General features: G+C 38.1%; 1 protein-coding gene across 1 annotated transcript; it reads left to right on the top strand.

The window, feature by feature from the left end:
• Positions 1-47,223: 47,223 nt before the first annotated feature.
• LOC118894819 (keratin-associated protein 11-1) lies at positions 47,224-48,150 on the top strand. The gene has a single exon (XM_036851446.1). The coding sequence runs from the start codon at positions 47,270-47,272 to the stop codon at positions 47,759-47,761; it is 492 nt and encodes a 163-aa protein (XP_036707341.1). The 5' UTR covers positions 47,224-47,269; the 3' UTR covers positions 47,762-48,150.
• The last annotated feature ends 23,939 nt before the right edge of the window (positions 48,151-72,089 follow it).

Genomic DNA, 72,089 nt, shown 5'->3' with positions numbered 1-72,089 from the left:
ATTCCTTTTATTTCTTTATCTTCTCTGATTGCTGTGGCTCAAACTTCCAAAACTATGTTGAATAATAGTGGTGAGAGTGGGCCACCTTGTCTTGTTCCTGATCCTAGTGGAAATGGCTTCAGTTTTTCACCATCGAGAATGATATTGGCTGTGGGTTTTCATATATGACATTTATTATGTTGAGGTAAGTTCCCTCTATGCCTACTTTCTGGAGAGTTTTTATGATAAATGGGTGTTGAATTTTGTTGAAATCCTTTTCTGCATCTATTGAGATGATCATATTGTTTTTCTCCTTCAGTTTGTTAATATGGTTTATCACATTGATTGATTTGAATATACTGAATAATCCTTGCATTCCTGGGATAAACCCCACTTGATCATGGTGTATGATCCTTTTAATGTGTTGTTGGATTCTGTTTGCTAGTATTTTGTTGAGGATTTTTGCATGTATGTTCATCAGTGATATTGGCCTGTAGTTTTCTTTTTTTGTGACATCTTTGTCTGGTTTTGGTATCACAGTGATGGTGGCCTCGTAGAATAAGTTTGGGAGTGTTCCTCCTTCTGCTATATTTTGGAAAAGTTTGAGAAGGATAGGTGTTAGCTCTTCTCTAAATGTTTGATAGAATTTGCCTGTGAAGCCATCTGGTCCTGGGCTTTTGTTTTTTGGAAGATTTTTAATCACAGTTTCAATTTCAGTGCTTGTGATTGGTCTGTTTATATTTTCTATTTCTTCCTGGTTCAGTCTTGGCAGGTTGTGCTTTTCTAAGAATTTGTCCATTTCTTCCAGGTTGTCCATTGTATTGGCATATAGTTGCTTGTAGTAATCTCTGATGATCCAACTGCAGTGTCAGTTGTTACTTCTTTTTCATTTCTAATTCTATGGATTTGAGTCTTCTCCTTTTTTTTTCTTGATGAGTCTGGCTAATGGTTTATCAATTTTGTTTATCTTCTCAAAGAACCAGCTTTCAGTTTTATTGATCTTTGCTATCGTTTCCTTCATTTCTTTTTCATTTTTTTCTGATCTGATCTTTATGATTTCTTTCCTTCTGCTAACTTTGGGGATTTTTTGTTCTTCTTTCTCTAATTGCTTTCTGCATAAGGTTAGGTTGTTTATTTGAGATTTTTCTTGTTTCTTGAGGTAGGATTGTATTACCATAAACTTCCCTCTTAGAACTGCTTTTGCTGCATCCCATAGGTTTTGGGTCGTTGTGTTTTCATTGTCATTTGTTTCTAAGTATTTTTTGATTTCCTCTTTGATTTCTTCAGTGATCTCTTGGTTATTTAGTAGTGTATTATTTAGCCTCCTTGTATTTGAATTTTTTACAGTTTTTTTTCCTGTAATTGATATCTACTCTCATAGCGTTGTGGTCAGGAAAGATACTTGATACAATTTCAGTTTTCTTAAATTTACCAAGGCTTGATTTGTGACCCAAGACATGATCTATCCTGGAGAATGTTCCATGAGCACTTGAGAAGAAAGTGTATTCTGTTGCTTTTGGATGGAATATCCTATAAATATCAATTAAGTCCATCTTGTTTAATGTGTCATTTAAAGCTTGTGTTTCCTTATTTATTTTCATTTTGGATGATCTGTCCATTGGTGAAAGTGGGGTGTTAAAGACCCCTACTATGATTGTGTTGCTGTCGATTTCCCCTTTTATGGATGTTAGCATTTGCCTTATGTATTGAGCTGCTCCTATGTTGGGTACATAAATATTTACAATTGTTATATCTTCTTCTTGGATTGATCTCTTGATCGTTATGTAGTGTCCTTTTTGTCTCTTGTAATAATCTTTATTTTAAAGTCTATTTTGTCTGATATGAGAATTGCTACTCCAGCTTTCTTTTGATTTCCATTTCCATGGAATATCTTTTTCCATCCCCTCACTTTCAGTCTGTATGTGTCCCTAGGTCTGAAGTGGGTCTCTTGTAAACAGCATATATACAGGTCATGTTTTTGTATCCATTCAGCCAGTCTATGTCTTTTGGTGGGAGCATTTAATCCATTTACATTTAAGGTAGATATTGATATGTATGTTCCTATTACCATTTTCTTAATTGTTTTGGGTTTGTTATTGTAGGTTTTTTCCTCCTCTTGTGTTTCCTGCCTAGAGAAGTTCCTTTAGCATTTGTTGTAAAGCTGGTTTGGTGGCGCTGAATTCTCTTAGCTTTTGCTTGTCTGTAAAGGTTTTAATTTCTCCATTGAATCTGAATGAGATCCTTGCTGGGTAGAGTAATCTTGGTTGTAGGTTTTTCCATTTCATCACCTTAAATATGTCCTGCCACTCCCTTTTGGCCTGCAGAGTTTCTGCTGAAAGATCAGCTGTTAACCTTATGGGGATTCTCTTGTATATTATTTGTTGCTTTTCCCTTGCTGCTTCTAATATTTTTCTTTGTATTTAATTTTTGATAATTTTATTAATATGTGTCTTGGCATGTTTCTCCTTGGATTTGTCGTGTATGGGACTCTCTGTGCTTCCTGGACTTGATTGACTATTTCCTTTCCCATATCAGGGAAGTTTTCAACTATATTATCTCTTCAAATATTTTCTCAGTCCCTTTTTTTTTTCTCTTCTTCTTCTGGGACCCCTATAATTCGAATGTTGGTGTGTTTAGTGTTGTCCCAGAGGTCTCTGAGACTATCTTCAATTCTTTTCATTCTTTTTTTCTTTACTCTGCTCTGTGGTAGTTATTTCCACTATTTTATGTTCCAGGTCACTTATCTGTTCTTCTGCCTCACTTATTCTGCTATTGATTCCTTCTAGAAAAATTTTAATTTCATTTATTGTGGTGTTCCTCATTGTTTGTTTGCTCTTTAGTTCTTCTAGGTCCTTGTTAAAACTTTCTTGTATCTTCTCCATTCTATTTCCAAGATTTTGGATCATCTTTACTATCATTACTCTGAACTCTTTTTCAGGTACACTGCCTATTTCCTCTTCATTTGTTTGGTCTGGTGGGTTTTTACCTTGCTCCTTCATCTGCTGTGTGTTTCTCTGTCTTCTCATTTTGTTTAACTTACCGTGTTTGGGGTTTCCTTTTCACAGGCTGCAGGTTCGTAGTTCCCATTGTTTTTGGTGTCTGCCCCCAGTGGGTAAGGTTGGTTCAGTGGGTTGTGTAGGCTTCCTAGTGGAGGGGACTGGTGCCTGTGTTCTGGTGGATGAGGCTGGATCTTGTCTTTCTGGTGGGAAGGACCACGTCCGGTGGTATGTTTTGGGGTATCTGTGAACTTACTATGATTTTAGGCAGCCTCTCTGCTAATGGGTGGGGTTGTGTTCCTGTCTTGCTAGTTGTTTGGCATAGGGTGTCCAGCAGGGTAGCTTGCTGGTCATTCAGTGGAGCTGGGTCTTAGCATTGCGATGGAGATCTCTGGGAGAGCTTTCGCCGTTTGTTATTACGTGGGACCAGGAGGTCTCTGGTGGACCAATATCCTGAACTCAGCCCTCCCACCTCAGAGGCTCAGGCCTGACACCAGGCCAGAGCACCAAGACCCTGTCAGCCACATGGCTCAGACGAAAAGGGAGAAAAAAATAATAAGTAAAATAAAAAATAAAAAATTATTAAAAACAAAAAAGAATAAAAAAAAGAAGGAAGAAGAGAGCAACCAAACCAAAAAACAAATCCACCAATGATAACAAGAGCTAAAAACTATACTAAAAACAACAACAACAACAACAAAAAACGGACAGAGAGAACTCTAGGACAAATGGTAAAAGCAAAACCATACAGACAAAATCACACAAAGAAGCATACAAATACACACTCACAAAAAGAGAAAAAGGATGAAAATATATATATATAAAAGAAAAAAAAAGGAGGAGAGCAACCAAATCAATAAACAAATCTACCAATGATAATAAGCTCTAAATAGTAATCTAAGGTAAAAATAAAACCAGAAACAAATTAGTTGCAGAAAGCAAACCCCAAGTCTACAGTTGCTCCCAAAATTCACTGCTTCAATTTTGGGATGACTCATTGTCTATTCAGGTATGCCAGATATGCAGAGTACATCAAGTTGATTGTGGAGATTTAATCTGCTGGTCCTGAGGCTGCTGGGAGAAATTTCCCTTTCTCTTCTTTGTTTGTGCAGCTCCTGGGGTTCAGTTTTGGATTTGGTCCCTCTTCTGCATGTAGGTCACCCTCTGGCATCTCTTCACCACCCAGACAGGAGGGGGTTAAAGTAGCAGCTGATTAGGGGGCTCTGGGTCACTCAGGCCTGCAGGAGGGAGGGGTACGGAATGCGGGGCGAGCCTGCAGCCGCAGAGGCCAGCGTGACATTGCACCAGCCTGAGGTGCGCTGTGTGTTCTCCCAGGGAAGTTGTCCCTGGATCATGGGACCCTGGCAGTGGCGAGCTGCACAGGCTCCTAGGAGGGAGGTGTGGAGAGTGACCTGTGCTTGCACACAGGCTTCTTGGTGGCTGCAGCAGCAGCCTTAGCGTTTCATGCCCATCTCTGGTGTCCACGCTGATAGTCACAGCTCGTGCCTTTCTCTGGAGCTCATTTACATAGTGCTCTGAATCCTCTCTCCTCTCGCACCCCAAAACAATGGTCTCTTGCCTCTTAGGCAGGTCCAGTCTTTTTCCCGGACTCCCTCCTGGCTAGCTGTGGCGCACTAGCCCCTTCAGGCTGTGTTCACGCAGCCAACCCCAGTCCTCTCCCTGGGATCTGACCTCTGAAGCCCGAACCTCAGCTCCCAGCTCCTACCCGCCCCGGAGGGTGAGCAGACAAGCCTCTCGGGCTGGTGAGTGCTGGCCGGCACTGATCCTCTGTGCGGGAATCTCTCCGCTTTGCCCTCTGCACCCCTGTTGCTGTGCTCTCCTCCATGGTTCTGAAACTTCCCCCCTGCCCACACCCCAACTCGACCAGTGAAGGGGCTCCCTAGTGTGTGGAAACTTTTCCTCCTTCACAGCTCCCTCCCACTGGTGCAGGTCCCATCCCTATTCTTTTGTCTCTGTTTTTTCTTTGTTCTTTTGCCCTACTCAGGTATGTGGGGAGTTTCTTGCCTTTTGGGAGGTCTGAGGTCGTCTGCCAGCATTCAGTAGGTGTCCTGTAGGAGTTGTTCCACATGTAGATGTATTTCTGATGTATTTGTGGGGAGGAAGATGATCTCCATGTCTTACTCCTCCACCATCTTGAAGGTCCCCCATATCTCATGTTTTTAAATCAGAAAGAGTCTTTGACTTGTTTTTGGCTTTGCTTCTGATTTTCCTTATCAAAACACTGTAAACATTTTTCTTTTAATCTGATCAAAACAGACTAAGTCTGAAATCATAAGTGATTCTTGTTTTTATATTTTTGGAATTCCATAGAAAATGCTTTCATTTGAGTAAACTGTGTTGTAGGCAGAACATTATGGTCTGAGGAGATAAGTATGATTGGGAGGGAAGGAAATATAAGGCCTCTAGACTCTATCATTTTATTAAAAGACAAACTGAACTGTTCCTTTAAGATTCTGATTATTTCATAGGCTTCTGTTCAAACATTTCAAGGGTGAAATGTGGTTTGGGGTTGGGTGTTTTGCTTCCTAGTTTGGGTTACTGCCAGCTGGAGAAAACACTGCTCTGGCAGTTTGCAGCCAAACTGGAAGCACAGGATCTGTGGAATCTCCTGGAAAGTGTTCTCTTGAAATTCCCAGTAATCAGTGTGCATTGAATCTGAAGGAGGCACAGGTACATCTGGCTGGAACTGGTGTGTATTTCATTGCTGGCAGTGTCCCATTAGCCCAGAGCCAAGTACTATGAGCTCTTTGGTGGTTCATGTGGGACTCCTGAGGGGTGGGCACTGGCATTGTCTGTGGGCTTCCGAGGCAGGGACTGTACTTAGTCCCATGGAGATTTCTGTTCTCTCAGGAACCTTGATGGCAAGTTTTCTCTATAGGACCCATAGCATCTCCTATATGAGGGCAGAGGAGGCTGGTTCTGAAGGTAGATTGGGAACTTGGCTTCTTATTTCTTGTTGAAGTTTTTCTCACACTGATTCTTCTTCTCAGCCACTGAGATGCAGACTCAAAGACAAACTGTGTTTTTCCTTTTGATGAAATTTTGTTTCGTTAGCTCCTGTGTACTTTGAAAGAGTGGCTAAAGACATTAGCTATAGATGGAAACTACAGGGAAGGGAACAAAAAGCTCCAATCTTATAGATTGGTGGAGAAACTGAGCATGGGAAACTCATGAAAAGAAGTAGAAATGGAACTGGGGAGAGTTGTCCAAGGGAATTCAGGAGAAATGGGCCTAAAGCAGTATCCCCTTCAAATTCTATTTTGTGAAATCAGAATCACAGGGGTGCTTATTTTAAACAAAACAATAAAACAAAATAACAAAACAAAACAAAACCACAAAAATAAACTTTGGCCCCGTCTCAGATTTACTGGATCAAAATGTGGAGGGGTAGATTTGGGTGGTGTTATGGACTGAATTGTGTCCTCCCCGAATTTATATGTTGAAGCTCTGACCCCCAGGACCTTAGAATAATCTGACCATATTTGGACATAGGGTCTTTCAACAAGTCACTAAATTAAAATGAAGCCTTAAGGTTGGATCTAATCCAATCTGACTGGTATCCTTATAAGAGGAGGGAATTTGGACCCAATCCGATGACACCGTGATCTTGGACTTTCAGGCTTCACAACTGTGAAAAAGTACATTTCTATTGCTCAAGCCACACAGTCTGTGATACTTTGTTATGGGAGCCCTAGCAAACTAACATAAGTGGAATAAGCATTTTTAAGATGTTCCGCAAGTGATTTTAATGTACAATAAAATGAAAGAATCACTGTTTTAGGATTTGGAAAAATGAATCTGAGTTGAATCCCATTTGTTTTTTAAATTTGCTTGAGCAGCAGATTAAAATGATCATCAGGAGGAATAAAAAGGTGAAGAGGAGTGAGGAAATTCAAGTCCACTAATCCCTATTGAATAAGTACAAAATACAGGGCCAGGTGAGTTTTGTTTGGTCTTCAGGACCAAGAAGATCATGGAATCAGATGCCAGGTCCTGGCACAACATCAAGGGGCTCAGCTTCCAGGGACATGGTGTCTCTGCCACCCTCCTCGACTCAGCTAGGTGTACTCAATGCTGCCTTCTTTATCCTCAAAAATAAACAATTGGTGGTGTCCTTAGAAGTAAATGACTAGTTCACATCACAAGCACCGAGTCTGGACAAGGATGAGACAAGCAGGTCACTAGGGCACGAAACTTAAGGAGGCAAGGTTGTGTAAGTGCTGACTCTATCTGTGGATGAACCAGAGAGCTAGGGTCCCTGGGAATAGAATTTAAGAAGGCACTCACTTAAATTTTTTGTTTTAATTTTTATATAATTTTTAAAGGTTACTTTCTATTTACAGTTATTACAAAATATTGGCTATATTCTCCGTGTTGTACAATACACCCTTGAGCCTATATTACACCCAATAGTTTGTAACTCACACTCTCCCACCCCTATGTTTCCTACCCCCCAACTCCCACTAGTAACCACTAGTTTGTTCTCTATATCTGTGAATCTGCTTCTTTTTTGTTATATTCACTAGTTTGTTGTAGTTTTTTTTTTTTTTTTATTTATTTATTTATTTATTTATGGCTGTGTTGGGTCTTCGTTTCTGTGCGAGGGCTTTCTCCAGTTGCGGCAAGTGGGGGCCACTCTTCATCGCGGTGCGCGGGCCTCTCACTATCGCAGCCTCTCCTGTTACGGAGCGCAGGCTCCAGACGCGCAGGCTCAGCAATTGTGGCTCACGGGCCCAGTTGCTCCGCGGCATATGGGATCCTCCCAGACCAGGGCTCGAACCCATGCCCCCCGCGTTGGCAGGCAGATTCTCAACCACTGCGCCACCAGGGAAGCCCTGTTGTAGTTTTTAAGATTCACGTATAAGTGATTTCACAGTATTTGTCTTTCTCTGACTTACTTGACTTAGCATAATGCCCTTCAAGTCCATCCATGTTGCAAATGGCAACATTTCATTCTTTTTTATGACTGAGTAGGATTCCATTGTATGTATATACCATATCTTCTTTATCCATTCACCTGTTGGTGGACACTTAGGTTGCTTCCATATCTTGGCAATTGTAAATAGTGCTGCTATGAACATTGGGGTGCACGTATCTTTTCAAATTCGTGTTTTTGTTTATTTCAGATATATACCCAGGAATGGAATTGCTGGGTCATATGGTACTTCTATTTTTAGTTTTTTGAGAAACCTCCTTACTGTTTCCACAGTGGCTGCACCAATTTTCATTCCTACCAACAGTGCACAAGGGTTCCCTTTTCTCCACATTCTTTCCAACATTTGTTATTTGTAGACTTTTTGATGATAGCCATTCTGACAGGTGTGAGGTGATAACTCATTATGGTTTTTATTTGCATTTCCCTGGTGATTAGTAATATTGAGCATCTTTTCATGAAGCCTGTGAGCATCCTTTCATGAAGGCTCTCACTTTTGGATCTTGGCAGTGCAAGGTGAGCACTAGCAAACAAACTTGCTTCCTTAAATTTCAGGCCTTAGGCACCTGTTTGTCTCATCCTGGTTCAGGCCCTGGCACTATGTGATGTGAACTAGTCCATTTCCCTCTAAGCCCATCCCCTACCACTTGTATATTTTTGCAAATGAGGAAGGCAATGTTGCATGGATCTGACTGAGTCTAGGAGGGTTGCAGGGACATCGTGTCCATGGAAGCTGAGCCCCTCAGTGTTGTGCCAGGCCTGATGTCTGCTTGATTCCTGGTTCTTCTTGGAACTGAAGGCCAAACAAAACTTTGCCTGCTTATTGACTGTGGTCAGGTTGAGTGAGGGTTTGGGGACAGGTGGGGATTGTTCCTCACCCTTTCTACATGCTTTGTCCTAACAGCACTTTTGTCATCCTGTCTGGTGCATTTAAGGGAGTGCAAACAAAAGCTGGCAATTGTTTTTGTTGAGTTTCCTGTTGGCTGAAGTTTGCTTCTCCTGCAGGGTGAGGTCTAGTCTAAGGATTATCCAGTCTTAGCACCAACCCCAAGGAGTCTTTCAAGTTGATCTCATCAGTTCTCGACATCAGATCCAACAGTAAATGATCATAGAGTGTTTAGGGACTTTGGGATAATTGAGCAGAACCCCTTATTCTGCTGATGAGAAAATTGAGACCTACAGAAGGGAACTGACTAAGCAAGATATCAGAGCAACACACTGGAAAAAGAGGAGCTAGCAACTACGTTTAGATACTTAGGCCAAGTTCTCTCTCCCACACAAGGCTGAGTCAGACCACGCAGACGGCCAGGTGGATTCTTAAGGGATCTATTTAGCTTCCTTAAATGCTGAGGCCCATACAAAAGGACCTGCTCAATGCCTCCTTGATAGGTCCCAGATCCACACGGGAGACACTTCTAAAATACAGTTGAGCAAGTTGATGTTCAGCTTCTCCCTCCAGCTGTCACTGAGCAGGTGATTTCTTCTCAAGAACAAGTGAATGTGATTTTTCATTAAAAAATGAAAGAATTGCCCTAGAGTATTGCCTTAGAGGACTGCAGCTAGAAACTCAGCATTGTGTTAGAGCCTGGGGTTCATACCCTGCTGTAGACAAGGAATCTATAAACCTGCTGAAATTATATGAACTGTTTTGTGTGTTTTGCATGTTGGTTAAATTTATATGTTGACTTGACTGGGTTAAAGCGTGTCCAGACAGCTGGCAAAACATTATTTCTGAGTGTGTTTGTGAGGGAGTCTCTGGAAGAGATTAGCATTTGAATCTGCAGACTGAGAGAAGGTGGGTGGGCGTCATCCAATGCATTGGGGGTCTGAATAGAGCAAAACTACAAATTGTGGGATTCTCAGCCTCCGTGGTTGCATGAGCTAATCCCTCCTAATAAATTTCTTTCTCCATATCTATATATGTCCTACTGGTTTTGTTTCTCTGGAGAACCCTGACTACTACAGTTTCTTTATTTCATCATCGCCATTTCTTTTCTCTTCACCAGTATCTGGTGGGAAGTGTGCCTTCACATGATAACACAGCAAAATCATGCCACGAGTGGCAGTTAGAAGTAAATTAGGTTTACTTGTCTTGTAGATGCTACAGTGTGAGGAAGGTAAGATTTCTCTCCACGCTCCCAGTGTGGGGACTCAAGTAAGAACCCCCGGACTTGGAATGACTCTCAAGCAGCATCCTGAGCTTCAGCCATGAAGGACTGTGGGAGGATGGTACCAGAAGCACAGTGGAGTGTTAAAAAGAGGACAATTTGACCAGGGGACAAGGGCTTCCTGGTGCCCATCCAAGGTGACCTTGGCTCTGATAAATTTAGAGCCAACCAGTTGGGGAGAGTAAGGAAAATTCTGCACTATTTTGTGAAAGCTGAGTGTGTTTGTGACCAGCTTTGAGCAAGACTGAATTATTTGTCCCCAGGAAAACAGTATTTTATAGCAGTTTAGGAGTGTGGAGCAGAGACCTGGACTGATCACATCCAAATGCAGTTCTGCCACTCATTAGAGAGGTAGCTTTGAGCAACTTATCTAATATCTGTGTACCTTTGATTTCTTATCAGTTGAAGGATAACAATCGTAGCACCCACACCTCATTCGGTACTTCTGAGGCTTAAATGAATCAAAGCAGTGTCTGGCACATAGTAAGCTAACAAATATTAGCTATTAAATTGCCAGGGACAGTGACATATATGCACTGGTCCTGGAAAGAATAGTCATCAGCTCTCTAAAAATACCCAGTCTTGTCAAATACAGTAATGTCTTTAGGGTTGGCACCTCAAGATTTTCAGTTAAATTTTGTCATTTTGTGCTTCAGTAAGGAAGCGCCGTTTGCTGTACTTAAAAATTCTCGTTCTGAGTAGCAAAAGCATTAGAAAAGAGGCCCATGGTATGAGTCAAATGCATTGCTTTGTTTTTATAACCCGGATTCTCCTGAAAGAAGGAAGTTGGTTGGCAAATTTAAGTGCTTATTTCTAAGATGGGTGAAGTGTTATTTCTCAATCAAATTCTGGCAGCTTGCCGCAACCACATAACTGGCAGGGACAGTTGTAATTCTTGCTCTGGTTTTGGCCAGCACTGACACCCTGTGGGCAGCCATCACTGTAGTGCTGCCTTCCTAATTCTCCAGAGCACTTCTCTGTTCCCCTTCTCCCCTCCCACCTCCAATCAACAACTGGGGATTACGTAAGTTTACCCTTTGGAAAACTTCAGAGGTCAGAAAACTTAACCTGCTCTTTCTCCCCTTTATTCAGGAATGGGGCCCAAGCTGCCAGGTTTTAGAAAGCTGGAGCATTTCAAATCAGACCACCTGCTTTTTAAATGTCAAAACCAGCAGCAGTGTTTACAATTCTATACAACGGATATTCTCTAGTAACACCAAAAGCAAATTTCAGCGCATTATGTATCCACTACCAGGTGAGAAGTTTCAAAGACTAAGAACCAGGCAAGTAAATATTTGGCTCTCTATGTACAAATAACGTGAAAGTCCTCTTTTTCTCACACTTTAAAAAAAACTGTTTCGTTAATGCTGATAAAAACATGGTATGTTTCCTTTGGTGCTTACTTTAATTTCAGACATATACAATGAATCTAGTGTTTGTTTTTATATAATAGTCTTATTCATTTCTCCCCTTTGCTTTAGGCCTGGGGAGAGTGCAGATATTTCTGAAATTCAAGGAAATACATGTCTTTTCCAATGCTGCCTCTGGTTTATTGATAGCATTTGTGTACTGAGTAATTCTTGTGTCATCTTGTTCATCATTATTTGACCTTTGAGAACATTCAAATTTTATTTAGTGATTCTGTGCATCATATGTGTTGTCAAGAAGGAGAACACTTAGGGCCAGAAATAGGACATATATCCAGGACATACATCCAGTCTGCCATCCTTTTGCATGGATGTTTTTTATTCTTCCTTTCAGAAGTGAGTTTCAGTTTTCAACCACACCTATATATAGGTTGTTAGGTAGTTGGGTATGTCTCTTTAATTTTCACATCTGTTATTTTACTTGGAATTCCATTTTTTTCCCATAATGTAATTGACTTTTCACCTGAATGTCTGAGCATTTGGTCAAAGGTTGCTGTTGGCCTGCACTCCCCAGGCCTGCAAGCCCTGTACTTGCCCAGCCTCAAGACTGAAGAAAGAACCTGGAGTCAGTGACGGAGACATCAATGGTTTAATTGATAGGAAGAGCTTACATGTCTGAAGCAATGTCATGGAAATAGTCTTTGCTCCCAGAGGAAGAGGGAGATTACCAGTTATAGGGGGAACTGATGTCAGGTTGGCTCATCAGTTGCCAGGGAAACCAGCGGAGGGGTGTGTCCCTTTGATAAACTATCAGAGTGGAGGTAGTTCTGATCTAAAGATTAAAACATCCCCTAGCTGGGGCCAAGGGCAAGTACATAGGCATTTACTGATTAGGCTCTATGATTTAGAGGGAAGGTCAGTCAGGTGAGTAGGGTGTAGGTAAGGCAGGGACTTGTCCAGCAGGGGATGCACAGAGAGCGAGAAAACAGCCATCTTGGGTGGGCTGATCATAGTTTCCAACACCAGAGTCTGTGGCAGAAGTAGTGATGTTTGTAAACTAGCAGTTAGGGAACATTCCAGGAAATCTGACTTCTATAAGCTTAGACAATCAGGAAGTTTACTGGGTTATGAGCAGTCCACAGGCAGGGCAGGATTTAGGTTAGAGGATCCTGTGTTCAACAGTGTCACAAACACAGGGCTCTCTGTCTGTCCTTGCTGCCATTTAAAGAATTGGCATCCTTCTAAGCTTTGCTTCCTCTCTTGCTGAGGCAATTGGGGCTAAATGCTACATCGTTCACTTCCTCAGGGGACACATGGAGAAAAATCTCTTCAGTTGGCTGAGATCAGATCAGACCAGGGACCCAAGCCTGACCTCAAAATTATTACTAAGAGAATGCTGTGTGCTGCTTGTTTGGGCTGTTTCACATTCCACAGACACTGGATTTCCATGATTGGTTTAAACCATTGTTTGAGGTTTGAGGGTGCATCAGAATCACCTGAAGGGCTTGTTCAAACAATCTGTTGGAATCCACTCCTAGAGTCTACGATTCAGTAAGACTGGGTGGGAGCCAGCTAATAATTTGCATTTCTCACCACTTTCTGGTTATGCTGATACTGCTGGCCTTGGCTCACCTTTTGAGAACAATTGGTTTAAATACTTAGAATCCATCTCTGAAGTTTATTTCAATACCTCAAACAAACTTTGCTGCAACAAAACAGTCAGGCTTGGAACGGACTTTAGACAGTCATAGTTTTCCCTCTGCAATCTTTTCAGCTATTTTTCTTCTACCACTGATACTGAGCAGAACCCTGTGGGTCTCCTGGGCACAAAAGACTTTCTGTGTCTCCCATTTCTTTATTACAGGAAGTAGGCTTCATTCAGCCTCCAAGACCTCCCCTGAGTTCCAATGGGCAGGTTCAAACAGTTGCTAATTAGGGAAGGGAGGGGATCCAGAGACAAGGGAGGAACAGTCAAAAGAAACAATAGTGTAGCCTTGGGGCAGTGTCCTGGTTCCCCATCCAGAGATATACATAACAATATCTTTGAAGCTGTTTTGCAGATACTGAAATCCCCACCAGGTGGGAGAAGTTAAGGGTATGGGGTCCGCAAGCATGTAGACCCCAGACCGGTTGGAACCAGAAGGTTGATGATGCTGATTCCTACTCCACCACCAACCAGTCAGAAGAATGTCCATGAACTGATTGTGCCCTCTTTGACTCATTGCTATAAAACTTCTCACTACCCTCTCCAAGGGGGCACACACAGTTTTGAGGGCATTAGCCTGCTGTGGCCTCCTTTGCCTGGCAAGGCAATAAAGCTATTCTTTTCTACTTCACCCAACACTCTTGTCTCTGAGAATAATTCGGTGTCGGGGTACAGAGGCTGGATTCAGCTTAACTATCTCCTGTTCCCCAGCAACTTTTCTGTCCTCATTCCCGAACTATAGATCCACAGCACCCTCCTCTTGGGAGTTTCTCATTGGAATACTTCTTGTCATTCCCTCCCCATTCCACGCCAGCCTTTTCTGACGGTGTTCAATGCTCCAAAATGGTCCTCTTTTCTTTTATTCTCGGCCACTCTCCCATGTAAAATTTTACTCCTTCCATTGCAGATTTCAGTTATTAGGTTGTTATGTGACTAACTAATATGACTGTCCTTCCCATGATATAGTTACATTTTATAAGAAAATAATGTTAATTCAAATGACTCTCTAGTTTTTGACATGTATGAGGGAAAGTAGTCCTTCCAGATAGCCTTGACCATTTCTGGGCACCCTGTTTACTCCACTTCAAATGAGGCAGAATAATGATACCTAGAATCTAGAAGGTGAAAGACTCCGCTTATAGCGATATTTTAGTATCTAAAATCTAGATTTAGTAACCCATTTTCTAGTCTTCTGGATTGTAAGCCTAAAACCACTGAGAAGGCCAGCCAGGGAGTCAAGACTTCTGAGACACATACTGCTAAATTGTGATCTAGTAATTTACTTATTTTGGCTTTTTTCTTTTTAAGAGAGAAATTCATTTTGAGAGTAAGTAAAACACATGCTATGTAATGTAAGTGATACTCTAAATCTTACTGAACCTCACCTTTATAGGAAGTAGTTTAAGTTATGATGAATTCTAACAGCCCATATGCACATACGGCCTTCAAAATAAGCATTTCTATGGACTATAGTTTAGTAAACAAACTTTTATATACTTCTTATGCTTTCTAAAGTAAAATTCATATGCTTTGCTATGCTAAACCTAGTTTGAAATAATGTTGAGAACAGATGGCAGGGTGAAAATTTTGATGAATAGCATAATTCTTTTAAATGAAAATCTCACAAGCAAATTTTCTTATCTTCTAGGAAGAAACATGGTATTTATGATGAATCAGTCAATGCTGAATTTACTGAAAATTTAATGTGTAGATCTCAACACTGTATTAGGTGCTATAGAGGAAATGAAAAAGGGTAGATACACATCTTACACTCAGTTGTTCCAAACTGGAATGAATGTTAGGATCGCATGTTGTTTCCTACTATAAATTCAATTAGCTTTCTTTTTTAAATAAGCAGTAAAAATTTTAAGCTATCTGGATTTACTTTAGATATTCAAAAAATGTGAGATAAGAAAACAACCTTCTTGTTCTAAATTGCTTGTCATTTAAGCCAAAACCATTTTTTTGAGTAGTCCATCCTTTTTATCCTATTTGAACTGTCCCTTTGATCATTTCCTAAATTATTATGTACCTGGCATCTGTTACTGGATTCTAATATGTTTTATTGTTCTGACATTATATTTTTATGCCAGACTGTTGTCAACTGAAAAAAAATGCACAACCTAAAAGTTGAGAGTTATGTTTTATTCGGTGGACGAAACTGAGGACTTAACCCTGGGATATCATCTCAGATAACTCTGAGAGACTGCTGTGAAGGGGTAAGGTGGGAAGTCAGGATACAGAGGAGTTTTTGCAGCAGAAGACCAGGTAGTCGGAACATCAGAAGATTACTGTTAATTAAAGAAAACCGGATATCTCAAGTAAAGGAATTTAGTGCTTTTCCATGTATGGAAAGATGCAAAGTCTGGGCTCATTGAAGTCATTTATTTGATATGCACCTCAGCTATCTCGGGCCAGCATCCTCTGCTTTCTCATCCTGAGTCTCCTCAGGGTGCACCACTGGGGGTGGCTGCAGTGGCTAACTGTTAGATGGGGGGCAAATCCCACTTCCATCGTGACTTTCCTCAGGGCTCACCACTGGGGAGGCTGCAATGTGATGGTTTGATGGCTGCAAAATCCTTTGTTTACTGATACGGCAGGTGGCATTTTTAGTTCACACTGTTTTCACCACTCTTCTTATTTTGATTTAAGTTGAAATTTGATTAGGATTGTGTTACAGTTACAAATCAATTGGGAGGAAATTAATATTATTACTGACTTTTTATGATCAGGTGTAAAGTGTATGGCTCTAGGGAGACCTTTATAAGTTATATAGGCTACTTATATTTCACATTAAATGTATTAATATGCTTTTATGGGTGTTTTCTAAATGCTTATTTTTGGTTTATGAGAAAACACTTGATTTTTGTATTTTTACTTGTAAACAATCATTTTACCAAAGTATTATATTTCTAATAGTTTTTCAATATAGTCTCTTTGTTTTCCAGGGAAAGAATGACCTCTTCTGAATATAGCAATAATTTTGCCTCCAAGATTACAAAAATGTTACAATTTCTCTTTTGTATTGTTGAAAACACTCAGCTAGGCTTCCAGGTTCCCCCATATTGGGCAGCAACTAATTCCTTTGCAGGACAGGTGACCCTCTGCTTTCAGATTAGTCCAATTACTGGTTAAGCTTGCCACACTGATGGAAACTGAGGTTTCACATGGAATTTCTGTTCTGTGATTTTTCCATCAGCTCCTGTAGCTTTTCTGCTGCTGCCATTCTTTAAAGGCAAACAGGTTCTAAGCAGATGTTTGCCTTTGCTTCCATTTTCTACTTTCACCTGCAGAGGTTGCTCTTTCAGAAAAAGCACCCTTTCCTGCTCTCCATGCCATCCTTAGACTATGTCATGATGAGGAATCAGGGTCAGAGGAAACAGCAAGGTATCATGTCTTCTGTACTGTTGCTGATTTTTCCCATAGTCTTCATTTTTTCCTTTAGTGTGAAGAACTTCCTTTGTTACTTTTTTTTTTTTTTTATTAATTTATTTATTTATTTTTGGCTGTGTTGGGTCTTCGTTTCTGTGCGAGGGCTTTCTCTAGTTGTGGCAAGCGGGGGCCACTCTTCATCGCGATGCGCGGGCCTCTCACTATCGCGGCCTCTCTTGTTGCGGAGCACAGGCTCCAGACGCGCAGGCTCAGTAGTTGTGGCTCATGGGCCTAGTTGCTCCGCGGCATGTGGGATCTTCCCAGACCAGGGCGCGAACCCGTGTCCCCTGCATTGGCAGGCAGATTCTCAACCACTGCGCCACCAGGGAAGCCCTGTTACTTTTTATATCCATGAATTTTTTGAGATTTTGTTGGACTGAAAGTATCTTCATTTCACCTTCATTTTTGAAACAGACACTTGCTGTTTATAGAGTTATTTCAACACTTTAAGATTATTCCATTGTTTTCTGTTTTCTATTGTTTCTGATGAGAAATGAGTGATCATTCTTACTGTGATTTCCTTGAATAGAATGAGGCTTTTGTTTTCTGGCTGCTTTTAAGATTTCATCTTTGTTTTTGGTATTCAGCAGTTTGACTATAATGTGCCTTTGTTTGTTTGTTTTTAAAATTCACTTTGTTGTTTGTCACATTCTTGGATCTGCATGTTGGTGACTTTCATCAGTTTTGGAACATCCTTGGCTATTAGGTCTTCAAAATTTTCTTGCATCTCATTTTCTCTCTTTTCTTCTGTAAGACCAATTACGTGAATGTTAGTTCATTCAATATTTTTGTCTCAGATCTATGATTTTTTTGTTTTTATGGGCTTTTTATTCTGTTTTGTTTTCATTCTATATCCTCTTGTGTTTTGGTTTGGAAAATTTCTATTGATTTGTTGTTAAGTTCACTGACCCTTTCTTTTGCTTTGTCCAGTTTTCTATTAAGCCCATCTAACGAAGTTCTGTTTGGTCCTTTTTTTTTTTGCTTAAAGTCCCCATTGTTCCTTTAAATTATTTAATATATTTAAAATTTAATATAATTATTTAATATAATGTTTTAAAAGTTACTCCATCATCTGGGTCACCCTTGGATCTGACTCTATTGATTATTTTTTTTATTTTTAAAAATTATTAATAGGCTTTATTATTTTAGAACAGTTTTAGGTTCACAGAAAAATTGAGTTGAAAGTGCAGAGTTCCCATGCACTCCCTGTCTTCACCCTCCACACACATACAGCCTCCCCAGCTATCAACATCCCATGCCACAGTGGTACATTTGTTACAGTTAATGAACTTAAACACATTACTATCACCCAAAGTCCATAGTTTACATTAGGGTTCACTATTGGTGTTCTACATTCTATAGGTTTTGACAAATGTACAATGACATTTATCCACGGTTGTAGTATCACATACAGAATAGTTTCACTGTCCTAAAAATCCCCAGTGCTCTGCCTATTCATCCCTCCTTCTTCCCAGCCCCTGGTAACCACTTATATTTTATTGTTTTATTTGCCTTTTCTAGAATGTCATATACTTGGAATCATACAGTATGTAGCCTTTACAATTTGGCTTCTTTCATTTAGTAATATGAATTTAAGTTTCATCCATGTATTTTCATGACTTGATAGTTCATTTCTTTTTTAGCACTGAATAGTATTCTGTTGCCTGGATGTACCACACTTTATTTATCCATTCACCCACTGAAAGACATCTTGGTTACGTCTACATTTTGGAAATTTTGAACAAAGTTACTATAAAAATCTGTGTGCAGGTTTTTGTGTGGACATAAGTTTTTAGTTCATTTGGGTAAATGCCAAGAAGCACAATTGCTGGATCGTTTAATAAGAGTACGTTTAGTTTTGTAAGAAACCACCAAACTGTCTAATAAAGTGGCTGTATGATTTTGCATTTCCACCAACCAGCAATAAATTAGGGTTCCTGTTGCTCTACCTCCTTGTCAACACTTGGTGTTGTCACTATCTTTGATTTTGGGCCTTCTAATAGGTGTTTAGTGGTATCACACTGTTGTTTTAATTCACAATTCTCTAATGATGTGACATTGAACATCCTTTCATATGCTTATTTGCCATCTGTGTATCTTCTTTGGTGAGGTGTCTCCTCAGGTCTTTTGCCCATGTTTTAATTGGGTAGTTCATTTTCTTTTCATTGAGTTTTAAAAGTATTTTGTATATTTAGGATAACTGTGTTTTTTTTTTTTTTTTTTTTTTTTTTTAATTTATTTATTTATTTTATTTATGGCTGTGTTGGGTCTTTGTTTCTCTGCAAGGGCTTTCTCCAGTTGTGGCAAGCGGGGTCCACTCTTCATCGTGGTGCGTGGGCCTCTCACCATCGCGGCCTCTCTTGTTGCGGAGCACAGGCTCCAGACGCGCAGGCTCAGTAATTGTGGCTCACGGGCCTAGTTGCTCCGCGGCATGTGGGATCTTCCCAGACCAGGGCTCGAACCCGTGTCCCCTGCATTGGCAGGCAGATTCTCAACCACTGCGCCACCAGGGAAGCCCGGGATAACTGTGTTTTATCAGATGTATCTTTTGTAAATATTTTCTCCCAGTCTTTGGAATCTTTTGGGACTCTCCCACTTTTCTCATTCTCTTGACGTTGTCTTTCAGAGAACAGAAGTTTTTAATTTTAATGGAGTCCAGCTTATCAATTTCATTCCTTTCATGAATTGTGCCTATGATGCTACATCTAAAAAGTCATTGTCATAGCCAAGGTCATCAAGATTTTCTCCTATGTTATCTTCTAGGAGTCTTATAGTTTTGTGTTTATATTGAGATCAGTGATCCATTTTGAGATAATTTTTGTGAAGGGTGTCAGGTATCAGGTTTATGTTTAGATTTTTTTTGCACATGGATGTCCAGTTGTTCCAGCACTGTTTGTTGAAGAGACTATTTTTGCTCCATTATACTGTCTTTGCTCTTTTGTCAAAGATCAGTTGACACCTGGGGTGGTCCTGGAGTCTGGGTACAGGGCCAGTCCATTTCTGACTGGGAACCTGGTTTTGAGGGAGCCATCCTAGACATTGGGGCCACCGGGACCAGCCTGAAGCCTGGGGCCACGGGAGTGGGCTTAGAGGTTGGGGTCACAGGGAGGGCCTGATGCTGGAGTGAGTCAAAAGCCTCACTCCACAGTAGCTGGCCTGGTCCTGGGCCCAGACAGAAGCCTGGGTTTGTGGGTGCCACCTGAAGTGCAGGTTTGCAGGGGCTGATTGGGAGCCTGGTGCCCCAGGAGCTGCTTGGGGCCATGGGAGCCAGCTGACACTGGGGTATATCAGGGATTGGTCTGGGTTTGGGGGAGCCTGCAGGGAGTCACCCAGGGCTGCAGGAGTAAGCCTGATGATGGGGTCAGCAGGCTCTGGGGTTTGAGGTGAAAGCTGATGTTCCTTTCACTCTCCTTCTCTCTGTTCATGTTGGGCTGTCCGGTCTTGGGGGAGGTGTAATGGGGGTCATGTGAATCTATCCCTCCTACCCTCCTCAATGAGTCCTTTCTTATTTCTGTGCTTCACTCAGGTGCTGTAATCCCTCACCTGGAATCCTTGGCTCTTGTGAAGGTATTTTCTGGCATGGGAATAGTTGTTCAATTTGATGTGTTTGGGGTGGACAAGAAATAGAAATTCTTATGCCTTCATTTTGCTGATGTTATCTCCATGGAACAGGTTTTTGAGAGAATGCTGGGAGCAGCATGAGCTGATATAGTTTCAGAGGGCTTTGTGGCAGAGGTGGGGCTTGAATTGAACCTTGAAGAACTATTAAGACTAATAAGAGTCTAAGGAAGCAGAGAAAACCTTTCAGGCTTGAGATCAGCATAAAGAACAATTGGAAAGTAGGAAGGAAAATTAAATATTTTGCAGAAGTTTATTGATTGGAGCAGAGATTGCATTATGAGAAACAATGGCTAGGTAGAATAAAAACACTATAAACAGCTTTGGAAATTAGGCAGAGGTGCTTGGAGTTGGCACAGAAGATAACAGATGACACTCTTGATTCCTAATATTTGGAGTGATGTGAGAAATATTGTGTTTTAGGAAGAATACTATGAAAACATTATTCAGAATATATTTCTAATGGAGGTGGTGGTGAAGGTGTGGGATGGGAGTGGGAGATGAGTGAAAAGAAAACAAGCATAGCACCTATCTCCCCCAAACAGCTTTTTCCCAGTCAACTAATTAATATCAAATGGAGGTACTTTTATATATCTTCGAGGCAAGAAAACTTTGAATCATCTTTACTTCTCTAACATTTATTTTCTGAATTCATGAAATCAACATATAGTTGAATGTGGCTCTCTTGGTATGTATATTTCTTTCTGCTCTTTTTTTTCTTCTTCCTGGTATCCCAGACCCTTTCAAAATAGTTAGCTGGGAGGGAGGTGACAGCCATGTTTAATGAGACGTGAAGACTGGACATCTAAATGGAGATGTCCTCTATGTAGTTAAAAATATGAGACAGAAGCATAAATGATATTTTAGGACTGGAGAGGATGATGTGAAATCATCCAGCTAGCTGCAGCTGTAAGAATAGATAAACTTACTGAAGGGGTATTTGTCCTGACAGACACATATAGAAATGAATGTGCATAAAGGGAAAACAAAGTCCTGGAAGATAAATGAGGAAGGAGTATAGAGTATGTGTAGAAATATAAGGGTTATATAGATAAGTTAGAAATGCACAGTTTGATGAAGGTGCAAAGAAAATCATAAGAAGTTAAGCAATAGATTTGAATGCTTCAGAGGGTTAGAGGAGAGTGATGATTCAAGAAGGGATATTGAATTTTTTTTTTAAAATTTTATTTATTTATTTATTTAATTTTTATTTATTTATGGCTGTGTTGGGTCTTCGTTTCTGTGCGAGGGCTTTCTCTAGTTGTGGCAAGCGGGGGCCACTCTTCATCGCGGTGCACGGGCCTCTCACTATCGCGGCCTCTCTTGTTGTGGAGCACAGGCCCCAGACACGCAGGCTCAGTAATTGTGGCTCACGGGCCCAGTTGCTCTGCGGCATGTGGGATCTTCCCAGACCAGGGCTCGAACCCGTGTCCCCTGCATTGGCAGGCAGATTCTCAACCACTGCGCCACCAGGGATGCCCGGGATATTGAATTTTAAGACAAATAAGTTATTGTTCTCCAGTAATGATGGGTAAGTTGGATTAAGCTTCCCACTAAGAACAAATAGAAAATATGAACAAAATATTTAAAAAATGGTTTATCTGTTTAAAATCATTAGAGAAACAACTGGGTTGACTCACTCAGAAAGGTGAGCCTGGCATTTACGGCTGTTTTTTTGGCATCTGCTAAATCTGGAAGAGATCATTGAGAAGCTGAGATACTGGGCAGAAATTTAAAAAAAATCTGCAGCTAGGGACAAGAAGATTAAAGTCCAGGACTTTCTGGTGGGACAGGGTAACTTTTCTTATTTTAGGTTGAGAACCCAAATGATTAAACCCGTGGAGCTGGGGTGGATTGGAAGTCAGCCAGTCCTTGAAGGAACTGAAGTCACACTCTGAATTTTCTCAATTCCTAAAATTGAATTACAAGCAATTCCATATGGAAATAAATCACATAAAAAATTTACCACTGCAAAACACAAAGTGTAGTATGGAAAGTTAAAATTAGGAAATACAGAGTGTAAATAACACTGTGAAAAAAATGATTTGGAGCTCCTGGGGCACTGAAGAGAGATAATGGTCCAGAAGCAGTGTGTGATAGGGAGCGAATCTGAGAATTTTCTAAAGTTAGCAAAACATATTGTCACATAGTCAATCATCTTTATGGACCCCAAGCAGGAGAATAACAAACAAACCAATGTAGTCTTGTCATAATATAACATCTGAAAACCAAAAACAAAGAAAAAATATTAAAAGCATCCAGAGGAGAAAAAGGCAAACTACTTTCAAGGGAACAACTATTAGAGTGACAAGCTGACTTTAGAAGAGAAACAATGAAAGCTAGAAGGTAATGAAATGTTATCTTTAAAGCATTCATAGTAAATAACTGCTGCGGAGAATTCTATCTTCAGTGAAAATACCTTCCAAAAATAGATAAACAGCATTTTCAGATAAGTAAAAGCTAGGAGAATTTATCACTTGTAATCTACACCAAAGACAGAAGGAACATTATTCAAGCTCAAAAGTTGAGCTACAGGAAGAAATAAAGTACAATGAAAATGAGGAACAGATGAACAGATTTAAATGAATAATGACTATGTTAAAAATAATAGTAGAGCCCCATGAGAAAATAGGACCATCTCATACAAGTGGGAGGGGAATGAGTGAAGTTAAAATCTTCCAAGTGCTCTGCACTGATCTGGAAAAGAGAAAAAGTGCCAAGTAACATTAGACCTTGAGAGCTGGAGGATGAGTATTGTCACCTTTAAGGAAGCTGCCAAAAGAATTGTAAAGGCAGATATTACTATGAAGATAACAGTGAGAAAAATAATGGAATATAAAAATACTTTATCCAAAAAATGAAGAAAAAAATGAAGAATTAATGAGACAAATAGAAGGGGCTGAGTATGATAGTAGATATAAACCCAAATATGTCACTTATTATAGGAACTGTAAATGAACTAATTCTCCATTTAGAACACAAAGTTTGTCAAATGTGTTAAAAAAGTTAATTATATGTAGCTTATAAGAGATGCATCAAAAGTATAAGATTAAAAGTGAAAAAAAGATGAGAGAAGGCATATCATGCAAACTCTAACAAAAAGAAAGCTTGCATACATACTCGATTACATACCAGGCAATACGCATTTGTGGGCAAAAACAAGATAAAGAATAAAGATAGAGTGTTCAAAACAATAAATATTCAATTCCCCAAACTGGAAAAATTCCAAATCTTAACAGAAAATTGTAAAATGCCTCTCTCAAAAAAAAATATTTGAGCAAGCAGACAAGAAAACCAGTAAAGAAATATAAGATCATGAAAAACATGAATACTACCTAATTAGAGATATAGAAACTATAGCCAACAACTACAAAATATACATTATTTTTAAGCACACATGAAACATTTACATAAATTGATCATATGCAAGGCCATAAAGCAAATTTCAACAAATTTCAAAAGATTAAAATTATGTGGAAAATTTCACTGAATACAGAAAAATTAAGCTATGAATCTATAACAAAATGTTAACTGGAAAATCTTAACTTTTGGAAATGAATACACTCCAATTGACCTATGGGTCAAAGAAGATTTCATAATGGAAAATAATAGATATTTTGAGGTGAATGAAGTAAAAATACTACTTATAAAATATTGTGGGATTCAGCTAAAGCTGTGTCTAAAGGTTAATATAGATCCTTAAATATACATATTATATCAAAAGAAATTTAAAAGTCAACAGCATAAATATTTCCAAAACATGTATCTGACAAAGAGTGTGTATCTTACAATCCAACAGTTAGAAAGCAGTCTAATTTAAAAGTGTACAAAGATTTGAACAGATACTTCACAAATGAAAAGAGCCAATAAGTACATGAAAAAAAGGGATAACATCCTTGGTTATCAGGGAAATACAATATGAAACACCAAATGAGATATTATCACACATTATTAGAATGACTGAAGTTAAAACAACTGATAATACCAAGGGTTGGGGAGAATGTGGGAGAATGTTGTTAGTGGGAATGCAAAACTGTCACAACTACTTTGGAAAACAATATGGCAATATCTTATAAAGTGAAATATTCACTTAACATATGACCCAGAAATCCCACTACTAGTTATTTAACCAAGAGAAAGGGAACATTTGTGCACATTTTATGTCACAAATGTACAGAGCAGTACTGTTCATAGATGCTTAAAAGTGGAAAACACCCAAATGGCCATCAAGTGGTGAATGCATAAACAAACAATAAACAAATTGTGGTATTTCTGTACTATGGAATATTATTTAGAAATAAAAAGTAGTAAAATATTAATGTTAATGCATGCAACATGAATAGATCTCAAAAATATTATGTTAAGTGAAAGAAGTCAACACAACTGACTACACAATCTATTATTTCATTTACTTGAGACTCCAGGAAAGGAAAGACTATAGTGATATCAAAATTAAGATATCTCACGGAGAAACTAAAAAAGCAAGAGTGGCGGACTTCCCTGGTGACTCAGTGTTAAGAATCCACCTGCCAATGCAGAGGACACGGGTTTGAGCCCTGGTCCGGGAAGATCCCACATGCTGTGGAGCAACTAAGCCTGTGTGCCACAACTACTGAGCCTGTGCTCTAGAGCCTGTGAGTCACAACTACTGAGGCCATGTGCCACAAATACTGAAGACCGCACGCCTAGAGTCCGAGCTCTGCAACAAGAGAAGCCACCGCAATGAGAAGCCCGCGCACTGCAACGAAGAGCAGCCCCCGCTTGCCACAACTAGAGAAAGCCCATGTGCAGCAACGAAGACCCAGTGCAGCCAAAAATAAATAAACAAATAAAATTTTTTTAAAAGTTAAGAAAAAAACAACAAGAAAAAAGAGTGGCAGAAGATATTTGCCTAACAAGTAACTGACAAAAAGCTTGTATTAAATTATATAAAGAACCATCAGAAATCAATAAAGAAAACACGACTTAATAGAAAAAAATCAAGAGGGTTGAACAGGCATTTTATGAAAGAAGATATCCAATGGCCAATAAAAATATACAAAAAAGTGCTTTGCTTTATTATTTATCAGGAAATTGCAAATTAAGCATACAGTGAGATATAATGTGTACACCAAAGTGGCTAAAGCTACAGTGACTGACAATACCAAATATTGGAGAGGCCCTGGAACAAAAAAGAACTTTCATCTACTGCTGGTGAAAGTAGACATTAATGCAATTGCTGATTATCTATTAGTGTTAATATATGTATACTCCATGCTCTTGAAATTTTACTTCTAGTTATCCAACAGACGTGTGTGCATGTGTGCATTAAGAGACTATAAGAATGTTTATAGCAACTTATTTACAAAACAGAAACAGGCTCACAGACATAGAAAACAAACTTATGGTTACCAAAGGGGAAAGGGGTGGGGAGGGATAAATTAGAGTTTGGGATTAACATATACACATTATTATATATAAAATAGATAAACAACAAGGTCCTACTGTATAGCACAGGGAACTACGTTCAGTATCTTGTAATAATCTATAATGGAAAAGAAAAAAAAATAAGAATGCTCACAACAACAATATTTGTTATAGTTAAAATTGGAAACAACATAACCATACATCAATAGTAATATGGGTAAATAAAATTGTGGAATAGTCAGTCATACAAAGCAAACAGCTGTACAACAAAAATAAATGAACTGAGGTTGCATGCAGTGGCATGGGTGAATCTCACCATCAGAATGTTGAATGATGTAAGTCAGACACAATTCCGTAATAAGGCAGAAACATGATTCCATTGATAAAAACCTGAAAAACAGGGAAAACTAAACTCCAGTGTTAGGCATAAGGATAAAGAGCATCTTTGGGGAGAGGGGAGACTTCGTGATTGAGAAGAAGCAGGAGGGAATGCTTCTGGGTTGTTGGCAATGTTCAATTTCCGGCTCTGGAAAGTGGTACACAAGTGTTTTCTTTGTGATAAATTATTGATGCTTGTTTTTGCTTCATGCATTTTTCTGTTTGTGTGCTATACTTTATAATAAAATAAGGAAAAAATGTAAAGCAGTCATGGTGATCTTCAAGAGAGCAATTTCAGCAGCATTACTGAGACAGGTTAATATAGAGAAGCCTTGGCAACATGTAGAAACAACAGTTAACAAATCACTTTCACTGGTGTTTGGCAGTGGAAGCAAAGGTCAGAGAATAAAATTTTCTATTTTCATTATTCTGGTACATTTTAGCTATTAGTAGAATCTTTTTTTTATTCAAGAATCGGAAGACATAAATCTGTCTCTTTATTTCCTGATACTTTTCCATAAAATTCTAATGGTGTTGGTTCCTTATCTTTATTTGAATGCCTCTTCAAAATGCACTAATATTAGGTTTTGGAAGAAATAGACCTTCTCTTATAAAACGCTACTTTTGTAATTTTGTTCATTCCATATGACTGCTGGGACTGTAAATCGAGGGAAGGCAGGGGATGTCTCAGCTATACAAAAGAAAGATACTTGGTTGAATTTTTCCATTTTCCCTTTGAGGATTGCTGAAAAGACTTTATGCTCCTAGTGTTGCATAAGATTCTCTGTGGATGAGGAGACTTTGCCCCTATGGCCCCTGAAAGCACCTCAGCCGAACCGAATGTCTAAAACAACCCATGTGCTGATAACAAGAGAAATTGGATGAAAGGGTGCCTACTGCTGTTAGGACTCTTATCACACCATATTATGTGATCTGCTTCCATATTTAAGTCTCAAAAAATAAAATAAAATGAGAGTTAAAATTGGTAGTGCAGCAGTTTCTTACAGAAAGAGTTCTATTCTGGCTCAGAGATACAAAAAAAAAAAAAAGTGGATTAAGAAAAAGAAGAGAAACTTCACAGATAACTAGCCAGAAAAGGCTAAGGCCAGGAATGGGGTATAATTCTGCTGCCTTGATAGAAGAACTGTTTTATTCAAAGTCCTTTTGGTTGGAAGTGACTATCACTATCATGACTTTACTTTTTGGATCATAAAGGAAAGAAATATTAAGAGATATACAAATCTAATCAATTTTCATTTTAGCTATCTCTATGAGTTGTGGTCCTACCAGCCAGAATTTCATCTGACCAAACGTCCAAATCAGATGATTAGATTAAGAATTATGCCAATGATAAAGAAAAGTTACTACTGAATTTATTGCAAGAACATTAATGTTAAGAATTTGTTTTATTCCATTATTTTCTACTTAAAAAACACTGAAGCCATCTCAAGCAATTTGGGGTTCCCATTTCAGCAGATGGAAGTGGGAAATTCACTCTAACTTATAACTCAAAAATTCACTTAATATTTAATTCATATTCAACTTTCCAAAGTTTGATCTCAAACAAATCTATGCAACAACAAAGCACCTAGAGCTAAGTGTTCTGCTTCAAATGTCAAGCATCTTGAAGGTAGGGTTAGAATTTCCTTCAAAAGCACTCAGTGCAGATATAATAATGAGAATTCTTGATGCCCTTATCTTAAATGAATGGGTGATACATTTCTAATGACTAATTTGAGGAAATATATCTTTGATTTCCAATTTATTTTTGCACACTATTATTTAGAACACTGATGATTTTTGTACTGCACTTCTAAGGATTGATTTTATATTGTAATTTTAGGGAATCTCATTTCTTTACTTACATCTAGATTGTATATGTCTGCCTTAAGGCACAATCATGATTTTAACCATTCTCCAGGATGTGCTGTTTTGTTAGAGAATAATCTTGTATCGTCTTGCATTGTGAAAAATATTGCATTGCATTGCACATTAGAACAAAGATGGACTTACCATAGTTTCATGTGTTACTGAGATATGAGCCAATTTTGTTTACATATTAGTAATTAAATTTCATCTGTTTATAATCATAATTATTCAGTGACTCAATTTCAACTGTTTTGAGGTTAGTTGCCTAGATACTCTTATTTGAGTGAGTAGTTCTAGATTTGGGGGCCCTAAACGAAGGATTAGGCATGTTATAAAGTAACCAGCCTACTCAGGATTCCCTTGATTCAAACAGTAGACAAACTGGCATTAAAGGAGTCCAGTGGAGTGAATGCATTAATGGTTGTTTTCCATTCCACATCCCTCCCTGTACCCACTCCCTTTGCTTTGCTCTGGGTTGGGTGTTTGTTCTATTCCACCCTTATGCTCTGGGCTCAGCATGTGATTTGCCTTGGACAACAGCATGTTAACAAATGTGGCCCCCCCAAGCAGAGGTTAAGTGCTTGCATGTTTTTGCTTGTTCTCTTGCTCCTCTGTGATCACCCTGAGAAGATGCCTGGCTGGCCTGCTGTAATATGAGATGTATAGAGCAGAGTCGAGTTGTTCCAGACATCCCAGCTGAGGCCAACCTAGATCAGCCAACAACCATCTACTCCCAAACTTGAGAGTACACCCAGCTGAGACCAAAATTTCTCAGCTGAACCCAACCTGAACCAACAACACAAACTCCTAAGCAAAATAAGTGCTTATTATTACTGGGTTTGAGTGGTTTGTTACATACCATTATTGTAGATAACTCAAGGTGATATAGTTAATGTCTATATTTTTGGCTAAATTGGCAATGAAGCACTTCCCAAACTCATTCATTTTGCTTATTTGATGGTCAGAGCTGGTGAGTAGGAACCTTCAACACATTTGAAACTTGATCACTTGGAAGTACAGGAATACAAGGCAGAGGAGTTTGTTTTGCCCCTTCTCAATTGCAGCTGAGTCCTGAGTTTGGGGGAAAGCAAGTGTAAAGTCAGGTGATGAAGGAATCATCACCAAAGCTATAGCTGGGTCCCTCTACTCCGATACAGGTTCCCTCATCAGCCCAGGGGCAGGTAGAAATTGAGAGTGGTTGTTCTTTCTTTGTGTTCTACATGCTCTATTTTTCATCAACTGGTCAGATACATCCTCACTTAATGGGAAGAGAAAACCACCAGGGAATATTTCTCACCCTAAGAAGCATTTGAAATGTGTAGATCATGTCTTTCTAGTTGCTAAATAATTATTTCATCTTGTTCAGTGAATTATGTGGAGCCTCAGATTACATATATTTTGAGATTTCTGACTTTAAGAATGATGTATATATAATTCCATCCTGATGTTTTTACAGTGTAATATGGAACCCAGTGCAAATGTATTTCTGTAAGTAGATTCTTATTTAATAATAATATTACCTTTCTCATTTTTCTAGATTAGCACTGTAAAGCTCCATGTACTCATCTGAGTTAACGTTATCAGGGAGAAAGGAAAAGCAAAAAATAACCCTGAGAAAAATTGTTTGGGTGATTCTGCTCACAAATCATGTTATTTCACAAGATTCTGGGACGCGTCATTGCTCCCTGCTGCAACTGGGCCATTTTGCAGCTTGAAGTTTTGAGGTGACTCACCTGAAAATTGAGCTAAAAGCAGACTGAATGAGATAGTTCACCCAAATGACGAATGTGAGATTGGAGACTCACCAAGACTGAGATTCCTAAAGGTGTTCTCTTTATCTCTCTCTCACTGCTTTTCTTTCCTCAAGGCTGACCTACTTGGAAAATTTTGGAATTTCTAGCTCATTCGTTAATTTAAAAATATTTATCTCATGACCTTCAGATAATAATGGCTGTGTTAATTTGTATAACACACCACTTCTATCTCAAATTGCCTTAGCAATAACTGAAAAAAAATTTAAAAATATCAGGAAGCAGACATCACCATTGCAAATTATGGAAAGGGGCCACTAAAAAGTTGGGAACATTGAATAATATCTTTTATATTTAATGCAGATTTTTCCAAAATGAAGCAAGGCAAGGAGGATACAGGGCTGACTGATACTTTCAGAAATGCTCCTCTGGTGGCTAGTCTGGAGGGTGAGCCCTGCAGCCTATGGTGAATTTTGGAGAAAGTCCAGGACATCCACTTGATGCCCGTTCAGGGATGTGGATCCGTAGCAGATGAAAGCACTGTATTAGGAGACTTTAGAGTTCACGCAAGATTCACATAAAGAAGAAAACTGCCTGTCAGGTGAGATTTCTTCCAGACACATTGCGTTTTCTATTTGATGTGGTAAGCAGCAGCCTGGGGAAGCAGATCTTCTATGAACTTGGCATTATGGGTGAACCAAAGAGAATAAAAGACCCAAAGCTGATCTTTAGTAGAGTGGACCACCAGAAAGAGTTCCTCCTCCATTTCCTCAGCCTCTGGAACAGCCAGCTACACATGTAAGTTATAGAAAGTAACCTTGCTGTTTAAAGTCTACAAAGAACATTTTAAGAGAAATGTAAAAGTCAGTGAGGGGGATCCAAAGAGCATAAGCCATCCTCATTAAATATGGATGTACCACATCAGAACAGCTCAGTGTGGTACCAAATCAAACGTTCTAAGTCCTGAAAGGAAAAGGATGGCAAAGAAGTTTCATTTCTTTTTAAAAATTTATTTATTTAATTTATTTATTTTTGGCTGCGTTGAGTCTTTGTTGCTGCACGTGGGATTTTCTCTAGTTGCGGCGAGCGGGGGCTACTCTTTATTTCGGTGCGTGGGCTTCTCATTGCGGTGGCTTCTCTTGTTGCAGAGCACGGGCTCTAGGTGTGTGGGCTTCAGTAGTTGTGGCTCAAGGGCTCTAGAGCACAGGCTCAGTAGTTGTGGAGCACGGGTTTAGTTGTCTGCAGCATGTGGGATCTTCCCGGATCAGAGCTCGAACCCGTGTCCCCTGCATTGGCAGGCAGATTCTTAACCACTGCGCCACCAGGGAAGCCCAGAAGTTTTATTTCTAAAACAAGTAATTTCCATAGGAAAGAGAACAAATTTAGAATAGGCTCTTTGTGCTTTCAATAAAACTTTAGAAAATATGAAGCAGAACACGAGATAATAAAATAAGAGACAGAGGTTAAAAAGCGAGTTAGTTAGGAGACAGAGAGCATAGAAACTCAACATGAGTTGGATGAGGTAGAAAAAGAAGAAAGGGAACTAAAATGTAATAACCCATTTAAAATCTGCATGAGAAGGACTAAAATTTGCATTACAAGGATTAAAATGGAAAAGCTTTTTCTATGATGCAAGGAATCATAATGTGGAAGACAAATTTGAGATGCTTTTCCAAAATTCAGGTGAAGAGGATAAAGGGGTGAAATTGATGAGAAAGAAGATATGGTCCATGTACTCTGGAGATGTAACAAAAGGACTGTGGTGTTTTGAATGATCTCATTCTCAGAGTCTTCTTCTGAAACATTGAATTCAAGAAGAAATGGGTCTCCATAGTGGTTGTATCAATTTACATTCCCACCAATAGTGCAGGAGGGTTCCCTTTTCACCACACCCTTTCCAGCATTTATTGTTTCTAGATTTTTTGATAATGGCCATTCTCACCGGTGTGAAGTGATACCTCATTGTAGTTTTGATTTGCATTTCTTTAATAATTAGTGATGTTGAGTATATTTTCACGTGTCTCTTGGCCATCTGTATGTCTTTGGTGAAATGTCTATTTAGGTCTTCTGCCCATTTTTAAATTGGATTGTTTGCCTAAATGTCCATCGACAGATGAATGCATAAAGATGTGGCACATATATACAATGGAATATTACTCAGCCATAAAAAAAAAACAAAATTGAGTTATTTGTGATGAGGTAGATGGACCTAGAGTCTGTCATACAGAGTGAAGTAAGTCAGAAAGAGAAAAACAAATACCATATGCTAATGCATATATATGGAATCTAAAAAAAAAAAAAGGTACTGATGAACCTAGTAGCAGGGCAGGAATAAAGATGTAGACATAGAGAATGGACTTGAGGACACAGTGAGGGGGAAGGGAAAGCTGGGGCAAAGTGAGAGTAGCAGTGACATATATACACTACCAAATGTAAGATAGATAGTGGGAAGCAGCAGCATAGCACAGGGAGATCAGCCTTGCGCTTTGTGACGACCTAGAGGGGTGGGATAGGGAGGGTGGGAGGGAGGCTCAAGAGGGAGGGGATATGGGGATATATGTATGCATAAGGCTGATTCACTTTGTTGTACAACAGAAACTAACACAGTATTGTGAAGCAATAAAAAATAAAGAAAGAAAGAAAAGGAAGAAATGGGTCAAGACTTCCAGAATTTTGAGGAAAAAGATATCTGTCCTTAGAATTTTTTAACGTATTGAGTTTTCATTTACAGGAAAATGCAGTTGAAGTACATTTTCAGATATAAATTGGCTAAAAAAGGTATATCACCAATAATGTACTCACTTTAAGCCGTTAGAGATTTTTAAAAACATAAAAAAGGAAGGAAAACCCAGATTTAGAATGGGACTATTTTTGCAGAAAATGACTAATGGTAAATATTGAAAAAAATCTGATAGAATGGAACTTAAATGATTATTCTGTTTATAGTGTAAAATCAATTAAATAGGTCATAAATAGTTATTGAAAAGTGATAAAAATTTAAAAATATAAAAACAAGGTCATACTAACAAAAATAGAAAGTAGGAAGTGAGGGTGGGGTACAGGGAAAAATAGAAGTGTTTTTAAGTTACATGGAAGAGTATAAATGGATAAGTATTTTCTGACATAATTTTCTAAAAAAATTACAGTTACGTGTGAGATTATTTTTTTCATTGTGAGATATAACATTCTATACAGAATCCTGCACACAACAAATGTGTAGGGTTTGGCATGTAATTGCAATGTGAACACCAGTGTAACTACCACTCAAGTGAAGAAAGGGCCCTATCCAAGGTCCCCAGAAACTTTCTTTGTTCATCTCTGATCATAATTCCATTCTTCCCCACTAACTTCCCCTCATCCCAACTTCCGTTGCTTTAGGATAACAATACGGTTTGCTTTTACCTGCTTTTAAATTTTATATAAATATAATATATGAATTATTTTATGTTTTGCTTTTTTGGTTCAACAATTTGTGTCATCCATGTTGTTGATACAGCTTAGTGTGTTTGCTTTTATTATTTTATAGGATTTCATTGTCTATTCATGAAATTAACTAATGTCTTCCACTGTTGGTGAACTTTTGGGTTATTTGCAGTTCTTGGCTTTTATGAGAGGTATGTCTAAATATTTTAAAAGGAGATGACATACAGAATTGAAAATAAGATGTATGGTTGAAAAAATAAATTAAAATATAATTTACTCCTCAAAATAATAGTAAAAAGAAAACAGCAAGGAAGCGTAAAACAGGAGCTCTAAAATGGGATGATAAAAGTAAATCCAAATATATGGAATAACTGCAAATATATTATCTTTTACTAAAAGGTAAATACTAGACTGGGTCAAAACAATGTCTGAGGGAGAGCCTCTTATCATGGATACTCATAATATGAAACAATTCCGAAAGGTTAAAAGTAAAAGGGAAGGAAAATCTCCATAATCAAAAAACAAAACAACTGGAGTTACAGTTATAATATTAAACAATTAAGATTTACCATTGTTAAAATCAAAAACAAGTGGAGGTCAGCCTTGAAAATTCCCTGAGCAGACCAGTTTGGTCATACAAATAAAGCCTAATTTAGCTTACTTTGAAAGACTGACTTGACCTGGGTCACTTCTTGCTTATGCTTCTGGAAATCATAAGTGACACTTGAACTGTTTTCCAAGGTTGATATGAGGTAGCCATTAGCCAAATTCCTATCATTTAAGAAAATTCTAATATTATAACCAATCACTGTGAAGAATATAAGCTTACTGTATAAGGTGCTTTATAACAATATACACCTGAGCCTCACTTTATGTTTTGGTTTGAGTGTTCCTTGTTTGCAAACTATTTGGTGTGTGTACAATAAAATTTTACTAATTACTACTTTGGTGATGCATTGGTTTTACTTCTGTTATTTCTGAACTTTTGACACTGTGAAATCGTTAAATAGGACAAAGAAGTTCCATAATATTTTAAAAAAGTGTAATAAATCTTATGCTCCAAACTGAAAAAAACACCAAATTATATAAAAACACAAATTGTTAGAAATTCAAAAACAATTTATAAATACAGTAGAAATGGAAGACTTTAATATGCCTTTCTCAGTATTTCACAGCTGAAGTAGGAAATAAATAAATGTTAAAAACTGACCTGAATTATATAATAAACTAGATGATTTATTCCATATATATTGAGCTATTTTTTCTATAACAAAGGATAAAAATAAAAGATAGTATATAGGTAAAAATTAGGTAAAGAATAACAAAATATAACTTTAAAGGAGAATGGAAAAATTATGTAGATAGCAAAAATTAATGAAGTTAGAAAACACAAAAATAAAATACTTGATGCCTAGGTAAAAAAGGGAATGGCAGATATTGAGAAAATAAAAATTATAAGCAAATATTATTTATAACTCTATCTGACATAATTTTAAAATCTCAAAAAATGAATAGGAGGGAGTATAAATTATAAAAAGTTATTCAAGAAGAAAAAAAACTGAACATATGAACAAATAATTGAGCTAAATATTGAAAATGTTTGTCAAAAATTACTTTCTGGAAATGCTTTGGGCTCAGAATACTAAGCTAATAAACGCTCTCACTTTGTTAAGGACATGTAAGAACACAGATCCTTGTTGTGATCTATGAATTGTGTTATGGCACACAAAGAGCTGACACTATTTTACAAACTAGTTTTACCAAAATCTGATTATGAGAGTACAAAAAAATTTGATTATGAAAGTACAAAATAGAAAGCCAAAAAACTAATCTCATTTATAACTATAATCTCAACATTCTAAATAAATTTATAGGAAGTTACATTCCAGAAAAATTATAGAATTACATGTTTAAAATAAATTTATTACAAAACTAGTAGAAAATATGGATAAACCTTTTGGAGTGTGAAAGGTCTGTTTAAACATAATAACAAAGGAAGAAACTATAAAAAATAGTTCATAAATGTTTATCAACAATGCAATGATCCAAATGAAATACAAGAGCCAAAGAGGGAAAAAAATTGCAAAGCTCTGTCTAAGTGCTTGTATGCTTAATACATAAAGGGCTGATATAAATTAAAAAAATGAATACCTTGATATAAAATTGGGCAGAGATGCAAGCAGACAATTCACCAAAAAGTTAATGAACATTACCAATAAACAAACAAACAAACAAACTCAGCTTCTTCAGTAATCAAAGCATTAGAAATTCAAACAACTGCTTACTGTCAAGCTATGATCACTTCATTTTGACCTTGTGGAAGTCCAAAGATATTTAGAAGATCTTGATGTATTCCTAGAGCTTATATTCTCATGCTACCGCTGACTCTGGGTCCCCAGGAATTGTTTGGGGAATTATTCAATGTGTGCTAATTTTGTCAGCCTTGAGTTGACCAAATGTAAAAGTCAGGCCCTTTCCAACACACACACACACACACACACACACACACACACACACACACACACACACCCCTCCACCCTGTCACCACACACGGTATGAAGCATTGATGGATATCAGGGGGAGGAAGTGAGTAGAGGTCTTTATAAAGCAACAGTTTGGACAATTTCAAATTGGAAAGGAGATACTCCCTGAAATTTCCTTCACGTCCCCATCTTTGGAGGAATTTTTGTGGTCTTGTTCAGTGAGATGCCTCAGCCTTGCCATACTGGATTGGCTCATTTGTTTCTCTCCCACCCGGGTTCTCCTTGGTTTTCCTCTCCTTTTTCTCTTCCCCTCCCCAGCAATTCCTCTAGTGTAGGTGGCAGAGAAGTTTAGCAGTCTGTTGCCTTGGCTTCTGCTGACAAGTGTGCTCTGAAAGTCTCAACTTCTATCCCCAAGAGCCTATCAAAGCAGTTTCCCAAACAGGACAGTTTTTTATGAAGAACTGGCTGCTGGCTGTTAGGATAATAATGGTTCTGCCACTGTAGTAAGACCAAACATGAGTCTTTAACAAAAAGTTTGTGTTGGCTGTAGGCTGCTTTAGATTATTCCCTAATGGTCTCTACCAATATTTCCTAGGGACATTTGTTTATTCTCCATTGTTGTTAGAATGACTGTGGACAAGTTTGAAAATCCTCAAGGATTATTTTTTACCACTTAAGGAATCCTCCTTCAGAACTTTAGGTTCTAAAGTTTAGAAGGACTATCTTTACCCCCATCACCGTGGTGACTAGTGATGAACCAGTGAGCTGTTCTTGGCCATAGCTATGAAGATTATCAATAGATATAATGCACTTTAATTATAGCCAGCATGGAATTTGAGGATTTGTGTTAGAATCTTGAGTCTTATTCCTGATCTAAAATATGGAACTATAAATGTTACATATACCAAGTCATTTGGGCTCTATATTTCATTAATTGCATGCTATATACATATAGGTAAAAAGTTATATGTGGTTAAGAATTTACTATGATTTTAAGTAAATTGAAATTTTTATTTTGGAAAAACCAGACCCCTACAAAGCCTTGACTTAAATAAAAGAGAAGGGGGAATAGAGAACAATTATTTAGTGAGCATCAAAATGTTGCCTCACCAGACTCTATATGGTATGTCCCATTATCATTTCCATTTACAGGCAAGGAAAGAGACTTCAGGAGGTTAATGCTCAAGGTCGCACAGCTAGTTGACCCTAGTTTTCATATGTAATCTTCACAGAAAACTGAGATAATACATATTTTTTGCTTGCTGAATCTAAATTATGCAAATTACCTGGATAATTGGGTTTTCTATAATGGAAATCCGGAAAGACTTTTGAGAAACTGGAATTTTTAGCATTTTTCCAGGAGAAGCTCCTTGGTCTTCTTGAGTCTACTGGCCCACCCTTCCTTTATTTGAAAGTTTTTTTAAAAAATCATTTCAGTGGTTGTTAAAAAAAATTCTTTTTTCACTCTTTACTTGTTGCTAACTTCTATTCCCAGTATGTCTGTTAATAGCTAAGACATTGACATTCACCACTGGATCAGTGCAGTTACGGCACTCTCTTAATTGGAAGAGGGTGAATGTTAATCATTTGAATTATTATTATGATATTTTCAGGCCAAGAGTGCCCGGGAGGCTTCTTAATATGGAAATCCACCGAATGATAACAGGAAAAAATTTACTCCTTCCCAGTGTGGTTATAATTTAAAGGTGAAAATAAGTACAATGCAGCTAAATGGAATTATTAGTTGGTCAAACATTGTAACTTTGCAAGCTATGAACAATGTCTTTCCCCAGAGTCTCCTCCTAAGATGTTTGCAGGAAATTTAAAGTACAGCATAGATACCTCACCATCACTTTGTACAATTTGGAATTTAGTTTTTCAGTTTTAATATTCTCTGGTATAAGAACAAACCTAATAGGATTAACTCTCAATTTATTGACCCCTAAGACATGAAAATCATTGCTCCAACTTTAGGAAGTATAAACTCAATATCAAATCTGAGTAGGTGGCTGAAGCCTAGGAAGATTTTTTATCTATAATTCTCTTAAGCCGGATTCCAGCAGGTAATTTGAAAGTGGCAAACTCCCTTATTACTAAATCCCAGAGCCAAGAATTTCCTTTACGTCTCTCTTTTTTTTTGCTCCTCCTTGCACTTATCTGTGAATGACATTTCCAATTCCTAGAAAAAAACACTTGAGTCAGCAATTGCCCACCTCCGTTTTGAAAATTCTCTGGAACTGCTACTTTTGGAAGCGTAGGATAGTCATCTCTCCTTACTTTAAGATAATTGGGATGAAAACTGTAACACTCAATGACAGTTTGCTTTCTTGTAGAGCCTTTTATGTATGAATCACAAAGCGTTTTGCAAACCATAACTTAGTTCTTGCAGCTCCCTGGGGAGGCAGATCCCATTAACACTGTTTTACAGATGATCATGAAACAGGAGCAGGGAGTTTCAATGAGTAGCCTCTGGTCAGGCAATGAGTCAGTGGGAAAGTCGGGAGAAAAAACTGGTAGAACTTTTGACATGCACCTTGAATGTGATGCCTTAAGAAGGGTGAGGAATTATTAATAAATGAGCAAGATAAATGGAGATCCATTTGAAGAACTGTTTTGCGATGAGCAATCATTGTTCTAATGAATTATTTAAAGTATGTCTTAGCTTAAATGAATCTGAAATTGCACTGTATTTTTTTCTGGCAGCTCACCGTGGCATAAAACTTTTTGGGCCTATTGGTTTTTGAATTTAGCGTTTATGTGTGTATATAAATGGGAGGCTGTGGGACAACTACTAGGGTAATTTTTGGTGGCCCCTAATAGGTGATGTCAATAACTAAAGAGGAAGATATTTAAAATATGCAACAGTAGAAAATACAATGGGAGAAGCAAAAAATAATTTCAATTGATTTAGTGTAATATTTAGGTATGTAACAGTGAACAATTAGAAAACTGGGAGCCACTTTGCATAGAGGTCATTTAGTTAGTCCAACCTCTGCTACACTTAAAACATTCCACTTAAGAGAGAATTCTATTTGCCAAAAGTAATTGAGGAGGCAGGACTTCATTAGACAATGTTAGAAATGACCTGTAATTGAAATGTGTACGTCTATTTGCTGCTGGTGAAATGATTTAGTCATTGAGGGGGGCAGAACAGCTATCCAAGTTGGGCCTGGAGGCTGCACTTTGATTAGAGTTGCCAGAGGACCAGGGTCTCAGCTTTGCCTGCTGAGTCTTTTGGTTTTGTTAGTTTACCTGCGGTTAGCAGGCTCTGGAGGACTGAGTCAAGTTACCAAACTTGAAAGAGACTGATGTATAAATGAAAGTGAAAATTTAATTCACATTGAAATCAGATTAGTTTATTTGTGCTGGATATTTAGTGCATTGTATTTCTAGTAGGCGAGGCCAGTTGGGAAACCAAATTAATATCAGAATTCTACTTGAAGAGTCTAGTTCGAGGGTTGGATGATCTGAATGACATGTTCATTATGTCTGAAAAAGATGCATTTGCCCAATGGACAATGAGAACATCTGCTTGGCTGATCAGATGCCCTGAAGGCCTCTACTCTTCTGCAAAGATTACATTACCCTTGACATGTTTCCATTAGTTGGACTGCAGGTTCTCTAATGATAATTATTTGCCTGGGTATTGAGATGTAGAAGACAATTTAGTCTGAAAAAAATCCATTTAGAAACCATCTTTTCAAAAGTTGATTATTTCTGAAGCCGGGCACACATTTCATTCTTTTTATCTCTTTCATTTTAGATTGATTCTTATTGATTTCTATTACCATGCCCATCTTCTGATTTATAGCCCCAGAATCTGGATGGCACTAAGTTGGGACTACTGTTATACTTAAATTACATATAACATAATTTCATCTCTCAAATTGCATATTAATCATTCCTTTTAACTCTTCCTAGTTATTTTTTAGATTTTTTTCTTTTATGCCCATTTTCTATTTCTTTTTTTTTTTTTTGCAACACCTTAGCTATTTTTGTACCTCTCCTAGAATAATATCTAAATCTGAAAGCTTCAGAACCAAAAGTCATTTTTTACTGTGGAGCTTACAGGAGATTTCTGGGCCAATAAAGAGAAATTGGTGGCTGTATTGGTATCAAGAGGGGAAAAAGATACTAAAGCTAAGGGAGGAAATGAAAGATGAAATTGAGTATCAGGCCCAGTTGATTTTTTTCCTGTAGGATCATTTGGTCAAACTTTAGTTCTTTTGTTACTTAGCAAAAGCAATTTCTGTCTTTCGGGTCACCTCATAGTTCAATATCAAAGATAACCATGGTCAGAAAAGCAAGGACAGAGCATTGTTCTAGGATTCCTGTAAGAAGACTGGCCCTTTACCTTGAACTGTGACCTTCCTGACCTGTGGCTAAGTTGCACGCAGGGAGAGACACATCGTCTTAAAACACAAACAATGTTTGTGTTCAGTTTTACCCTCACCCTAAATAAAGAGACATCCCAAGGAAGCGGGCTCTTAGACTCTAAAGCTGAAGCAGAAAATGGAAGGCAGTCTAGCAGTTGGGGACAATTCACTCTTAGCCCTACTACTGGTATTGGATATTCTTCCAATTTTAATTGCACCTTCATGATTTCCAAACCACAACAAATCACAAAACAATTCCATCTAAAATATAAGATTGCATAGTCTTCAAAGGGCTGGTTGAGACTGGCAGAGTTCTCATGGTTTCCAGTGATACCTGAGGCTCCCATATGTCTTACTACTTCATCTGTTATAGAACACACTTATTGTCCATAGAGTCTGGAGTTTCATAGTGTTTAATGAGAAATAAAACCAGAGGAAAAGATTACTATTGAATGGCTGAAGCTACTTGAAAGTACGGAGAATTGTCTTTAGCCAGATGCATTGTCTCTGTGCATAGGCCTGCAGGTAAGTGGCTGGTACTCTGAGTCAAAAACTTGTCAAATTGGAAAGTTAGAGGGAGCTGTTGAGGTCATCGCATTGGTACCAATTCTTGTAAGAGTCACCTTCACAGGGAACTCACAGGAGATAATGAACTGTCTGTCTACTTTGAACATACCTTGAACATAATATAGAATGTGAAATTCAGATTTTTCTCTGAGGGTACCCTAAGTCCATGTCAGGGATTTCCGGTTCAGTTCTGGCATCCTGGCAATTCAGGGAATAAGGTAATTTTAGTTTCATGGCCAAAATGATATTTTCAGTCCCACACCTTCAGCTAGAATTTTGCCACTCCCCCACCAAGAAGTGACGTCTACTTCACCTTCTCTCCGACGTGGGCCTTTGTGATGCTCTGAGACAGAATGTGGTCAAAGTGATGTTGCATGACTTTGGAGCCTCGGTCAGAAAAAATGAGAAAGCTTCTGCCTAGCTCTTGCTTTGAGGATTCTCACTCTTGGAACCAACCTCTTTGTTGGAGAACTCCTGGCCACACGAGGAGGCCATGAATAGGTATCCCAGCTGATGGCAATCATCGACTGACAGACACATGAACAAATGATACTTCAGATAACTACAGACCCCAGCTCCCCCCCATTCCTCTATGCAGCCTGCAACAGAGACAAACCAGCCTTGCTGTGCTTTGTCCAAATTCCTGAGCCACAGAATCCATGGGCATAATAAATGGTTGTTTTGTCCACTAAGTTTTGGGGTAATTTGTTACACAGTAATTGATAAGCAGAAGAAGGGCTTTTGGATTATATACGTATGTGTGAGTGGGGTGTTTTTAAGTGGTAACATTCTCAGAATTAAAATGAGTTAAACTTTTAAAAATATTTATTAAATCATTTAAAATGTTTATTATTTAGATCTCTATTAAACTATCTTATTAAACCATTAAGCCATTTAAACCATTGCCATGATTTCTATCCTGACAATTTTTGCCATAGTTTCATATTAAGTTCATTATTATTCAACTAACATTTTTATTTATATTAATTCACCTTTTAAACAAAAATAACTTAAGCCCCATCCTATGTAATGATATCCATGAATTTATGGCTTGTATAACCTAGCCATACTTTATTAATACACTTAAAAATAAATATATAACTATTAAGACTAAAAAGTGTTTACTTAGTAACTAAAATTATCTCCCATTGCATAGTTAGTGTATATCTCACTTTGGAAAAAAAAAAAATCCTTCATTTTGGAAAACAACTGTGACATCAAGCTGACAATGAGATCTTTCAACCTTTTAGTGTTTAGGGTGTCAACTCTTAGGGACTAGCCTATTTAAGGAAACAACGCAGTGTGATTGACATTACTTGGGAGAAATTAAAAATCTGCTTATATTCTAGCTGTGTTTAAGCACTTTTGCAATTTCTCATTTGGTCATTTCAGAAATTGCTCTAAAAATGCAAATGTTACTTGTTTGATGCTCAGTTTGTGTACAAGATATTCCTTAGGCTTGCACGGACAGAGACATGGATGTACCCTGAGGGGCTCTGAACTAAGGATTAGAAGGACCAGTTATTATTATTATTATTTTTTATTTGCACCACTCAGCTTGTGGAATCTTAGTTCGCGGGTCGGCAGTGAAAGCGTGGAGTCCTAACCACCGGACCACCACGGAATTCCTTCACCAGTTACTTTTCTTAACTCAAATAGGAAGTGTTTGGAATCTGGTGTCTCAGTCTGAGTTCTCTAACGGCAGAGCTTGAGACAGTTAGTTTGGGAATCTTATTTTGGGGAATGCAGCAAAGGGGGAGTGAAACAGAGGAGGGGGGAAGGCCACCACAGAAATTGTTATTGAGTCACCACCATCACAAGCAACTCGTGCATGATTTTGAGGGACTTTCTGAAATAGTTTCAGAACCGTCTACCTGGAGGATGAAAGGTGGGAACATTTACCCATTGGTTTGCATTTCCCGTTGCTCAAGCAAGACCCCATTTCTGGGCAGTGCATACAGAAGTGCAGTCATTTAGCATGGACTTCCCTTGTAGCGGCATCAGAGAAGACCTAGGACCAGAAGCAAGAAGTAGGTGAGTGGCCCTAAAATGAAGGAAGAAGTGTCTGGGTGCACCACCACGAAGTTGGCTTAAGTCTGTGCAAAGAGGATGCAGTAAGAGATGGGATGAAACAATTTAGAACTAGTGCACAAGCATGTCTGATACACTTGGCAATGATGCTTCCTCTCTGAGACTTAGTTTCTCATCAGTCAGATGAGAGAAATAGACTAGAGGACTTTAAGATCCAGTTCTGATAGTCCAATTACTAACCTGAGGTAGTACTGGCCTAATGCTATACTCCTAATCCCCTGGATAGGCCGATCAGACCAAAGAAGGGTTGGGCTGAAAGGGTATAAGCACAGGTCAGCTAGGTGATGCTAAGACAAGACTTATACTTCTCCTGTCTCTTACATAGCTCCTAGCATCCTTACCCTTCTGGGTACTAAGTAGGCCCTGAATATTTCTGTATCAGGGAAGGATAATACATCTGTGTGACCTGGGGACTTCTCTCTCAGGCCCTATGCATAAACATTACTCAGGTCTGGTCACAAATGGGTTCACCCCTTATTACTTGAAAGACTGGACATGGAACACATGCCAACTACAATGGGATGTCCTGCAAGAGAGTTTGCTGTGGTCTCAAAACTTGGGATTCTACCCATTTTTATTGATAGCACCCTGATTCTGATTCCCAATAAAGGCACCCATGAAATAATACATGAATTTGAAAACTGGCATCAAGAAAAAGAGAATGGTGGTTCAATTTAGGATTTTTCAACCTTGATATTATCCTCTGAGGGTTCATTTTTCTACAAGTCATGTAGCTGGTGATTGCTATTTTCAAGTTCTAAAAGCAGCAACTATTTTGCTGGTCTTTGTTTGCTTCTTTCACTTACCTGCTTTCTGCCTTACATTTCCCTCCAGCCCCAAAGATTCAAGCCATCTTATGATTGATGTTTTTTGAAAAGAGTTTGGAAAATGAATTTCACTTCAGTTTTGGTGCAAATCACTCAGCCTTTGGGGGTTTATAATGTCTTGGTTAATAGGATTCTGGAGATTCAACCCAGAGGTCTGTGTGAAGTTGGGAAAAAAATGGCAGAACAATTCAGCCAAGATGTAGTTAATTTTTAAAGCAGTCTTTATGTTCTGTACTTAAATTTTTGAATTCTCTTTTTATATTTCTTAAGAGACAATGAATAGCTTCAATTTGAGAATGTGAGCATCCTGAAAAAGTGCAGAATGACAAAATCTCATTTTATGGTTTTTAATTTTTCAGCAAGTTCACTATTCCTCCATTTGATGAGACTAAGTGATTTTTTTTGAACTGGTATTGGTCAGCATTATTACCCCAACTTTGTGATGAAAAGTATCCTTCCAGCATATCAAACCTTCAGCCTCCCACATATGCTTAACTCTTTTTACTCTCAAACACTTGGCCTTGTAAGTGATTGCTGTGATTCAGTTTTGAGTGAAAGAATTGCTCATTTCCAGTCTGTGATAATTATTGTATAAGGCTTAGATTTTTCTAAACAAACGAGAGAAAATTACCCATCAGGGATGAAGATAATGGGTAGTAGTTCTTTAATCTCTCCTCATCTGCTCTCATCACACCCTACTCTCACTTCATGCCCTGCAGACACAAGAATAATCTTCACAAACCTTTTCGCTGAGTTGAAGTTTCATATTGCCTATAACTATGTCATGATAGCTGCCGTCCGCATAATTTTTTCCTCACATTCCAATGAAAGGATGATTTATTGACTTCATTTAACAACATTGTAGACTTAGATTTGTGTAGAGTTTCTTCAAGCTTCACTTGGCTGTCAGTGCATGTTTCTTCACCTTTGCATCTTACAGTCCATCCAGATGAAGAGTCTAGATGCTTGCATTTAAATATTGAATGTACGAGAGTATAAAGTAGCTTTCCTAACTCCACATAGGATAGTGTAAGACATGAGCCTCTTCTGTTTTCCAGAAAGCCTGCCAGGTGCTAAATAGAAAGCAATCTGTTAAGGAGAGCCCTAGATTTAATTACGTAAAGAATCTATTGGTTTTGCTTCCTTTGTGACTGGAAGAAAACTCTAAAATATCATCTTAAAGTGATTTCAAAGTTTGTGAATCCTGTTTTTCAGAAGGGTCTTGCCACCTACATCTGAAAAATCAGTTCACTCTGCTGTTCTCTAATAATTAGTTGTACGTGTTGCCATTTTAAATAATTTTAATTTCAAATCATAGTTCCTAGCTATTAAAGGCTTTTTGTCTCTTCCTGTTTTGTTTGTAGTGACCTTGCATTTTATTCTAATGAAGTAAAATTGTCAAAAGTATATAGAATGAAAAAACACATGAAGTTTAAAGATAGCAGTGCTTGTAACTTACTATTTAAAATTTTATTTATTATTGTTGTTGTCAATTGATGAAACTGGAGTAGACATAAAGACTACAGTCTTTGTAGTGTCATCAATGGAACATTGATTGATTGATTTTTTAAAATAAATTTTTGCTTGAACTTTAATGAAGACATCTCACCATGTTTAAATATTCCCAGCGTAGGTTGACAGCTCATGGCTCTGTTTTATTTGCATCTCAACTTAGTCAAATATAAGCTGTGTGACTTTGACTAGCCATTCAACCTCCTTGAACTTCAGCTTCTTTGTGTGACATGATACCTAGTCCATAGGGTTGCTGGAAGCATTCAGTTGTGATGGTGTATGTGAAACCTCTAACTTAATGCCTGGAAGAGGCTCAAAAAATGTTCATTTCCTTCCTTCTGAAGCTGATGGAAGATATTTTCTAGAATTTTTTTTTTTATTTGTAATTTTCATGCAGTGGAAAAGAAGAATCAAGACAGAGTAATGATTTCAACAAATCTCTTCTATTCCAGAAATGTGGCAATGGGTACTGAAAACTTCTCCTGTGTCACTTTACCACTAACTTCATGTTTTCACTTGGTTGCTTGATTAATTTACATGATGAAGTACTTTTCCACATCAGCCTATGAATCCATGGCTGGTAGAAGCCTGTAAACTACGCATCCATTTTCAAACAAGCAAGCCAGCCCTTGTGACCAGGGACTGGGACCTTCAAACACCAACTGGGACGTTCCCCGTGGTGGGAAGAGCATAGTCCCAGCCTTGTGGAAAGTAGTCATCTCGTTAATTTCTCCCCATACCTGAGAACACGCTGCGAGTCACTGAGGGAGTGATGGTCTGATCTCTGGGAATTATAATACCGCCCACAGCACAGCATCGTCTCGTTGAGGTGTGTTATTAGCCTCCAAATTAGAGCCGTGGGGAGCTCCCAACATGGCTTCAGTGGGATGAATAGAGAATGAAGCATTTGGCAAAAGGACTTCTGATGAGTTCTAACATAAAGCTGTTTGCTTTGTGCATGTGTAAAATGCAGTCTACTGTAGCCTTCGAATATACATAAATCCATTGTTGTCCCTCTTTCCTACCCCACATAAGCCAGTTTACACAATGAGTCAGATCTTACAGCTGTTTTGACGTAGAAATATCACCAACCACTGAAGCTGTGTTGAAGTGACTTATTTTGCCAGAGTTGAAAGGGTTGTGTACAGATGGATCAAAAGGATCAATCATTTTGGTGTTGAGGATTGACTCTATTGTAGCAAAATGAAATAAAGGAGAATGATATCCTTCTATGGTTTCCCCAAGAATAAAAAGAATAATTAAATGTTATAGTACACTGTTTACACATCCATTCATCACCAAATATTGATTAAAGGCCTGCTTTCTCCCACTTTCTCCTCCCCTTATCCTTGATGGAGACAGTGACCTTAAAGAGCCTTTGGTTTGTGCATAATAAAAGTGCATCCTATCTATAAGTTTTTGTGTGAAAATAAACATCTTTTGAATATATTGAGCATCTTGGGAGAAAGACACCCTACCCTTTCAAATTAACATTATAATAATTTAAAAAATTAACTAAGCCTGTTCCACTGGCATATTGATGAGTCTTATGAGTCACTCTTATCCATTGTTACAAGATTAAACATTTTAGGAATAAAGCTCATCTAATTTATTTAGAAAGAAACTTGGCTACAAATGCAGTCCCACATAATTAGCTTCCGATTTGCTTTGCTGCTTGGACATAAAGGGTGAGTCCCACTGCCCTCTAACGTTCCCAGGGGCATCTTGCTCTGATCACCTAATTGATTTTCCAAGCCAGTTTGTACTCTGGATATGTCTTTGTGTCCTTTCTCCTGATAGGTGTTGTCATTGTCATCTTGAAGCATATTCAGGAATGTTCCTTGTTCATTAGAAGCTCCGTTAGCTATGGGAGGGTGACTGATTAAGTTATGCCTAAAACATTAAGTATCAACAACAACCCAAGCTTGGTGTGGGTGTGTAATTAGTCCCAGTCAGAAGGGAGAGAGTGTCATGGTGGAATGGTGGCATGTTTGATGTTACTGTTGATGGACACTCATTGTATCTAAGCAAAATGAATGAGGGATGAAATGTGGGCTGGGATGACCAATAGCTCTGAAACTGTCAACCAACCTTCTTAATCCTGGGACTAAGTACAGTCCAGAAGCCTATGATTTAGTTACCAAACTACTAAACTTTCTTTATGAGGATGAAGGCTTCTCAAGAGACAATTAACCTGGAGAGTCACAAGATGTTCTAACGCAAGCCAGTGTGAGCCAAGGAAGCCAGGAAGACCAGGGTGGGAGCCCCACTCACCAGCAAGGATATATAAAAGCTCGGAGCCTGAAGAGGCATTCACAGTTCAGGAGCCAGCTTCAGCAAGTTACTCACATCTCTCCGTCTGGCACCATGTCCTACAACTGCTCCACAAGGAAACTCTCTTCCAGGATGATTGGAGGAAAATACACTGTGCCAGTGGCCCCAGTTGCCACAGTTTCTACCCCGGATGCCAACTGCCTGAGTGGCATCTATTTGCCCAGCTCCGTCCAAACTGGCTCCTGGCTCCTGGACCACTGTCAGAAGACCTGCTGCGAGCCCATTGCTTGCCAGCCAACCTGCTACCAGCCAACTCCTTATGTCTCCAGCCCTGTCCGGGTGACCTGCTCTCGGCAAACCACTTGTGTCTCCAATCCCTGCTCAACTCCCTGCAGCCGGCCGCTCACCTTTGTCTCCAGTGGCTGTCAGCCCCTGGGCGGCATCTCTACTGTGTGCCAACCAGTGAAAAGTGTCTCCACTGTCTGCCAGCCAGTGGGAGGAGTCTCCACCATCTGCCAACCATCCTGCGGGGTCTCCAGGATGTACAAGCAGTCCTGCGTGTCCAGCTGGCGAAGAATTTGCTGAGTGTGCAGGGGCCTGTGAGCGAATCAAGACTCCATGACCTGCCAGCTGTGTTTCCAGGATCTTCCAACAAGCTGCCTGTTCCTGAATAACTCTTCATTGCTGACCCCTGTTCTAACTGCCTGACTGCTGGCTGCCAGGCTTGAATAAGCTGACGTTGGCAATCTAACGTTTTTCTGGCCAGCACCAATCTTGTTTTAAGTGTTTGATCACTGGTGGCACATATACCTCTGGATGTTTCCAGAAATTTACCACCCATGCCCCAGTCTCTAATGGTTTTGGCATGTTTTGACCTAGCTGTTTTGTCTTCTGGCTTGTTTTTGTGCCTCGGAAAAAGGGAACTTGTTTCGCTCTGTATTTCTCAATAAACCTTAATTACTTGGCATTACAAATATACGTCTCAGTAGAGTTCTTTATTTGCAAGAATTTTTGCTGTCTGTGAATCATCCTTTGCTGATTAGGGTCTGATTTTCTTTTCTGAGAATGGAATATGGGTTCAGTCACTGTGTTTAATGGCAAGCAAGGGATTATCTTATATTTTACTCGGTTAGAGAGTCTTTGGACATGTACTCAAGTAGAGTGACTGGTCCTCTATATTTCCCCCAATTTTTTATGGGCTTGCAGAATAATTTCCATGCAGGACAAAGAAATCTTACCTGAGAAACCAAGTAGTTTGGGGAATTGTACAGCGAAGGGGACAATGGTGTCAGTTAGAGGTTCAGAGTCTTACTTCATCAGAGGACCACAGTGGAAAACTTTGCAAAGGATCCCTCCATGATTAGATGGGAGGCAGGGAGAAGGAGGAAGGATGAAGACATCAGTTTCTAGGTCCTGAGATTTATGGCATGAAAAAGGTGGCTGTAGCTTTCTAGTTCCCTCACTTGCTGCTGTGTATTGGTAGACCCCCAAACATGTTCAGAGTAACCTAAAGTTCTGCGTTTTAGTTAATCTGGGCAGGGAAGACTTAAAAACAAATTTCAAACACATGTTGGTTTATTTTAATACTTAGAGCCTTATTTTGTGCTTGCTTTCCATTGGAGCCCACATGCAGATAAAACAAGCCATCTGCACTGGTGGTCAACATGCTAACTCCTTCTGCCTTTTTTAGGAAATGAGAACTGACCGCCAGTTGGTTTCCTTTTGTCCTCATTCTCTGTTACGTCCAGAAACACATCTCTATATTTCCTTTTCAGAGTTGCTCAAGGACAAACAGTAGAGAAATTTTTTTTTTTTTTAATTTTTTTTTACAGAAAATGGAGGCACATGAGGTGTGCCTGCCAGGAGCAATGGGTGCCTTTTCTCATAACAGAGGTGCTTAGTGCCTTATGGAGAATCTGACCATCCACTTCTTTTGTCAGCACAAAATGGTTTTCTTATTTCACTAACAGTTTTTCAGAGAGGCAAAACGTATGGACAATTTCTGGAGGGAAAATTTTCCTTTCTTCCTATCACTGACTCTACTCTTAGAAGAAATGTTCCCTCTAAGCAAAGAAATGTTAGTATGTATGACTCACTGTACTATCTCATTAAAGCAAGTCATAGTTTTTACTATACATTGGTTTCATGACTCTTCTTTTTAAAAATAACACCCTGGCTTTCAGAAATGCTCTGGTTTACTCTATAATGGAGATCACTAGGAGAACCCTAGATGGCCCATTCAAAGCTGTCATTTACTGAACTCTCACATTGTTTATTTCAGTCACTTCACATATGATTTGGAAAATATGGAGTTTTTCAGAGGCTTACACATTATTAATAATTCTTTTGTTCATGTTTTTTTCTTCAGCTTCCCAGTTTTCAATAAAAATTACTAGAACAGAGATGCCTTTTTTTCCCTTTTTCTTTAGACAGCTAATCATCTTTAAGATTCATGTAGTAGCAATATTTAATAACATAGATTTTATAGACTGAGATGAGTGAACTTTTGCTTGGGCTATTTATTGTGATGGTGTGAACATCCAAGGATATTGTAGCTATCCTGCCGAGATATTTCCTTGCTTTTATTTCTGTTTGGGGAATCATCTATTTTGCTATTAGAGCTATTCTATTTGTACTTGAACTTAGAAAGTTCTCTCCATTCTTTGCTTTATTTCATAATAAATTGTAAAATTGCAAAGTTTGTCTTTGAGGACAGTCTTTTAAAAGATAGAGCAGTGATGACTTCTTTCTCTTCTTGGTCTAGGACCCAGAAATATGTCTTGTATGTAATAGTCTGTAGCTGTGGGGAAGCAGTTCGAGGGACTTTGGTTCAAATCCTGGTTTCTGCCCCTTGGCTGCAGGCTTGTTAAGCTCCCTAAACCTTAGCTCATCTATAAAACAAAGATAACGATACCATCATATGCCTCTGTTTCAGGAATAAACTGAGACAATAAGTGTGCATCCCAGGTATCACTGAGGCATCCTGTCATTTGATATTGAAGTGAAATTGGCTTTCACCATCTTTTCTTCTTTGGTGGGAATCCTGGCTACTCCTGGCATCGCTGAGGAATCCAAGAGTGGAGAGGTTGGAGGATGGTGACTTACTGTTTTATTTCCTAATCTTCTCTGGCTCTGAACTTTTACTTTAGAAGAATTAGTTCATTTTATTGATCTTCTTCCTAGTCTATACTCTGTTTCTGTTCAGACTGTAATGATTCAGACACCATAGCACTGTTTCCTTTCCTTGATTTCCACAAAATCTACTTACACAGGCATTTGTGTATTGAACAGACCTTACTGAAAGTCTGGGGGCATAGATGATACTTATAGTTTTGTGATGAAAACAACTCAAAATTAAATTTTAGACATAAAGAAGTTCCTTGGCCATTGTCCCTGGGACATTATCACATTCAACTCAAAACCAAATCGCTCCCTCCTTTCCTTCCTCCCTTCCTCCCTCCCTTCCTTCCACAAATGTTAGGGTACCTCTAACGTTCCAGCTTCTTTGCTGGGTACTGGTTATATGGTTGTGACTTCTGCTCCTCATGGAGTTCATAGCTTAGTTATGTAGAGCAATATCTCTAGATCTTTTATATTTTCCTCTGTATCTTCCACTTAGGGATTCCATGTGCTTTGCCTTTTCCCTACAAATGCTTGTAAGTGCTTACCAAAGTACTATATCCATAAATGCTCTAAAAAGGTAAATTTTTCTACCCTTTTCTCTTATATGATGCTTCTTAAAATAATACAACTACAGTAAAAGCTGAAAATTCATATAACCAACCTCTGGAATATTTGACTTTAAAAATGGTACAAATGAACTTATTTACAAAACAGAAATAGAGTTACAGATGTAGAAAACAATCTTATGGTTACCAGGGGGGAAAGGGATAGATTGGGAGATTGGGATTGACATATACACACTACTATGTGTAAAATAGGTAACTAATAAGGACCTACTGTATAGCACAGGAAACTCTGCTCAATACTCTGTAATGACCTATATGGGAGAAGAATCTAAAAAAGAGGGATATATGTATATGTATAACTGATTCACTTTGCTGTATAGCAGAAAGTAACACAACATTGTGAATCAACTATACTCCAATAAAATTTTTTTAAAAGTTTTAATCATTTAAGTTTTAATCATTTAATCATTGCTGGGTCATAGGGTGTGTTTATGATCAGCTTAGTTGATACCACCAGTTCTCCAAAGTGAGTGTGCCAATTTTACTTCCTTACAAGCAATGTATGATCATTCCAGTTGCTCCACATCCTCACCAACATTTGTAGCTCATAAGGGTTTTAATTTGCATTGTCCTTTGATCAAAAAGATTGAGCACTTTTTCATGTGTTGGCTGACTTTTAGGATATTCTCTTTGGAGAAGTAACTGTTCCAGTTTTTTACCCATTTTTTCTATTGAGTTTTTCTTTTCTTCGGAGTTCTTGAAAACATTCTAGAACTGTATCCATTTGTTGGCTATAGGTAAAGTAAATATCTTCCCTCAGTCTGTGACTTTCCTTTACATTCTCTTAATGGTGTACTAATGAAGAGAAGCTCTTGATTTTACTATAGGCCATTTTATCAATATTTTCCCTTATAGTTAGTGTATATGTGTGTTCTATTTAAGAAATCTTTGCCTATCCCAAAATAATTTCTTCTAATAACTGTATTATTTTACCTTTCACATCTAGACCTACGATTCACTTGGAATTGTTTGTGTGCATGGTATGAAGATGTCCAAATCTATTGTTTTCAGTATGTATATCCAATTGCCCAGCACCATTTATTGAAAGAGCATTCTTTTTCTACTACTCTGCAGTGCTATAATTGTTGTAAATCATGTCTATGTATATGCAGGTCTGCTTCTGGATTTTTTATGCTGTTCAAATATCACCTCTAATTACTGTAACTTTATAACAAGTTTTTTTCTTTTCTAGCGTAAGTCCTTCAACTATGTACTATGTTTATCTTGGCTACTCTTGGCCACACTGAATTTCCATATAAATTTTAGAATCATCACATTAACGTCCTAAAAAACTCTTTACTGTCATTTTGATTTAGATTGCATTGATTCTAGAAATCAAGTTGGGGATAATTTACATCTTTACAATATTGAGTTCTCCAATCCATGTGTATCCTTTCTTTTATTTAAGTCTTCTTAAATTTTTCTCAATAATGTTTTATAGTTTTCTGTGTAGAGGCCTTGCATATCTTCTATATATCTATTCTAGGCATTTGATTTTTATGCTGTTGTAAATGGTACTATTTTAATTTCATTTTCTAATTGTTTGCTGCTGGTATGGAAATAAAATTAATTGATTTTTGTATATTGACATTGCTAAATTCAGTTATTACCTCTAATAGGTTATCTATAGATTCTTTTGAAATTTCTCCGTATACAATCTTGTCTATGAATGACAGCTTTATTTCCTTCCTTTCTGATCTATGTATTTTTATTTATTTTTCTTGGCCTTTGTACTGGTTAGAGTTCTTCAGTACAATGTTGAACAGAAATATGAAAGCAGTCAACCTGGTTTCGTTCTCTCTCTGAAGAGAAAGCTTTCAGTATCATGTTTGGTGTAGGCTTTTGTCATAGATACCTTTTATCAGATTAAGGAAATTTGCTTCTATTTCTAGTTTGCTAGGGTTTTCTTTTAATCATAAAAGAACACTGAATTTTACAAAGTGCTTTCTCCATCTACTAAACAGACACTTTACCAAAAAAGAAAAGATAAACAGATAGCAAATATCATGTGAAGAGATGCTCAACATCATTAGTCACTAGAGATATGCAAATTAAAGTCACAATGAGATACCACTACACATCTAATGGGATGGCTGGAATTAAAAAGACTGCTCATGGGACTTCCCTGATGGCGCAGTGGTTAAGAATCCACCTGCCAATTCAGGTGACACGGGTTCGATCCCTGGTCCGGGAAGATCCCACATGCCGTGGAGCAACTAAGCCCGTGCACCACAACTACTGAGCCTGCGCTCTAGAGCCCACGAGCCACAACTACTGAGCCTATGAGCCACAACTACTGAAGCCCGCTCACCTAGAGCCCGTGCTCCGCAACAAGAGAAGCCACTGCAGTGAGAAGCCCGCGCACCCCAACGAAGAGTAGCCCCAGCTTGCCGCAACTAGAGAAAGCCCGCGCACAGCAACAAAGACCCAACACAGCCAAAAATAAATAAATTATTAAAAAAAAAAAAAGACTGCCCATTGTTGTTGAGGATGTGAAGTAACAGTAACTCTCATACACTAATAGTGGAGATATACAAAGATACAACAACTTCGGAGAAGAGTTTGGCAGTTTCTCAAAAATGTTAAAGTATGATCCAGCCATTCCTCTCCTAGGTATTTACCCAAGAGAAATGAAAACTTATGTCCATTTTAAGAATTGGGATTGAATGTTGTTAATAGCTTTACTTGTAATACTTCCAATCTAGAAACAATTCAAATTTTCATCAACAATGGATAAAAAATTGTCACATTTCTATACAATGGAATACTACTCAGCAATAAAAAACAATGAAGTATTGATACTTGAACAACATGGATGAATCTCAAAATAACTGTGCTCAGTGAAAGAAACCAGAAAAAGAAGAGTACATATTGTATGATTCCATTCTGCCTCTATTGACATGATCATATAGTTTTTCTTTTTTAGTTTGTCAATATGGTGAATTACATTAATTGTCAAATGTTAACCTATCTTTGGATCACTGAGATAAACCTCATTTGATCATGATGTATTATCTTTTTAATATATTGTTGAGTTTTATTTGCTAACATTTTTATAAGAATTTCTGCATGTATGTTTATGAGGGTTAATGATCTATAGCGATTCCCTCTCACCTCCTGTAATGACTCTGTCTGGCTTTGGTAACACGGTAGTAACTGGCCTCATAGAATGATTTGGGAAATGTCTTTTTCTCTTCAGTTTTCTAGGATAGATTGTATAGAATTGATAGGTGGAGTGTTCTATAAATGTCAGTTAGGTCAAGTTAAGTAATAGTATTATTCAAGTCATGTATGTCTATTGATCTTCTATCTACTTGCTTAAATTATTGAGGGAGGGATTTTGAAATCTCTAACAATTATTGTGGAATCTTCTATTTCTTCGTGCAGTTCTATCAGTTTTTATTTCCTGTATTTTGAATTTCTTGTTATTGAGTGTATCAGTGCTTAGAATTGTTATATTCTCTTGAGGAACTGACCACTTTATCATTATGAAATTACCCTTTTTATTGCAGGTAATATTTTTTGCTCTGCAATCTGCTTTGTCTGATATTAATATCTAGCTTTCTTTTGATAGCATAGTGTATCTTTTCCCTATACTTTTACTTTTAACCTATTCCTGGGTTTATATTGAGTATATTTCTTGTAGACATCATGTAGTTAGGTCTTTCTTTTTTATCCAATCCAACCATCTCTGTCTTGTAATTGGGATGTTTAGACTATTTAAATTTAATGTGATTATTGGTATGTGAGTTTAAGCCTACCATCTATCTATTTGCTTTCTATTTGTCCCATCTGTTCTTTATTTACATTTTCTGGATTCTTTTGTATTGAATATTTTTTTGTTTCTATTTTGTCTACTTTGTTGGCATTTTAGGAATAACTCTCTGCAGTGTTTTCTTCGTGGTTGCTTTAGAGCAAGAGTTGGCAAACTTTGGCCCTTGGGCCTAATCTGACCTGTTGCCTGTTTCTATAAATAAAATTTTATTGGAACATAATAAAAAAAATTATTGTGAAATGTTAAAACTATCATAAAAATCTTAATAAAACACCCATGAGTTTTATTAAAAAAAAAAGTTTTAATCATTAAAAAAAAATCTGGGAGTCAGGAAACTTGTGAGACTCAAAGGAATGTACTGATAACCAACTGAATGGCAAGAATGAATGATTGGCACATTGGGGTAGAGACCCAGACTGGTACCCTCTACAGCTGCCCTCTGCCTTCAGTAAAGGTGGGCTCTGCAATTTGACCTTAGCCTTGGTAAATATTCACTCCGCCTCTTTTTATTTTTAGGAAGCTACAGCTTGTGCTTAGGAATTCATAAATGGCCCCATATCTAGAGGGCATCGTGTAGATTTTATGAAAATGAGGTCTTCACTGATTAAGATCCAACTTCTTTCATATACTCCACTTTCCTATATTTAACTGCTTCATGGACATTTCCAAAAAGATGTCTTATAATCAAATTCAAAGAAATTTTCAAAACTCAAATTGGCCATAGTGTAATTTATTAATCAGGGATGTGATTTATTAATCAGGGTTTGTATTGCACACTTCAGATTATAAAACAATTAGGATTGGGAACAAGCTCCCATCAGCACAGGCGAGAATCTATTATAAGCAAACACAATTGCTTTGTATAAGTTGTTCTGTACTTTATTATAAAAATGGATGATCAAAGTGACAATCTAGTATACAAATTGTGATAATGATAGTCTTAATGCCTGTAAGAAAGACAAGTGATTACTCTGGAGCAGAGCTGGGTGTGGTCAAGGGTAGGATTTGTTTAGAAATGTGTAGGTTTCATAGCCATATACTTACAACCATCATTTATCTTTGTATAAATTTATTTTGGAATTTATTATTGAAATTCCTACATAAAAAAGTGTATCATTTTGGGCCTGAAAGTCAAGCCCCTAAATTCTCTTTTCCCTCCATTAAGCATTTTAATGCAAGTGTTCTTAGGAACACATCAATTGCATAATCATAGAGAAGGCTGTTTCACTAAAATGAAATATTCTTTTGCTAAAACTTCTCGTCATATTGATTTTTACCTCTTGATTAATGCTGCCACCATCTTCCAAGTCACCTAGGATTGAAATCTTGTCATTGTTTTTCACTCTTCTTCCCCCTAACTTCACACATTTAATTCCTTCTACCATAACAATTCTTTATGTCTTTTTCTTAGCATTTCCTCTAGTCTTACCTACTGTGGGAACTCATTGCCTTTCACTAGAGTATTGTGATTAGCTCCTATGTGATCTAAGTGTCATTCTTCCCTTTCTGTACAGCACTCTCAGATCTATCTGTATTAGTTTGCTAGGGCTGCCGTAACAAAGGATCACAAACTGGGTGGCTTAAACAACAGAAATTTATTGTCTCAAATTTCTGGAGGATGGAAGTCTGAGATCAAGGTGTTAGCGAGGTCCATTCCCTCTGAAGACTCTGAGAAAGAAACTGTCCAATGCCTCACCCCGAGCTTCTGGTGGCTGCTGGCAATCTTTGGCATTCCTTGGCTTGTAGAAGCATCACCCTGAACTCTGCCTTCATCTTCACGTGCCAGTCTCCCTGTGTGTGTGTTCATGTCGTGTCCAAATTTTCTCTTTTTATAAGGACGTCAGTCATATTGAACTAGTGACATACCCAACTCAAGAATGACCTCATCTTAACTAATTCTATCTGCAGAAAACCTTACTTCCCAGCAAGGTCACATTATGAGATACTGGGTCTTAGGACTTCAACATATGAATTTGTAGGAGGCACAACTTAACCCATAAATCTGATAATGTCACTTTTCCACTCAAAAATATCAAAACATGTTCATTACCTGATGAATGCTGTTAAGACTTGCTGGTGTGACATTCATAATTCCCAGAAGAGTATTTAATAAATGTTAATAAATATAAGACTATAATTTTTGAATTTTTAAGTTCTTATTTATTTCTATAATTGAAAGTCTAATTAATAATAGTACAGAGAAACAGAACCAATAGGATGTATGTGTGTAGAAGTAAAGAGACAGAGAGAGAGAAGGGGAGAAGGGAGAGAGAGAGAGAGATTATTTTAAGGAATTGGCTTATTGGATTATGGAGGCTGGTAAATCCAATCTCTGCAGGGTGGGCCATCAGGATGGATACACAGAGAAGAACAGATAATACAGTTGAAGTCCAAAGGCTGTCTGCTGGCAGAATTCTTTCTTGCTTGGGGGAGGTCAGTCTTTTATTCTATTCAGCCTTAAACTGATTGGATGAGGCCCACCCATGTTATGGAGAGTAATCTGCTTTGCTCAATGCCCACTGATTTAAATCTTAATCTCATCCAAAACACCCTCACAGAGGTACCAGAATAATGTTTGACCAAATATCTAGGCACTGTGGTCCAGCCAAGTTGACACATAAAATTAACCATTACATGCATCTTAAAATTTATTGGAAGAAATACATGTGGGTAATAATCCTAAAGAGAAGAAATAGTTTTTCAAAAAAGATTGTAGTGATTTTCTCACAGAAAAGTTGTCACCAAACTGTTCTGGGTTTTCATAAAGGTAGGTATGGAAACATATTACATTTTATGGATTTGGGGAGCTTAACTGGGTTAATTACAAGAACAACTCTTTTTGTTCATCTCTATATTTTCCCAGAATTCTTCTTTTGATTAAAGTAGACTTGGTAAACAGGTATAGTCATGGTCTATGTTGCTGTGTCTTTTTACCAATCAGATTCATGCAACTATACATTTATGAAAAGGTAAAAGATTGCTGGGAGACCAGAAATCATATTAAAAAATAATGTGTTCAATAATCTTTGCATTCTTCTTTTTTCCATAGTAGATAATGAAATATGGAAATAAAACTCACCAAAAAGTGAAGCTACTTTACCTTAAAACTTACTCCCTGGACAAAAGCTATAGTTATAAATCCCAGGATTAAGAGGTGCATTCATTTTCAAATTGATTTGATTAAAATGAGGACAGAACTCAGTTCTTCTGGTAGCCCTTGCCAAGATATTAATTCATTGACTCTTCCCTTATTTCAGCATATGATTCTGGAAAGGGTTTGGAAAATTTCTTTTTTTAAAGAAAAGCCTGAAAATGGTCTAAAAAGCATATATAATGTACTTCTGGAAATCAGAAAATTTGGAAGAGAGGCAGCTCTCTTCTAGAAAAATCACAGGACTTGGGGTTAGGTCTGGTGATAAATTCAGTTCTACTATACTGATGTTAAGTTAAGTGGTTTGATCTCTGTTCCCTCATGTGTAAAATGGCTATAATAATTCTACCTTCAAGTATTAACTAAGGTGATGCTCATTGCTGCATAGTTTCAACAGAACACAATAGGAGTTTATTTCCTGCTCATCCCCAGTCTTGAATGTGTGTTCCTAAGCAGTGGGTAGCTCTTCTACAACAGCTGATTTGGAAACATAAGCACTTTCTATCTTGTGACTTTTCTAACCAAGGCTTCTAATGTGGCTGCAGAGGGGCAAAGAGTGTGGGATTACACGTGGGGAGTTTTTATGAGCCAGCCTTGGAAGTGGAATGCATTGCTTCTGCCCACTTTTCAATGTCAAGTTTCCAGTCATATGGTCACACTTAAGTGCAAAGAACTGGCTCATATGATCTAGATGCAGGCAAAGGAGGAAGAGAAAAGAAAATGAGTTTGGTGAACAGCAAGCCTGTGTCTGCAATGTTTCATAACGTGGTTGTAAGAATGAAGAGCACATACATGAAATAAATCAGAGAAAGACAAATACGGTATGATATCACTTAACATGAGGAATCTAAAAAATACAACAAACTAGGGAATATAGCAAAAAAGAAGCAGGCTCACAGATATAGAGAACAAACTAGTGATTACCAGTGAGGGCAGGGAGGGGCAAGAGAAGGGTGGAAAAGCAGGAGGTATACACTATTGGGTGTAAGACAGGCTCAAGGACGCATTTTACAACACGGGGAATATAGTTAATATTTTTAAATAACCATAAATGGAAAGTAACTTTTAAAATTGTATAAAAATAAAAAAAATTGAAAGAGGAATGAGAGTAAAATTTAAAGATCTGACTCATGGTGGGCACTCTGAACCTGGTGGATGAATCTGAATTAGATTTCTATTTGTATCCGTCCACCAAAGGAGCTCTGTTTTAGGAAGCAGAATGTATGAGAAGAGATTCACTTGGGCACTAATCTAACACTTCATGGGCTGCTCACAGCATTGAAGGATCTAACTTTCTAGGAGGTGTTATTTTTTAAACCCAAGGAAAATAATTCTAGATGGTTGAGATGTACATAATTCTGGTAATGTCTACAAGGACTGGGAATTATTTAGATATTTCTAACTTGAAGTAAAATGGGAATTGACCAGCCAACATCTCTGTAAATGAAACGCAGACACATAATGTTATATTTCCATCTAATAAACATAAGGCACATAATATCATCTTGAATGATGGAGTCCTCCATTCTGACTGCTATTTTCATTGTGTAACAATATCTTTTGTAAGATATTAGTGCTGGAAGAGACTTTAGAGGTCAATTTATATGACTCCCTCATTTGACAGATGAGGAAATAGGATGGGAGTGACTTGTTTGTCCAATAAACATAGTCAGTGATGGAACCACTAAATGATGTTTAATTGAGTGTTTTTTTATAGAGATATGCAGGTCGCACAATTCAGATACTGCGGCTCCTTATTCACTCTCATTTCTTGATGAGTTACTCTGCATGTAGTCTGTCCAGGAGTATCACATGCTATGTCACCACTGTCAGATTCTATATTCTTTACAAGGGCCCTATAAACCTTTTTTATTCAGCAAAAAATGATTGGTAGTTTATTTGAAATTCAAATGTAACTGGTAGTCCTTTATTTTTATTTGTTAAATCTGGCAACCTTACGCAGGATACACTTAGGGAACTACTCTTTTCTCTAGAGGACTTAGCTGGCTCTCTAACCACAGAGGCCTGACCGACCCCTCCTGATGTCCATCCTGTCCTGTTGGACACGCCCCCCCAGCGGTCCTCAGGACACATGATGGGGCAGTGAGGCTAAGCTGGCATACAACTCACCACCTGCAAAGTGGTAGGCTGTTCTAGTCGAAGATTCTACTGAGCCCTATCTCACAACCAATCTCTTGTTCTCTTTGTCTACTCAAGACATCTTCCCTACCCTCATCCTCTACTGTGTCTAATTCTCACTACTAGTAGTCTTAGTCTTTGAAGTTTTTTTTTTAATTATAGGTATGTCCCAGTTGAGACAAGTATTTGTTGACAAAAATTTGTTGTTTATTTGAAATTCAAATGTATCTGGGATTCTATATTTCATCTGTAAAATTCTGCAGAAGTCTTGTTTGATGTTATATTAATTTTGGAATGGAAAGAAGGAGTTCCATAGGGTAAATGTTTGAAAAGTTCAGGTCCAATTCATTTTACATGATTTGCTTTCTCACTCCTCTCAGATCCTTAATATTGCTACTATGTACTGTGAATTTCTGCTATAGAGACAGTATTCAAATGTTCATCCATCTATCATCTACCTACCTATCTATCTATCTATCTATCTATCTATCTATCTATCTATCTATCTATCTATCATCTCTATCTATCTTCTTTTACTGTTTTAACCATGAAACCCCTTCATCTTGGAGCATATATTGGGACTATCGTTCTGTGAAATGTATTTTGTAGAACACTAATGAAGAGCAGTGTTAGTTGACTCAGAGAAACCAGCCTGCAAGATGTATTCCACTCTTTCTCTAATATAAGAGAAGGATGAGAAGACCAAGACAGTTACATGAATTTTAAGAAGAAAAATAGAAATATCCATATGACTTGCAGAAGAGCCTGTACAGCGTAATTTTGATGGATCATTGAATTGTTTCCTCTTCTGCATTTTGTAATATGAAGGGTCAGACAGGCTGGCTGATCCAATTCTTCTCCGATTCAAAGTTAAGTCCACCAACTTCCAGTGTTCCATATGTACTGTTAAATTAACATGTCTAGGCCATGTCTTATACGAGTGGCTCTCAACAAGATGATTTGAGGCTGCTTATATCTCTGGTGCAATGATGACTGAAAAGGCAAACTACATTTATGAGTGAATAGTGCTGACTGAGCTGTGTAATCTTTTGATGGGTAGTTTGGGTCTTTCAAAGTGATACGTGACATTTGAATGCCAAATAAAGCCATTGCAAAACAACCAAAAACCTTTAGCATTTTAGAGTAGTTTTTTGATTCTCTTTATTTTTCCCCAGAGAACTTATTTCCATGCAGAACCTATCAAATGAGTGGTTTTTCAAAGCTTCTGACTAGTCTCTTCAAGATCATAGGAAAGATTGATGTTTTAGAATTATGATTAGATTCTCTTCCTATTCCTTTCTTCTTTATTTCTTATTTGATGGCTTTATTTTCTCATTTTATCCCCTAACTTTGCATATCTCCCCAAGAAGAGATGCATAAGATGGCCTCAGGAGACGTAGTATTGAAAAGGGAGTTTCTGGGAACTCTTGAGGTTTCATTTACACATTTAAAATTGGGGACACTGGAATGACCTTATAGTGTAAACTGTTCAGTTAATCATTCATTTACCCAGCTAATATTTATTGAACATCTGATGGTAATTGGACAGTCTCTCTTTCTTATGAAGATTCTAATATAGCAGGGATGCAGATATATAAACACCCAACTAACATCAAATAAGTGCCTTAGTAGGGAAGCATAGATAAAGTGCTGTGGATCTAGAGGATTAGTAGGATCAATTTTGCTGTGGGTGGAGACATATGGGAGGGTTTTCAGAGGAAAATAATTTTAATTGGGTCTTAAAGAACAGATGAATTCACAAGGCCCAGTTAGTTAAGGGAGTAGGGGTGTTGGGTGGGGTAGAGTGAAGGGAGAAAAAGGAGGGTAGCTTCCCATAGATTAAACAGTAAGGCCCAAGTTGTGGAGGCATGAGAGCTTATAATGAGTTCAGAAAACAGTGAGTTCCAATGTGGCTCCAAAAATTATTATAAATGAATGTTAGGCATGAAAGACAAAGCATGAATCAAGAATCCCTTTCTTGGGTATCTTGAATGTCATGTGACGCATTTAACCTTTTAGGATAAGTAAGAAGGAGCCATGCAAGGGTTGTAAGAATTCTCTTTATCTGATAACCACAGAAACCTGTGATGATAGATGCTTGACGTGAGCTCTAAAATACTGGTGCTCAAAGATGACTTTGAAGTTTCTATTCTGGAAGATTGGTAGACTGTGATGCCTTAGCCATGAGAGGGCATATAACAGAAGGATAAATGAGGTGGACTACAGATAATAATTTTTATTTAGAGACGATTGCTTGAGACATCTGTAGAACATCAGGTGGGTATGAGCATGTGGCAATTGGATCTTCAGGCATAAGCTGTGCTATTTCAGTATGGATTTTCCTGCAGGCAGAGGGAGAGGCTTAATTATACTCATTGAAATTTACGTGGTGACTCTTTCATGACCAAGTTCTGTGTATTTCTACTGATCATTTGCTATATCTAGAAAGAAATTGTTAGAAATGATTTTTCTAACAAATCATTGGTAGGTTTTGGATACTGTGGATAATATAAAGTATTAGGTTGACAATGGCTTGGCAATGATACACACCCAAGAAACAAACTAATAAAGTCATATCAACAAAGAGTAGTCCCTTGATAAATATCAAAGGTGCATGAATTTAATAGCTTACTGCTGCTCAGTGACTTTGAAAATATAATACATATTTTATATGACTGGGTTAAAGTGGTTTAATTCCTCTGCAAGTTAAGGTACATTTCTTAATGAGCCAGGAAATATTAAGATTAGAAAAAAGGATTTTTCAAACAATTAGTATGCATGTGGAGAGGGAAGGTTCTGGGAGTAAAGCCACACTTTTTAGTGAGGGAAAGGATATAGATGTCCTTAGGCAGAAGGGGACATCAAACTCCAGGGGTTTATTTTTCCCTTCATACCTTATCTTTCTCTCCTGACACAGAGAGCCACAGTTCTTTCTCTGGGATTTTGCTCTTGGAGTCTTTAGGGACCCATGAGTCATAAGGAGTGGGCCTTGGAGGTGTACTGCAAAAGAAAATGTGGGCACAGTGTCTTCCATTGGTTTTGAATTCGAAAGCTCAAATTCTGAGGTCTATGGTTCTGGTTCTGGAGGTTAGGGGGCAGAGACCATGGCTACAATTGTGTCTACTGGCCGTGGCACTTTCTTCTGAAATCAATGGCTGTTGAAGAGTTTGCAAGTAGATCCTGAATCTTCACACTCTTCTTTGCCTATACCTTGGAATTCAGATTTCTGCAATATTGTCATTTATCTTTGTACTTCAGTGCCAAGAATCCAGGTGATATTCACCCAGAGTGTCGTTTGCGTAATATTAAAGATAAAACTATTTTCCCAAATATTTTTTAAAAATCAGCATTTTTCTCTTTTATCTTTTCTGCTTTCTTAGTTTCTGTGCATATTTTTATGTTTCTTGATAAAAGTAATGACTCCAGTTCACTTGACATGGTTGGCACATCTTGTCATTTATTTGGATTATTCCATTTAATTCACATGATGACGGCCTCTTGCACAAAGAAAAACTGTGTTTTTTTCCTTGAAGCAAGCTCAAAATAGTTATTCTGCTGAGGGCATGTTGACTTAACATGTTAGAACAGAATTATACAGAGCTCTATTTCCATGAATTATCAAAAATAAATAACTCTTCTCCCTCAAAAAATTAAATAAATTTGAAAAACACTGGATGAATGAAAGTAAAGCTGGTTTCTTTACTGTAGATTTTATCTGAGCTTTTAGTATTCTAATATACATCACGACTCTTTTAAGAATGGAATATAACTTGGAATGCATCCCAAACACTTTTCCCCCTAGGATATCTTGAAGGGCCAGAGTCCCATTAAACACACTCTCTAAAGCAGCAGTCTCCAACCTCTTTGGCACCAGGGACCGGTTTCCTGGAAGACAATTTTCCCACGGACCGGGGGTGGGGGTGGGGGGATGGTCCAGGCAGTAATGTGAGCGATGGGGAGATGGGGAGCAGCAGAGGAAGCTTTGCTCACTTTCCCTCCTGCTATGCAGCCCGGTTGCTAACAGGCCGTAGACTGGTACTGGTCCGCGGCCCGGGGGTTAGGGACCCCTGCTCTAAAGCCATGCATTAAGGTATAGAGACCCAATTGAACATGGATGATTTTTATTAAATTGTGGTTTTCTATGTTAGCTATCTAATTTTTGGAAGTTCGAAGATGTATTCATTTTCAGTATTTTAAATAGTTATTGCATAAGAAAGAAGGCTTTTCAGATTTCAAGTTTCAGTCTTAGCCAACCCTCTTTCTCACTGGCCAGAGTGATAACAGTTTCTTATAGTCTCTTTCAACGTATGTGGTATGTGTCATCAAGGTATTTTATCTGAGCTCATACAAGTACGATAGGTTTAGGTAACTGACACAAATTCATGGTTGTGTGTGTGTGTGTGTGTGTGTGTGTGTGTATCTAATCAATTTTAATTCTAGAATCTTTTAATTAGATTTCATATAGGCTAAATCCTAGCCCATGCAAAGATGAGGTTAGGAGTTGCTAGTCCTTTGGGGAAAAAAAGGTATACCAAATAGCCTAGAAAATTATGCTAAATGGATAAACAGGAAGAAGCATAATATATTTCAGTAGACATGAATGCAATTAATGTTTATATAAAATCCCAAATGGGAAAGGATATTTAAGAAAATATGACAAAATTTGGGCAGTCATGATATACACTGTGTGAAATATGTAGGCTCTTTCTCACTATTTCCCTTATGTACCCTTGTGTATCTGAATCGACACCATCTTTGAGGAAGGAGATAGATTGGCTCCAGGCTAGGCATTTACAACTGGCCTCCTGTTCACACCTCCTGGGGTGAGAAGAAGATGAGCTCTAGGCCGGACATTCATTACCAGCCCCCTATTTACATTTCCTGAGGTGAGAGACAAACGGGCTCCAGGACTACATATTTATGACCGGACTCCTGTCTATATTTCCAGATCTGCACCTTGATATAAGAAACAGTAGCAGGAATAAGGTAGATAACCGGACATTGGGCACTATTATGGCAGGGACAGAGAGGGGCTAAACCCTGTTAAAGAGGTCATACATTTCCCATCCTTGGGGCAAGGGAGACACTATGCATGCACAAAAGGCTTCATGAGGTCAAAAAGGCAGGAGATGCCAGACCATAGTCCTGCTATCTTCCTCCCAGAGGCCTTTACCATGAAATCCATCCTTGACTGAGGGATGCGTGTGCACCCAAGGGAGGGTCCAGAGGCAAATTAGCCATGGAGGTCAAAACAAAACTATTGGCTGAGAAGAAGACAAACACAAGGAAAACTGCCCCCTTAAAAAGAATTTAATCTTCCCAAAGGTAAGATTCTCGTGATTCTCTCACTGAGTTCGCCAGTGCGTCTTTCCTCATGTTCTCTGCTTTTCTAATAAACACTTTCTTCTATACCTTCCATCACCTTGTCAGATTCTTCCTTTCAAAGTAGACAAAGGACTGGGGAGTTGGACTCCAGCTGCTGGCCCCGTGGTCTAGTGGTTAAGATCCTGGTTTCCATCCAGGCAACCTGGGTTTGATTCCTAGTCAGGGAGCTGAGGTCTTGCTTCCAGCTACTGCTCACTGCTGCTTGCTGCAAGCTGCTGCCTACTGCTGCCTGCATCCGAAATCATCTTGACCTTGGCCCTTATTATCTTATGTCTGACTGTTATAATAGCTGGCTAATAGGTTTTGCTAACTACAACCTCTTATCCAAATTAGTATTCTGACTGCACTATTGTGATCTCATAATCAAACTTCATTAATTCCTAATCATTTATTAAAATCATCCAGGTGTAATGGGTAGGACATTGGATTTGGAGTGAACAAAGTCATGTTTTTGAGAACCACTCATGATCTCTGCAAGCTTGAGCAGGTCATTTAACATCTAGAGGTGAAAACATTTCCGCCTATAAAATTCATACAATAATAGCCTTGCTGCCTGATTCATAAATTTGCTGTGGGTTTTAAAAAATATGTAAAGGGTCTTTGTAAACTTTGAAACAAAACATACATGGAAAGTACTACTTTCGCTCCACCAAGTCTATATTTCTTAGGCTGGCAATCAATGACTTACTAGCCCAGAAATACCTTCCAGTGTATTGACCACTTGCTTGTATGAATAAGATACTTCATTTAAAATAGAAAGTTATCTATGAAGGCCTTGGGCTTTTATACCTAAGCATCTTTTTTTAGTTCCTTTTCCTGCTGAAATTGCGCTGTCCTTCAAAGAGGCATTGAGCTATTATTTCTTCATGAGGTCTTCTGTATTAGTTTCTTAGGGCTGCTGTAACAAATGACTCTACACTGGGTGGCTTACAGCAACAGGAATTTGTCTCACAGCTGTGGGGTCAGAAGTCTGAAATCAAGGTGTTAGCAATGTCCCACTCCCTGCTCTAGGGAAGAATCTTTCCTTGTCTCTTTCAGGTGACCCCTGGTGTTCCTTAGCTTGTGGCAGCATCTCTCTGGTCTCTACCTCCATCTTCACATGGCTTTCTCCTGTGTTTCTGCGTCTTCTTTTCTGTCTCTGATAAGGATATTTGTCACTGGATTTAGGGCCCGCCCTAAATCCAGGAGGATCTCATCTCAACATCCTTAATTACTTTTGCGAAGACCACAGTTATGCATCCTGGGGGCCAGGACTTGGACATACATTTGGGGGCTACTATTCAAGCCCACTGCACCTTCCTAGGCCATTCCAATCTGATTTGTTTGGCTAGCATTACATCTAAGGTTATACCTGATATGCAGTCTTAGAAGAGCTGAGAACCCTGGCAATGGTAAAAAGTACGTTTTACTTTGAAAAGCTCATTAGAATGTATAAGAAGAAGTTTTTAATAAAGGCAATTGTGGAACCTGTTGGTACAGAGAGTAGAACAAACTGAGGATGAAAACAGTATCTCTGATCTTCCACAACAGTTGCCATTGTGGCTGATGTGCAAGTTCTCCTTCATGTTTCTGGGTGCTGGCTGTTTTCTCCAAGGGGAATATCACACTGGCCAAAACTCTGTTGTCAGCTCTTTCTGGTCAATTTCCTTTTCCTACACGTGTGTGATATTGTGTGTTCTGCAAGAAAAAGAGAAAAAAAGAAATCTCTCTGCCTCATATGTGATGAATTTAATTTTATAAAAGAAAATTAATCTTTTTATTTCTTTTGAAATCCAAGTTGCCAGGCCCAGTTAGTTTTTGATTGTAGTGATTGCTACTTAGGAAAGGGAAGGCATGCCCCTTTCTAGATTTTTAATTTAACTACAGAGTCATAATTTAATATGGTTTATGGTATAAAGCGTGGTTTAAAAAAATTTTTCTTTTAATTGAAGTATAGTTGATTTACAATATCGTGTAAGTTTCAGGGGTACAGTGCAGTGTGTGTGTATATATATATATTTTTTTTCAGGTTTTTTTCCCTTATAGGTTATCACATAATATTGAGTATAGTTCCCTATGCTATACAGTAGGTCCTTGTTGGTTATCTATTTTATACATAGTAGTGTGTACATATTAATCCCAGCCTCCTCCATTTATCCCTCCCCCATCCACCTTTCCCCTTTGGTAACCATAAGTTTGTTTTCTGTGTCTGTGAGTCTTTCTGTTTTGCAAAGAAGTTCATTTCTGTCTTTTTTTTCTTTTAGATTCCACATATAAGTGATATCATCTGATAAATCATTTTTTTTCCCTTCGAATGTTAAACAGTTATCTCAGCACAGCTATTTGACTAATATTCTCCTTTACTAACTTATTCATGATTTCATATTTGTAATATATTAAATTCTTAAATACTTGAGAATATATTTGTGTTTTGAGGCTCATAATCTTCAATAATGTACTAATTAATCTTTTCTATGTCTTCCCTTGATCTTTAACTAACATTAAAATATGATAATCAGCATTCTAAAAATCATTAACATTTTTAATGTAATTAAAGCATGCAAATTAAATAATTAAATAGTACAGGGTGACTTTTTTTTTTTTTTAAATTTTTATTTTATTTATTTATTTATTTATTTTTAATTTATGGCTATGTTGGGTCCTCGTTTCTGTGCGAGGGCCTTCTCCAGTTGTGGCAAGTGGGAGCCAATCCTCATCGCTGTGCGCGGGCCTCTCACTATCGCGGCCTCTCTTGTTGCGGAGCACAGGCTCCAGACACGCAGGCTCAGCAATTGTGGCTCACGGGCCCAGCTGCTCCGCGGCATGTGGGATCCTCCCAGACCAGGGCTCGAACCCGTGTCCCCTGCATTAGCAGGCAGATTCTCAACCACTGCGCCACCAGGGAAGCCCGTACAGGGTGACTTTTAACATAAAGTGAAAATTCTATTCTTGATTCCTCCTCAGTCTTGTTCTCCAAAAGAAGGCACCTTACGTTATTTTAGATTGTTCCTTTAGTAAATACTTACTGCTATATCCTTAATTAGTATAGTATGCTGCTATACAATTGATGAAGATTTAGCTCTCTTACAAAATCCAATCCCTGGTAACTCCCCATAAACATGTTCTTCCTATTTTGTTATCTATTATTTGGCTAATCAATAATCATTTCATGTTATTAAGACTATACAGTTATTTTGTAGAGCCAAGTAGCACACCATGATTATATTGGCTTTCTTAATTAGCTTGATGTTTTTCCTGTACTTTCTAATGATATCATTTTTTTCTTGCACTACTTGCCATTACTCTATCTTAATTGTTTTTAGTGTCACTTTTTCCTAGAAACTTTGGAGATGCGTGGTTTTTGTTGTTTCCTTCCAGAGATCTTCTTATTTTCTGTCTTCTATATTTCTACTCAAACTAAACTGATGACTGGCTGTCATCCTAGGTTTCCACTTCTCTATTATTCTGGGTTGGATCTGTAGTTTGACTGCCCCCATGTCTCCCACTCTTTGGTTAAATCCTTTGTTTTGTTGGAGCACATTCTCAAGGCAATCTACAAGAGTGTGTGGAGGATAAACTTTCTGAATCATTGGATGCACCTGAAAATGTCTTATTATACTTCATAGTTGAATTATCGTTAGACTTGGTATCAAATACTAGGTTGAAAATAATCTTTCTATCAGAGTATAGACAGTTTTCTTTTTCTGTCTGTAACTCCCTGTGTTTCAGACACAATATCTTTTGTCAGGCTGGTTCTCTTTCCATTGTACTTACAAAGTACAAAGTTATTTAAAATTCTTTTCCTCTGGATGCATTCAGCCTTAGCATTATGAAATTCCACAGTGATGTATGTAGAGTTCCCATTTTAAAACATGGCCCCCAATTCTTTGACATTATTCTTATATAGAGATAGGGTCCATGTCCCCTCCTCTTGAATCTGGATAGCCTTGTGACTGCCTCAATGATTAAAGTCTGCAGGAAGTGACTTCTGAGGCATGGTTATGAAAGACCTTGTTCTTTCACCCTGGGGCTCTTGGAATTCGTGCTCTGCAGAAAGTCCGTCTTGGGATTTCTTCTCTCAGAAACTAGCTGCCTTGTTGTAAAAAGCCTAGACCATGTGGAGAAGTCATATGTAGGTGATCTATTGATAGCCTGAGCTGAGATCAGTCTTTAAGTCATCCCAACCCAAGTGCCAGACACATGACTGGAGAAGCCTTCAGATGATCTCACACTCCAGCTGTTTGGATCATTCCCAGCTATTCAAGTCTTCCCAGCTGAGGCTCCAGACATTGTGTAGCAGTCAAGCCATCCTTCCTCTGTGCTCGGTCTCAATTCCTGACCCACAAAACCATGAGCATAATAAAGTGCCACTGACTTTTAGGTGGTTTGTTACACAGCAGTATATAACTGAAACACTAGGTATGGATGGGTCTTTATTCATCATCTGAAAGCTTCTCCATTCACGTGTCTGGTACTTTGGATGTTTTCAGAATATTTCCAATTAAGTGTACAGCCTTCTTAACATTCTACAAGGCAGAGCAGCCTCTTCCTTGACTTTATTCTCCTCATGAACTTAACATTGCTCCACTCTTCTCTATCAGCTATGCCATCTTCCAGAAATTTGTTGAAACATTTTGTTGACCCCTAAGAACTTATTCTGCGTTATTGAGTATCCATTATTGCAATTCATTATTGTGGATCAATGGCTGTTTTATTCCTTTACTAACATTTTAATGGACTCTCAGAAGAGAAAGGACATAAATTAATGTGGTACATAGCGTATCCCGGATCTTTTAAAGACTGCATAGCAGACAGTACCATGTTGGTAATAATGGCAGACTTCTAGTTGGTTACCAATATCCATTCTCCACGTTTTCAATATCAATAGAGTTTCAGCTGGCATGTAGCTACTCAGTTGAAGCCTACATTTTCCAGCATCCCCTGCAGCTAAGTGTGGCCATGTGACTAAGTACTGACCAATGGGATACAAGTAGAAGTGATGAACCCTCTAGCTCTAATTCTTAAAAACATTGAGTGTGTTTTCCTCTGGCAAGTTTCTTGTTTTCTGAGATGTGGCAAAAGTTAGGAGCAGCTGATTTAAACCTCCATGCGGAATCTATCTTTTTAGGATGGTAGAACTGTCTGCCAACTTTGCCTACCTTTGTACTATTATAAGAGAGAAGAATAAACGTCTGCTTTTTGAAGTCATACTTATTTGGACTCTTATAGCAGCTGAAAAAACAACTTCCATCATATAAGTGTAAAACTCACCAACACACCGTCTTGTGACGAGAATTTAGTGGCAAAATTTAAGATAATTATTATAATAACATTTATACATTTATTTAGAACTTATCATGAGTCAGCAGTGCTCTAAGAGTTTAATGGATTAACTAACTTAATCTTTGCAACAACCCTACCCTATGAAGTAACACTATAATTGTTCCTACTGTGCGGATTTAAAAATCACAAAGCTGGTTAAAGAGTTTTCTCAGACCCACATAGCTAGTGTGGGACAGTTAGGTTCAATAGAGGCAATCTGTCAATCACATTGATACAGTGTTTATTCTTTGTGCAATGCTTTGTTTTATCTGGATCTTCATAGATTGGACATATATACAATCAGGAGCCATTTACCATAAGTTTCAGTCACATGTCAATTTGAAGCCATTAGTGATAAGGGTAGATTTAAGTGCAGGGAGATATATGCCAACCATATTAAATAAGTGCTAACAGAAGTTAATGAATATGAATTTACTTGATCTACCAAAATTACTCCAGTGGGGAGTGAATTGCAAGTTTATACAGTCCATTGACTTTTTAAATGCCAATTTTATTGAAATATAACAAAAAAGCAAAAAATATACAGAAGAATGGCAGCAAAGTCAATTTTTCACAAAGTGAACCCATCCATTTAATCTGTACCCAAACCAAGAAGCAGGACATGACCAGCCTCCAAAGGATCCGCTCTTCTCATTTCAGTCACTACATATGGCTGTTTGATGGGACATTCCCAATTTACTCAGTCAGTAGCTGGAATTCTATCATGTTGTGCATTTGTATAAACCCTTCCTGTGTATGTTTGTTACTTGTCTGTCTGTCTGTCTATCTATCTATCTATCTATCTATCTATCTATCTATCTATCTATCTATCTATCTATCATCTATCTATCTTTTGTCTCTTTAAACAGATGAATGTTCCAAATAAACAGATGTGGATGCTGAGAAAGAATGGTCTCAGGTAAAGTTTCATTTTTTAGTGCCTGAGAGAAGAGCTCGGGCAGTCTCCTGGCTCAACAAACCTCATCTCCAGCTCCTGACACAATGAGCCAAACCTCATAATTTGGGAATTTCCATTCTAGCTTTTAGAATACAGTCCTTTCTTTGATCTTCCATCTTGGGATTTTTTTATGATGATGCTTATGGGCCTGGCCATGTCAACTCTGCAGGGTTTTGATTGTTCTATAGTGTTGGGTTTGGCAGATTTAGTTCCAGTAAGAGTGGGCTTAGATCAGTGAATTATGGTTCCAAAAAAAAAGGATTGGTGGCAGTGCTATGTCAAGGGGATTTGGTTCTGGCTGAGGTTGCGATGGTTACTAAAAATTGAAAATTCAGCTGAATTTGAGTGGGCAGCATCTACCAAGCCACACTTTGGATTCTATGGAATACAAATATATACAGATTTATACTATCATTTTATGTTTTTCAAGCTTCAATAGTCATTTCTTAGCTAAT

Source organism: Balaenoptera musculus, chromosome 4, assembly GCF_009873245.2.
Source record: "Balaenoptera musculus isolate JJ_BM4_2016_0621 chromosome 4, mBalMus1.pri.v3, whole genome shotgun sequence".
NCBI lineage: Eukaryota > Metazoa > Chordata > Mammalia > Artiodactyla > Balaenopteridae > Balaenoptera > Balaenoptera musculus.
The sequence above is the reverse complement of the archived record's forward strand: the minus strand, read 5'-3'. Positions and strand labels throughout refer to the sequence as shown.

Coding starts and splice junctions, on each gene's coding strand:
- LOC118894819 (XM_036851446.1), top strand. CDS start 47,270: ATGTCCTACAACTGCTCCACAAGGAAACTCTCTTCCAGGATGATTGGA.